A 72,089-nucleotide genomic window follows, 5' to 3' on the forward strand; every position below is an offset into this window, starting at 1 on the left:
CATATACACACATGCCCACCCAGCCATCCATACATTTAAGTGTGTACTCTGTCACCATAAAGGAGCACCCATGCAGCCATCCATACATTTATGTGTGCACCCTTTTTTCCATACAGGCACTCCCAAGCAGCCACACGTACATTTATGTGTGCACCCTTTCACCATAGAGGTACACACACCAAGGCACCCACCCATGCATTGAATTGTACACCCTTTCACCGTACACGCACAAACGCACACCTAGCCACCCATACATTTGTGTGCACCATTTCACCATACACTCACACAGGCACCACCTACACATTTAAGTGTACACCCTTTCAAAATACACTCACAAATGTCATGCGGTTGAGGGGAGCCCTATTACTTCAAAAAGAAATTGGGCCTCATTCCGAGTACAGCAGTAACCCGGCCGGTGCTATCAGCGGTTTGCCACCGGACTCGGAATGAATTACCAGCGCCTGATTTCCTGGTGCGCCGGAAAGTCAGGCGCCGGTAAATTGTAGTTTCCCATTCCCATAGAATCCCATGGGACTCTATGGGAATCAGGAACACGGACGCACCAGCACCTTTGTAAACGGTGCTGGTGCTTCTGTGATGGTCTGCCTACCATGGCCGCTGTGCCCGGCAGGGTCCGACCTGTGGGGCAGAGCGGCTCTGGCAGGCAGACCTGTAGTATGCCGGTCTGGAAACAACGGTGCCTGTAAGATTACAGTCACCATTGTTTCTGGACCGCCATACTTATAATGAAGCCCATTGTTTCTTTTTGAAGTCACTCTGACTTCATAAAGAAATGATTTCCTTCCATTAAGGACTGAACCATAACGGAAATATTTCCTTTATGAAAGCACACTGACTTAAAAAATAAACTATTTCTTTTTCAAGTCATAGGGCTCCCCCACCCCATGACATAGAGGCCTCCAGCCCAGAGGCTTCCATGTCATGGGGTGGGGGAGTCCTTGGACTCAAAAAGATTCTTCTTGAATTCACTCTTCCTTCTTAAAGAAATTCTTTCTTTACAGAAATTATTTATTTATGAAGGCAGAGTGAATTCAAAAAGATTTTTTTTTTATTTGAATTCTTTTTTTTTTTTTTTACAAAGTGGGGCCCCCTCCAGGATATGTGCTAGCGGGGCCCCCGTTAAACCAGTGACTAGGTATGTGGCACAATGCAACACACCACCTGCTTAAAAAAGAGGAGGAATTTAAAGAACGTGCAGTAGTGTGTTTAATGATTTTTCATGGAAAAAGGTGATTCCATAGGGTATTGGAGGCTTTTAAAAACCAGACACATACTCGTAAAGTTAATTTGGTTCTTAACCAGCAACCAACAAATTGATTGAAGAGCAGGAGTAATATGCTTGCGTTTCTTGTACTGCGTCAAAAACCTTGCTTATTTTGGACTGTTTGAAGCTTGGAGATCAAGTAGTTGGGCAAGACTAAATAGATTGCACTACTGAATTCTAGGCAGATCAGGGAGTTGACAACCTGTATCTGACGTGGTAAGGATAAATAGGGAAGACGTTTTGTGTTACTGCTGTCACTTGAGAGTTCAAGGTAATTTTATCTAAGATAAAACCGAATGTTTGACCTTTATTGAACTCCCGCATGACTTGGTTGAGCACAACAGCTCCATGAGCACACAATATAATGAATTTGAAATATTTTACCTTATTTTGAGGGAAGGGAAAATGCCCTTGGTGTATGCTGTCAAAACCGTTTGCAGGGTCTTGGGAAAACCCATGCAGGGGCATTAGAACAACGTGATATAGCACAATAGCTGATACAAGCACTTACATTTATGTTATATGTTTTAAGTATACTTTGAAGTGGAAATGTGCTTGAGATGTGATGAGATACATTGTAGGATCAATGCTGATCACTCAAGCTATAGCAATACTATCGGGTCATTTGGTGGGAGATACACTACACCACCTGACTGAAGAGTGGTGTATTGTACACTTGTGTACATTACGCGCTTTGAAACACTTGTGTATAGGCGCGTTATCAATTCCATATCATGTCATATCTTATCAAGAGCAGAGGAATTTGTGTTGTGGCAGCTTCATTGAACGTGCGCTCTCATACAACTTGGCTGAGTGCAATATCTGCTGGGGAAGCTTGACTGAATGTATGGTCACACACAACTTGGTTGGGTACAGCGGCTTCATTGAGCATTTGAATTTGTTTTGAATCAATTAGCACAGATTGAGGGAAGATGAAACTGGTTTAGGGTGTTCTGTGATAACTTTGTTTGCATGGTCTTGCTCATCACTCAGACGGGGCATTTGTGGAAGTCATTGGGCGTGTGACACAATATTACACAATATTACACATGACCGAATGGAGGAGTAGATTATGAGTTGATGCTATTAAATGGCCACTCAGGCACGGTTTGGTTTGGCTCAATAGCTGACACACACACTTGGATTTCTCCGAATTTAAAATAGAAAAGTATTTGGAGTGTGATGAAAAAATATTGTTTAAAGGGTCTTGCTGCTCACTCAGGTAATGACATTAGTGGTCGGCAGATTGTGTTTATGTTGCAGTGCAACACATCGGCAACGGGTCAGAGAAGGTAACTGTGTTGGTTTTGCTTTCTTGAATGTGTACACACAGAGGGCATGGTTTAAGACAGTACCTGACACACACTTGATATTAGCACCGGTTGAGTGAGGGGGAGAAGTGTTTGGAAAAGAGGAAAGGTATCAGGGGTGTGCTTTGTACAGTTGTTTGCCGGGTCTTGCTGAACACTCGGAGTAGCATTATTAGCATGATGAGTGAGTGTGTGATGGAACTAACCCACCTTCTGTCTGGACAAGGGAGACATCTGCTCTCAAATGACTTTGTCATTGAAGCATTGCAGTATGCTTCATGGGTGAAAGGCACGTGCAAGGTGATTCATTGCAACATTACCAAGTTGTGAAAAATGCACCATCATACTGTCAGTGTCTGAGTTGTGTGGGTCAATGCGCAGCACCCAAAATAATATCCCCAATGCCACCGTCTTATGTATTGGGAGGCTGCAGAAATGCTGCAGGTTTAAAAGCAGAAATAGCTGGAGCTGCACTTAATATTCCTGCAAACACTGGTACTGAACCCTACCATCTGCATCTTCCACCATGGCTACCAACTACCATAACTAGCACATACATTCAGAGTGCAGATGTTCCACAAAGCATGCATCCAGCCAACACTCTCTTAGCAACACCTGGCTGAAGATCCTGAATTGGCAGTGGGGCTAGATCGTCCCACAGCAATGACTGCAGCAAGCATGTGGCCACCTGAACCAGAAATACCGATTGTCTTGTAAATCACCATGTTTCCTTCCATTTGTCCTGGCAGTACAGCACCTGGCACCCACAGCTGCCACTTTGGACCCACGGCACACATCGCATGTGTGCAACTGTTTTGTTCAGTGTCAAGATCTGCATCTTGCTGCCTGAAATCTGTGGCAGAAACAGTGCCTCATGGGAAGGTGAGGACCAATTTGGGAATCTGGGTATTTCATTGATGCTTTGCCATAGGAATCAATATCATGCCATGGAATGGGGTAGGATACACAGCAGCAGCTCCCCAGAAATCACTGAACGCTCAGCAGCATTCCGGTAATGCCATACACTGCCACTCCAGAAGCAGGTGGTGTGTTATGCCCACAGCAAAGCAATCCCAGTAGCTTACAAAGTGACGGTCACGGAGGAGCAATACATATGAAGCAGCCTGGTCTCAGTGAGCCATGTCATCATATTCATCCATGGGTGTTGCTCCTGAATACCAACCTGGGCATAATGCTGCACTAGATCTGCTCCCCATACTGCTGGTGGGAATTGCTGATGCCCGCTGGGAAACTCCCAGGTGCAATACTGTGCATGCAAGTGCAGCACTGAGCAGTAGTTCTTGCAGTGAGAAAGCCATTAGACGGGTTTGAGAGTGGGGAATTCCTCTCTTAATGTGTATGTGGTTGAGAGATCAAAACACTAATTACATGTCTGTAACAGTGCATTGGGCCACCTGTACCTCATGGTGATCACATGAGCAATCAAGAGAGCTCCTCACAAGAGCAGCATGTCAGTTATCAATTAGTCACATGGTGCAATCACATCTTTGATGGTAAAACCTACACAGGTTCAGACATTTTGGATGAAATGAAGTAGGGTGTGGCAGGGTGCCTAGGTCCCTGGCATCTATCGCGTGTTGTGGCAGCGGGCAATAGCTCCAATGCCATTTCTCCCCTAAGTCTACCCTAGGTCTGGCAAACAAAATGCTTTGAACATGTTCTCCACCTTTTTGTGACAGTCCTGTCTTTGTACAACAGATAGTAGTAGCAGACTGACTGCTGCACAGATGATGCTGCTCAGATGAGGGTGCAGTTTTGAGTGATGGGTGCATTGTTGCGTGACACTTGCCAGTGCAAAGTTTACGATAACCCACTAAAGTATTTGTTCTTCAAGCAGTATATGCAGCAGCAGTACTTGTCTGGCAGACTTAACTAAACCCCAGTTAAACCCCAGTTAATGTACAATGAGAATATGTTATTAAATCCTGATGGTGCAATTGTCACTGACAACGGAAAAGTCACCCTGTAACCTATGAAGAACAGCTGGCATTATTCAAAATGAATGCACACCATAGCAGATTCCAGTGCCTTTACAGGCACTGCGACAGTATACCCAAAGTCAGAAGTACATCATAGTCAATTTAGAGGATAGTATCTGCCCCAGCAGAAGGCGGGTAGGCCAGGGTAGTGAGCAAATACTATTTCAAAGATGTTTCTGTCTTAATGTGGGGAAACTAGATGATACAGTAACGGTAGCAGCGGCAATGGTGATTGAAGGCAACTTTGGTGACGTGGATTAACCATGCTGCTGATGTCCTAGAGTATGAAGAAACATGCCTGCTAATGATAATGATGTGTTATTTATATAGCGCCTTAATCCAATGCGCTTTACAGAGCACATAGTCCTCTATTATCTATTATCTATTATCAGAATGTACCTTGACGTTTCTTGGTTTGGACATGCCCCTGTAAAGGGTAAACTGAGTCACTCAGGCACCTAATGTTGGGTGCAACCCCATATGACATAAGGCCCAGATACCTAATATTTTCTGGACTCCCACATTGAATTGTGTACACAAATAGTTGTGTCACACTCCAAGAGGGACTGTGACGCACACCCATTTTTTTTCCACACTCCCTCATGGAAAGAGCTGCAAAAACAATGCATGCAACACTCACTCATGTAAGTGGTTGTACTACCAAGGGAAAGGCCTAACCCTCAGTCTCTTGTTGAGTGTTTGGGTAGAAAGCATATGATGCTGTATTCTTTTTTCTTTCGCATGTGGCACTACCTCCTCAGAGATTCAAATGTGTATACACAATGTGATATACCCGCATGCCATGGCATAACTGGGGCAGCCAAACAAGAAAACTATTTTTGAGGCCCTGTTTAGCCTCAAATAAATGTATTCTTGTGGCGCTTGGGTTGGGAAGATGCAGATGTTAGCAGATGCAAATGGGTATCAAAGAAACTAGGCCTTCTGCATGTTCCCATCACGCAGACATTGTGAATGGCCGAGGAAACTGAGTGGTCACCTCTCGTGTAGAGTGAAACCTTTCTCTCAATGTGTGGGTGCGGATTCTCCACCAGTGGCTCATTCAGAGAAGTTACCACAGTAAGAAAAGCGTATTTGTGGTAGAAAGCAAATCAGTCCACATGTCTCCATTTAGCGTGGGTCTAATTTCCAAAATACAGACATTTTACAAGTAATATTCTGAATGTCTATGCGCAATTGTAGATAGAGTTACATCTTATTTGAGCTCCATGACCATCAAGTAGGCTAAGTTTCATTCAGCCCAGAAGGGAAACCACTTAAAACGTGCATGTTATACCGCATCCAGAAATACATCTCTTACATCTATTTAAATATTCTAAATCCTCTGTTTCCTAGAAACACAAACCCACATGCTGAAAGACATGCCTTCTTATTAGCTGATGTTAGACATTACAGGCTACGTTTACCACAGCTGGACATCTAAACTTGTGCCTCTTCAGCAGGTTTGTGTTGGCAACGAGAGTGAATTACAGCTGAATCTACCGCTCTGGATAGATAACTGTGAAAACCCTGCATGGAATGTATACAATACTTTATTGTACGTAAATCACGATCCATACAAACTTAATTAGTCCTTAAGAAATGTGACATTTGCCAGCTGCAAAGACAAGAGAGAAGTATGGGACTTTTCGAAAACAATATGGCTGGGGTATTAACCTCCGAGCCCTACAATGAGTATGGTTGTAATGGTAAAATGTCGAAGATTAAATACCTCCTATGTTTAAAGTACCTCATTATTATGAGCAGTGATCAATTAGGATGTGTAACCTTTGCAGATTAAGTAGTTTTATTGGACAGGACTTGGTGGCTAAACAGAGGCTTGTGAATATGATGGAAGGATATGCAAAGTCTAATGAATTAGGTATCAATGATAACAAACGTAATGTGATAAGACTTCATAAAAATGGTAAAAAACCAATTGGTCTGTGGTCCTTGGTAGAAGAGGCCCCCGCCTATATGTCTATTGTGGGTGCCTGTGAGAAAGCCACTCTAACTCCAGGGAGGGCTCAGCACCCCCAGCAGGCAGTGGATCACTCCCCTGCAGCAATTTCACCGGAACAAGATTGCACTCCAGGGACCCCCATATTACATATATTGGCTTTGTAATGGATACAGCACCGAAGAGCGGATTCATTGTGGCCAGGATTAGGGAGAAGGCATTGCACCTGGCAGTACAGAGGAGGTGGATATATAGGCAATATTGCCGTTTCTCGCTGGTCCCGTTGCTGTATTTTTATAGGTTGAAAGTTATTCCAATACCGATGTATGGGGTGGAAGTGGCTGCTATATATAGATACACTGACTGGGACAAGGTGGAGGCAGACATCTGACGGAAAGCATTACGTTTACCTGATTTGTTTCCCGATTGCTACTCTCCGCTTAGAGCTGGGCCTATCCTCGTTGTCTTTCACAGTGAAGTGGAAAGTGATGCGTCTATATAGCCCTATTCCAGGCTCTCTATATAGTGATTTGGCTGAAGCGATGACATTCCCAAACTATCATCCATTGAATAATTGTACACAATCGGCCAATCTTATTTTATCTGAGTGTGAACTAGGAACTGAGTGTGAATTGGGAGCTGGTCATTTGACTTCCAACCCCCTGATGATAAAACAAAAGATGAAGGTCTCTGGATTGGGGTACGACATTGGAAGGAGTGAAATTGTATAAGTTATATGGGAATGTATCCCTTATGGATAAGCAGCGGGGTCACTTGCCATTGTACCTATGATAATTTCCTAATGCAATCTGGCATAGCCATTTCCTTAGACTTAGATTGAACCTGCGGATGACCGGTGAGATACGGTAGATTAGAGAGAACAAGTCATTGAGAGATCCTGAGTCATTGCACATTGTGCAAAGTTCCAAATATGATCCAATCTAGACTTGTTTTATAGTGCTGAGGAAACTCTCTTAACAATTGCATCGCTAAAGTAACTTAGTTCTGCAGGTCTGATTAACCTTTCCTAGCCAGATCAGGAGGATTTTATCTTGTTTGTATATTGTTTTTATAGAATTATATCTACTCATGCAATATATGTATTCTTTACGCTTGATGCATTTTCTATCTGAAGGTCTTAACTGAACCATTTTATGTTTGTGATAATGCCTTGAACCATTTTGTGTAACGTTGAATGGTATCAAACAGAATCACAATACAAATAAATAAATACATTGGGATGTTTACTGCATGTGATATAAAGCCATGCAGTACATTTTATGTATCCCCTCAGATGAATATCAAATGCAATCCCAACTTATAATTATGTGGTACTTTAAAAACAGGAGGTATTTAAAAGGCCATGGGCCTCATTATGGGTTTGGTGGTATCTGCGTGGTAAATCTGCCCATATACCACCAAACTGAATGACTGTTACCGCCACATCGTCCGGCAGAATTCCAACCAGATTACAAGTGGCGTTGGCAGTGTAAATCCCCATTTTATTCGAGTCCATAGGACTCTATGGGGCTTTCTTGGCACAATTACTGCAGCGGTAATTCTGTCATGGAAATTGCACCGAGTTTGCAGATGTTTTGGCAGAGAGTTGGATGATTTACCACCAGAATTTAGCTTGAGGTATATCCTCAACTCCAGGACCCTGCCTGTAATATGGAGGAGCAGGAAAAATTGTGGTAATTCTGTTACTGCTAATTGTTTCTGATTCTGCCATACTTGTAATGAAGCCCACATGTATTTGCCATTACCACCATACGCTTAGCGATGCCCTAAATCCTAAGCTTGCTTATTCATGTTTCTCATACATGCCTAGTCGAGTTTTAGTTTGAGACACACTTCTTCCCAGTGCAGCATGCATTAAATATGCATGTGACAAAGGGGGGCGGGAGGGGGATATTCTACGAGTTACATGTTTATGTAATCAAAAAAACCTAATAGCAGGAGTTTTTTACCAATGCATAACAGTCTGGCGGCCTAGTTGAAGCCATGTAGAAGAAAAGACCTTTAACAAAGACCCTGGTTACAGTGCCATATGGTAAATACCTTTATTCAGCCTTTGTAGGTATTGGAATCCTCAGACAAGTCGCATTGAAAGGAAGGTGTCAGTGTACTAATTTGGAAAGGCAGTCAATTGTTGGGGCTGGAGCATGATCCCAAATGAGTCTCTGAGTGGAAAGAAAAACAAATAGCAGAGATGGATTGAACAGCTGGAGGTACTCCGTGGTGCCGCAGCACCACAGCATTATGGAGGTGGAATCTGTGAGGGGGACCTTCTGCCACAAGATCCCGTGACGGGGGTCTTTCAACATACCGTATCAAAGTCTGGGCACTTCTACACTCATTCAGCATCTCATCCAAGTTCACTGGTATGAAGTGGACAGACCCTACGGGCAGACCCACAAAAGGCAGAAGGTCAAGGCCCATGGACCAAAGGCTACACAACTGGCCCACAGTGCTCTCTCCACCTCCACATCTCTACCATCAGCTCCATCCACATCTTCAGGAACTCCAGCACCAACATCCAGAGCAAGTCCATGTCATTCAACTTCTACCAGCGCAGTGGCAGCAACAGCTGGGACCCATCCTGCTGTCCTTCTACCAGCAGTAAACCTCAGTGAGTGCACAGTGTTATGCCTTGTATGCCACAACCGGATAAACATAGGAGGTGCCACCCTAGATGAGTGGGCAGTTCATATAGCAATTCATCAATATAACTGCCACCACTATGATTCTTTTTTATTTAAGTGGCCATTTTCCCCCCTTTTTTCCTGACAGAAAAACCCCAACATATAAAAACCATAAAACCACCCAAAAACATAAAAACGGTAACACATAAAGAATATATGTTCACTTTTTGGACACCTTGTTATATGTATCAACCGTAATGTTCTTCCCATCCAAATTCCCCCCTCCTACGTCCACTCCAAAGGTTCTTTTCAGAACCACACTTAAAGTAATTAAACAGAACATAAAAATGCACACACTGTATAAATGGATTGATCAACCATGTATCATCCTTTTTATACAGTATGCAGCATTTGAACCCTATGTATGGTCCCAAGGTTCCATTACTGTGGCTATGCAAAAATGCATCATTCCATTACCGTGATAATGTGAAGGCAACTTCACGTGTACTTTTTATCTTTCAAAACCTAAAATTGCTCCTTTTCTCCATAACTAACCTGTCCACGCCCACACCCACTCTACCCCCTAATCACAAACTGCTTCTTTTTGTTCACTCAATTTAATCTGACGCAGTTTCATTTCCTATATTTAATGTTATTACTGAGTTAATATAGCCGTTGGTAAACTGCGCTATTTTCACAGTAATGGAAAATTCCTATGATCAAATCTCATTATCTGCTCCATCAAAGATTGCTCAATTTCACATAGTGTCCTCTACCCCCTTCCCACCACTACCCTGACAGCTTTCAGTACTGTGTTCTCTTCTAAATAGCTTTTTTAGCACTTTTAGTTTTCGCATTACTGCTGTAGTACTTGTAGTACCGTCAGCATAGCTAGCTTCAAGCAAAGATAATGTTGGCTGTTTATTTCCAAAAAGCCTCTCTGATGTAATGCACCATGGGAGCTATAGCAATATTTTTGGGAACATGGGACATGACCTTCCCTGTCAAATACTTTAAAAACTGCTGATCTGAATAACCCCAAACCTGTCCCAGAAATTAAGTCAATGCTTTGTGCCCAAGGTGTTTCTTATATGATTCAATTCCGTCCAGCAGTTTTTGTGCTTCGGCTTTACCAAATGTAGGGCCTCATTACGAGTAGGGCGGTATTCTGGTGGTAAATATGATGGCATACCACCCAACGGAATTACCGTTACCGCCAGATTACATGCGACAGTAGCAAAATTAATCCCCATTTTGTGAGAGTCCATTGGACTCCAAGGGGCATTTTTTGGTTGAATTACCGCTGCAGTAAGTCCACCAATTTTGCTGGTTTTTGGCAGAAAGTGGGAAGATTTACTTTCAGCATAATGCTGGAGGTAAATCCCCCACTCCAGGGCCATACTTCTTTGTTTGTTTATTGATTTGTTAAGCGCACTGAACCCGTAGGTATCTGGGCGCATTGCAAAAATTTACAGAGGTTACAATTACACGGATAGATATTTACAAAAAGATATTTACAGGCAATATAAAATGCATCTATTGATATACAAAATAGCAATATACAAGTACACAGAAGGATATTTACAAGCAATATAAAATGCAGCTATTGACAAACATGTTGAACAAGCAGGATACTGTGCAATACAAAATCAGTGCCGGAGTGGGCTCAAAGGTAGCAGACTTGAGAGGTCAGATTTCATTTGACACTAACCAGTTTTGGGTGTTTTTCCTAACATTTTGGAAGGTCTGGTCAATTCGCAGATGAATGGGGAGAGAATTCCAGTAGTGGGCGGCCTGAACAGGAAAGCTAATGCCACCAGACCTTTTCAAATGATATCTGGGAGTTGCTATGCAATAGGAATTTGCTGTCCTTCTGGTACGTGAATATGATTTTTTAATGATTTGTTTCTCTTAGATTCCGTGGGGCAGCATTATTTTTACGCATTTATGAGTGATGGAAACTATTTTGAACTGAATCCTGTCCTTGATAGAGAGCCATTTGTTATTTCTTCTGGCCTCAGAGGTGTGTTGTCTCATTGGGATATTTAATGCTTTTCTCAGTATATTATTTTGTAATGTTTGGAGTTTGTTCAGAATGTGTTTGTTAGCTCCTGCATAGAGGGTGTTACAATAATCCAGTTTGCAAAGGATTAGAGCTCTCGCTAGAGTGATGCAACTATTGGTCGATAAGAAGGGTTTGCATGCATGTATCAACATACATGTATACGCTGCTACAGAGGCCGTAGCATTAATATGGCGGTGCGGGAAAGGTGGTGGCAATTCCATTACCACCAACTTTTTCCTGTACCACCATACTTGTAATGTGCCACTTGGTCTTGTTCTCTATGGGAAAATGAATGGGAGAAGGCCAAAACCAGCATTTATTTGCTTTCTTATTCATTTTGTCTTTTTTTTTAACTCTTTCCAAAAATGCCCAGTCTGGGGGTCCCATGACAGACCTTTTCTTTGGCAAAATTTATTAACAATAGAATTTTAGGATTTCCTATCACTCAAGGCTATCACCTTAACTATAGGGCGGCTATTGCAACCCTATTATACATTAGGATAATTATGACAGATTTCTAGTTGTTCGTAATATATCAGATAACATTCTAACGAAACAAATAATTTTCAGTCTGAGCTATAGATTGTTTTATTAATGCCAGTCCATTCTAAGAAATTGGGCCACATTATGACATCGGCGGTAGTCGTGCCTGTAATACAGGCATGGCTGCCGCTGGTGTAATTTCTTTTCCGGCGCACACGAATGGGCAATTACCGGGTCATTACGGCCCTGCCGGATCCGGTAATTGCCTATTTGCGGGCTCTGGGAAAAAGATGCTCCCCATTCCCATTCGGCCCCATAGGGCTGAATGGGAATGGGGAGGTTGGATGCACCGGCACCGTTTATAACGGTTGCGGTGCACCCGACATGCTGTGCTCACTGGTGCCGTCCTCCCACCAGGTCCGACCTGGCGGGCATAAAGGCACCCGCAAGCACAACTCATAGTTTGCCGGTCCGGGAACTACGGTACCAGCAAGTTTACTGGTACCGTAGTTCCCGGTCTGGCAAACTTATAATGCAGCCCATTCTCTTGAAAGCTGTGTTTTACAAGGGTAGTCAACTTCAAGGACATCAATTGAGGGTTTTTGTCACAGTACAATACATAATTATGAATGGGTCCCTATAAACTAGCCTCCTGAGTTATGTATGTGAATTCAGCAGACATCACATTAAAAGTTCCCAAACACACCTTAGTGGAGCAGCATTTGGTGAGTTCATTTTTACCAAGAAAATGTCTGGTAGACAGTGGGCCTCGTTATAAATTGGCCGGTGTCGTATAAACATGCCTGTATTACTGCATACGGCATGTCACGGCACCCTCCCACTACGAGTTTGTTGGTGGGGAAACATACGTCAGGCACCTTACCAGCAAAGACAGCCAGTATTACCGGTGCCTGTAATACCAGCAACTTCCCCTATTGGAGTCTTATGGCTCTCCATGGAATGTGGAGTAACTGCCCTTACTGTCACTTGGAATCTGGCAGTAATTCTGCCAGACTGAGTGCCAGTAACAGTAATTTTGTTTGGTGGTATCCCACCAGATTTACCAGCAGGATACCACCAAACTTGTAATGAGGCCCAGTGTCTGCGCAATTTAGTACAATGGGACTCATTCTAAGTTTGCCGGTATTCTGGCAGGAAATCCACCAGGAAACCGGCGAAGTGGTGGTAAGGGCTGAAAATCTCCATTCCATGGAGTCCTGTTGGACTCCATGGGGGATTTTCTGGTATTACTGGCACCGGTAATAGTAGTGCCTGTAATGCAGGCTATTTTTGCAAGTAAGGCACCTAACGTTAATAACATGCTTGCATGCATTAATACCATCACGTTATTACCACACCGGCCAATTGAGAAAGAGCCCCATTCTGTTTTATAAAAAGAACATTTTTCTGAATTTCTTTGCATTTTCCCATTTAATTCCCTCATTGCCTGGAGGGTGTTGGTGCGGGTGTGAGCCCTTGCACTGATATGGAATCCCTCCATGCTGTGAAGCATGGCAAAGCATGGATTAATTACCGTGTTATCAGTTGATTTATTTGTTTACTTGTACCTGGCTTTTCTGTACACACACTACAAAACAGGCATTAGCAAAGCCAACACTTTTGGCTGTTCTGAAGGCATATGATGGCATTTTCCAGGAATACATGTTTTGGGCAGGTAGGGTCAGGCAGTGGTTGGGAATGGCCATAGGGGTCATCATGGCTATGGAACGTCAATTGATGTGTAAATAACCAAGCAACAGCCACAATCTGTGTGTCCATCCTCACATCCCAGTAATCTTCTATTGTACACCAATGCAAGAAGGCATTGATGCAAGTGACGACATCACTGCTGATCTCCAAGTTTCCAGGATATTCAATGCATGCGTAACCGGCATCGCTGAAGTCCCAGTGCACAGGTGAAAGCACTTTTTATAGTGCGTTTCCATCCCATATGATCTGAATTCCTTTTAGAATAAGCCTGGATGAATGTACACGTATAGGCTGGCAAATGATGGCGCGTGTATATCACCCGTATTTACAGCTGAATAAGACACAGGCAGGAACAGTGATTTCACATAGCCATTGTTATGTTCTGACTAGGGTTGTTATGTAAGTGATGTAGGTGTGGAATGTAGACCCGCTCTGGGTTCTATGGTTGGCGCTTGATCAGGACCTGGCAGAGTGAGGGGCTGGTGGACGTCTCTCTCTATTTATCTTACTTCCTGCAATATTAGTATATCTGATCTTATACTTTGATTTCAAGTGAATGTTTATTTATTTATTTCATTTATTTGTTTAGTTTTAAAAGAAAAACTTTACACATTTTGTTAAAATTACATAAAATTACAAAATTGCAAATGTTTACATAACAACTAAAAGTTACAATAATTACATCAAATTAAATTGTACATATTATATCCTACATTGCATTAGTATAATGTGCATTCTAAAATCCTTATCACTAAACTCACTTTTCAATATTACATAATATTGTTAAAACATCCTCATTGGTTGTGTCAATTAACAGAGCTCTAGTATTATAATTCTAAAGCCTTAACATATGTGGCCATTATGCTTTGCTCTTAACTTAGCTAATTAATGTTCTGTAATCATCGGGTTATTGTCCAACTCTCATTTACAACCTTATTTTTGATACACTTCCACAGTTTATATAAACTTATATGTACTGTCTCCAGATCGGTATTCAAACAGTATATCCAAAATGCATCACTTTTAATATAATCGTAATTGTGTACCAAATGTCCTGAATTTGTCATATATTCTGTACTTAATTCAGGACACTGTAGCAGAACATGTTGAGGAGATTCCAAATTGTTAGTTTCTTTGCATAGTCTACATATTCTTTCCTTAGTCGGAATTGTCTGACTGCAGGGTTTGGACATCTTTTTAGATACATTTCTGCTTGTAGATATTTATGTACAATCCCAGATACAAAAGTATAGTTCTTTAGTTGTTCTAGGTGTTCATAGTGTTTTGTCCAGTCCCAAGATTTAATCTTATTGATGTATATCTGTTTCAGTATTGCATATGCAGTATTTTTATAGTACAATGGATGCCATCAGATTACATTAAAAATATTGCTGCATAAGGTTTCGAATGCATAATTCCTTCTGGTTCTATCATCTAATAAATCCAGTAGTTTAGATTGCGGGGATGAATGTATTTTTAGATGCAGCGCTCCAGTCTTTATCCATATCGTACTTTTTAGAGATGTTGGACCTAGTTTGAGGCAAATGTATTGTATTGGGGTGCTTGGACTCAATTTGAGAAGTCTTCTCCAGAACCGACCTTATAGTACGTCTAACCAGTCAAGTTTTTCCATTGTTAAAGCCTCTAGCCCGTATAAAATCATCGGGCTGAAGCATTGCTTATATGGAATTATAATTCCTTCTATCGAGAACCCAGCCGTTTCTCTTGCAAATTTTGCAATTAGCTCTATATGTTTTTTCACTTTTTTATTTGTTTTCGATTATATTTTTATAATCTCTGTCATTGCTCATGTCTAATCCGAGATACGGATACAAATTCACGTATTCTATTGTTCCTATTCCAGTTACCATGTCTGGATAAGAGGCTTTTTTTGTGGAGAAATCCAAGATTTCGGTTTGTCCCATGTTTATCTTTAGTTTGTTTACTTTTGCATATTTTATGAGTGATGTATTCTTTAATCCCGAGATATGTATAATTCATTAAAACCAAATCATCAGCATAGATTAGACATGGTATAGCTTTTCCTTCTCAATTACGGACAAGAGCCATGCACAGGGACTAACCAGTCTGGAAGATCTGCCATATACAAGTTGTACAGTAACACAGCCATCGGACAACCTTGTCGCACCCCACATGATATATCAATCGGGGCAGTAGTACTGCCATCTATATCTAATCGCACTCGCGCTTGTGTACCTTGATGTAATTGTTCTACTATCATGATCAACCAGTTGGGGCATCCCCATTTCCATATTTTATTCCATAGTCTTTTGCGGTCTACGCTGTTGAACGCAGCAGCAAAGTCCACGAAAATCACATATAACATGGTGGCTCTCTGTTGTCGTGTGTCACCAATACATGAGTCTAAGACCCTTAGATTATGTGCAGTGCCTGCTCCCGGTCTGAAGCCTGTTTGTGTGAAATGTAATATCTCTTTACTATTGGCCCACTCTTGAAGTTTTTGAGTAACGAAAGTAGAAAATAATTTTCCAGAAGCATCAAGCTTCGACAATAGGGGGTAGTTTTTGGGTAGTCCCCATGCCCCTTTCTTATATACCGGAAGTATTATTTCCTGTGACCATGTTTTTGGTATTTGTTGGGTCTTACAGACTTTGTTAAATAATTCACACAGTATCACTACCCATTCATGCGAGTTTTGTTTGAAAATGGCATTGGCAAGTCCGTTTGGGCTGGGGGCTCTTGAGTCATTTAGTTTTATGATCGCAGATTTCAGCTTCTCAACAGTGAACTGCATACGCCATTTTTCACTGCTGTTTATAGTTTGATCTTCCAGACTGTTATTTTGTTTTTGTTGTAAGAAGGTCACCTAGGTGTTTCCTTCGATGGGGTTCACTGTCTGCTCATGCGTGTCTCCTTTGCCTTTAGCTAGTTTTGGCCATATGTTCGTTGTGTTTTTAATTGCTAACGTTTTAATCATTAATTGCCAGTCTTGATTTAGTATGGAGTATTTATGCTTTCTGAACCATAGTTGATAGTAGCCTCTTATTAACTTTCTTTGTTCTATGAGCTGATTGCATTTTAACCCCAAGGTTTTTAGCTTTCGTATTTTTTTCCTCATTTCCCGTTTTACATCGCGGACAGCCACATCATATGTATACTGATTTTTCTGGCATAGCATCTGATGTTTCATTTTATTTTCGCCTGTTTTCTTGGTTAATTCATAGAATTTATATTCTATTTCATCAACTGATAAATGTTTTATTTCAGACAATGGCCCTCATTACAATACTGGCGGTAATCCATGGCACTATTAGCACCATGGGTGCTGCCGGTATTGTAACGAGTCTGCCAATGTTCAATGGGGAATTACCACCCCATTCTAAGGTTGGCGGGGCGGTAATTCCCCATTGAACATTGGCCCTTCCCCATTCCCATTTTTGCCCCATAGGGCTCAATGGGACTGGGGAAGGCGGTAATTACAGTACCGCAAATTGCGGTACCGTAATTACCTCGAGAGTCCCTTTGCGGGTCCCTACTTTAACGGCTGATCCAGACCAGCCGTTAAGGTCGGGTCCCGCAAAGGGACTTTGTAATTAGAAGCTAAGGGGTTAACGGCGCCACAGCCTTTTACGGCGCCGTTAACCCCTTAGCACCAGGGTCGTAATGACCCCCAATATCTTTTTGCAAAATATTTCAGACTCTTTTTTGATCTTTTCCAAGTTGGCTCATTTCCAACGAATGGTTGTTCCTGCATGGTTGACAACAATGTTTTTGCATCCACTGGGATAATTCTCATGTAGGTGTTTATTCATCTCTAGGATTATCATCTTGTGCTCACTATTAGTCATAGGGGTGATTATCAAACTATGTGCTCTTTCTAGACTTTCGTTATTCCCAAAGATGTAATCAAGAGTTGATTCACTGTTGTTTCCCTTCCAGGTATATGCTCCGGGTATATCCCCCCGAGTCCTACCATTCATCATCGAGAGGCCCCATTGTCGCAGAGTCTTTATCCATCCGTCGCCCTTGTTATTCCCATTTCTTTGCATCATGATGCTCTTTTTCTTTACATTTTCATATTCTGCGCATTCTCTATTGTCATAGCATCTTGCATTCAGTTCTCCTCCTACTAAGACCATGTGGTTCTTTGTGTTAATGTTAGTTGTTATTAGTACACTTTCAATTCTGTCCTTAAGTTCTTCTAAGATCAAATTTGGAGGTGCATACACGTTTACCACTAGGGGTTTCCAGGGTGTTCCCAATGCTTGTTGTTCAATCTCTCTACAGCCAGTATATTTTTATTTTGAGGATCATTTGTCATCTGTTTAGACCCAAATTTCGGGCTCACTCCAAATATTAGGCCTTCATATGGTCTTCCCTTTGTGCCTTTACTGGCTAGTACCTGGTATATGTGATATCTCTCCATATACAATGGGCAATCTAGCCAGAGCTCTTGTAACATAAATATGTCACATGTACATAATTTTTCAAGTGACTGAGTATCTTTTATTATATGTTTAAAACCACGGGTATTCCAACTGGCAATCTGCAATGGTCACTTTGAGATCATCTGATCGTTGCTTTCTTGTGTAGACTTGTATGTTGGATTCCAGGTAACAGCTAGATAACCAGGAGGTATCGTAACGTTTTTTTACATTATGTCTATCATTATTTGTTTTATCGCCATTGGTCATTTTACAAACTTTGAGTTGTAGCCGTTTTCTATACAGTTTGAATGCATTTTCCCAGAGCATTGATACTGCAGTATATGAAGTGAAGCGAATCATCACCCAATTTGTGGCACTATCGAGATCGGGTAGCTCAATCTGTGCCATATCTCTGCTTTGTATCATCCTTAGCCCTTGGATAGATGACCATAGGCACATTAAAGCTGACCGATTTAAGAATGGGCTTTCATTAGTTGTGTTGACTTCATCTAGCCGAATTGCCAGATTAAATTTCTCATTTTTTATCTTATTTTCCATTTGTTTAGTCACCTCTCTTTGCTTGTTGACATCTTGTTGCCATATTTTGCTTTTTCTTTCTGCTTTATCAGCATGATTGGTCATTCCAGAGGACGCATTTAATCTGTTGGCCCATCTGACTTTGGATACGTATTCTTCCAATGGTATTTTCTGTCCAATTGCTAATTCTTCTTTATTTTCTTGCTTTTCTTTATTCATCTCATTATGGCATTCCTTGTTATTTATAATCGCTGTTTTTACTCTCTCATAACTAGGAGTATGAGTATTTGTCCTTACGTTTTGTGTTTGTATCCAATTGTCTAAAGGACATTTCAGGCATACTGTTCTCATGGTGCCATCAGGTTGGCAATTGGAGATTATTGTATGTGTCTTGCTTTTGATATCATCTATAAGGGATTTTTCTTGATTATGGGCTATCTTTTTTGTGATTAGCTCATGTTGTTGTGTTATTGGACCTTGTGTATCAATTTTTTTCTCTGGTAGATGTTGGTGATGATTCCATCATAGAGATTTCGGCGCACAATGCGTTAATTGCATCTTCTTCAGATCTAGCAGCAATGTTCACTGAGTCTTGTATTTCCCAGGAATTATTTGAGTCATCTAGCTCAATTATTTATCTTCAAGAGTGTTCTGCTTGTATGGTTCTTTCCTGTTACTTTTATTTATTTCAGCTTTTCTGTTTATAACCTTTATTCTGACTGGTTCCCCGCTTGTTGTGAGTGGAACTTTTTTCATGAGTGGCATTGTTGCTCTTATTGAATCATCGTTATTTACAATAAATTTTGTCATCAATGAGTACAGCCTCTGTTGTTCTGATGCCACTCCTAGGGATAACGTATATAATGCTTCCACTCTACAAGACAGCTTTTCAAGTGTTTCTGTGATTTCCCTGGACGTACTAAAAATCTTTTCCATTAATCCTATATTGTGATTCCGAATTATTATTGATTTCAAGTAAATGTTTAACTAAGAGAATGTGTCCAGATTGATCTGTTCAACCATCGATCTTACGGCCACCCCTCAGTAAATGATGGGAAATTGATTTTAAGTACATCCCACAAGAGACAGAATGCAGAGCCCCAACCGCTTGACCATGCTTTTTATTTGATTAACTGAGCCAGGAACACAGGATTACTCGGGAATTAAATATAATTAAAATATCTGTTCGTGGAAAAAATGAAGAACTAATTCCTCCATACCATAAAAGTTATACCGTATCCGATACTGCTCAGACTCGATGATAAAACTAAAGTGGTCTGGAGTTTTAAACCTCAGAGTGGAAAGGATACTCATTAATTTCCATGACACAAAGTCGGAGCCATATGGCATCTGCTCGGTTTTGTAAATTACAGAAAGAAACCTGACTGCATTTTTCCCGACACACCAAGCTTTTTTCCAAAACTGTTCCACATGCACACACTATCAAGCAAACTCACGCAGCATCCTAGAAAAGAGACAGGGGAATGGAAAAGTGTAACTTTTCTTTACACATACTAGCCCTAAGGATAAGCTCTGAATTAAAAGTGAGGCCATTTGTTACAGTTGATTTAGCACAGAGACATTTAGACATTTTGATGTGCATTTTTTTCCTGCTGCCATACTCTTCCCAAAAGGCTGGCTCACTTGCATTCTTGTCCTTTCAGATGCCTTTCCAGATGTTATGTTACAGGGGCCTTTCCCTCCAGCGTGAGAGAGACTGCAACGCCAGCAAAATATATGTATTTTCAGAATATTATTATGACAGGTTATAACGAAAAGGAACGATGATGAAACGTGCCACAATGTTTTAATGTAGTGATGACCAGAAAATTCAAAGTCCATTATTCATATTTCAGAATAGGGTCCTCATTAAGAATATGGCAGTTACATCTGGCGATAACGCCAGACTAATTTACCGCATTCAGTGATTACTGGGTGCCAGGAAATGACCAGATGAGTCCATATCATGCAGATCTTTCTTGTTATACCACATTGTGTAGTCCCATAGCACTCAACTGAATTCAGTTATTACCACATGTGGCATTACCACGTGTGGTTCTCTTTCTGTGTGCAGGTAATTATTTCCACACATAGACAAGTGGAAATAAGAGGTTTAACAAGAAACTTGGAATTTGGCCGCGTTGTAAAACACTAGCTAATGGTAATACCGCTTAGTCAAAATCAAGCCTTACATCTTTGAAGTCAAAAATAATACCGATGATCTCTGGATGCTAATTTCGAGCCTGGTCTCATTGAGTTGAAGTGCACTTTCAAACCCCAGCATGGGAACACCGGTGCACACCCCATACAGAAATCAGCCCACATTTGGTTCTCAAACTGTAAATCATTCTGAACGTTTCTTGGTTGTTCTCTGAAATGTGCAAGCTCAGTACGAACTCTTTTATTTGTTCAGCTGGGAGACGTTCCTCTAGGCTAGACACCAAACCAAGGAAAGCAATAAAAAGGCGACCTTGTTAAAATCTGCAGCTTAGGGTTGACTCATGGTGTATTTTCTTGCAGGTTACAAAATGCGTACAGAAACATATTTCTTCTGTACAATGTCTGAAGATACATAGACACCCTCTGAGATAATTTGCATTTTTTTTCTTTTATTTACTATGATTTGGTCTATTAATAATTCTACACAAAAAATGACAAACATTCCACAAATCATACAACCACACAATTCAAATTTCTCTTTTGTTATATCAATTTGCACATTGAAAAGAAGCAAATGTGAATACAAATTAATACATCATTAATCCCCTCATTCTCATGCAGGCTTGGGTGGTAATGGCCCTCTACCATAAACCAAAGTAGACCAGAGCAAAGTGGGGGCCTCAGTCAGTGGTCAACAGTATTAGCATACACAACCTGCAGGTCTCTTTTGGCTACGTACCTATCTATTTAAAATCCCATGGTGTACCTGCCGACTGTGCCTGTTTCACCTTTCTGATTAGGATTACTACTGGTTTAATAGTAGTAGTATACAGCTGAGTAGGCAGTTTATCCCACTCCCCACCTATCCGCACCCAAATCATATCTTGGCAGATATTCTTCTGTAATTAAATTGAAACCACCCACAGATCCTAATGTGACTTCCCATCCACACCATGTTTTAGCTGTAAAAAAGTTGGTGGCAGTGGTTTTCCGAGGTCATTTTATTGTGTGAGAAGTCAAGCAACCCTAATCACATTGTAGTTTGTATGCCTGTACTCTGCAGTCATGCCAGCTTCAGATACCCAACTCCGGCCTGGTGTAAGGAAGACTGTGGAATGTCGACCCTCTGCTGCAGTTTGGTACAGCCTCGCTGTTTCTCCATGAATGGCACTTTGATTCATGTGTAAACTCCCCACATGCTTGATTGCCCCATTTTTTTGGGCTCTCTAAAGTTCTTAAGATACTGCTTGGCAGTCTTGCAAAACCTCCCGACTTTGGCTGACTTCATTTCCACAATTCCACCTCCTGGAGCTGGAAGGCTAACTCCAGTCCTTTGAACCAATTAAGATGTTCTTCCCCACCTCATACGGCTGGACTATATCCTTGGCGATGTGGTGCCTAGTCTTTCTTTGCGTGTCACCACTGGAAATAATGTGCTGCCCAATACAGCTCTGTTTGCAGGCCTCCCTCTCTTCCTCTATTTAAACATGCGCAAAATCCCAACATCCCTCTGATTTTGTTCTGCTAGGGCTGTTAATGTCCTTTTCTTCGTCTTCACTAGGGTCACCCTCCCCACCTCTAAAAGAGGAGGTTTCTAGCAGTCAACTCCAGTCCAAAAACACTGAACTGACTGGGGCTTGTTTCTAAAATGCAAGGTGGGCCCTTTCTGAAGCTCGGGACCTCTAACCACCCTCCGGGAAGAATGATGGGAATCATTTCAATTACAATTACAATTTCAATTACTGTGTTCCCCAGTGGAAGGTTGGGAGCTCCAGATCCTTCTGGGCCACGGGATCTCCTCCACCACCCTATCCTTCACCACCCTAGCTTCGTCAAAATCTTTGGGGCTCTTAAACTTTTCAGGGTTACTAAACACATTGCTATGGCGGGTCTCTTCTGGCACTGCTCACAAAGGACATTGGACTTCACTTCTGTCCCCTCAATGATTTCATGTCCAGTTCAATTTGGCAATGCATCAAAAATACCTGGTAGTGTTTCTAACAACGAATGCACAGTCTAATAATTTGGTTGACTATGCTGTAAGCACAGTCTGTATCAAAATCCAGCCATTGCCTAGTAGTGTGTCAAAATACCTGCTCCCATATAGGAATACAGGGATGTGTCATGGGTAAACTGCTTGCTCTGGCCCATACTACTACAAAGCCAGTTGTAATCCTACTCATAAACATGAAATAGCCCCAGCCCAACAGGTACTGCTCCTTTGACTCTTTTGGTGGCGCAGCCCGAGGGCAGGTCACATCATCAGGAGGGGTGTGAGCTGACGCTGTTGCAACAAAAATAACAATGCAATGGTGGTACCAAAATATAAAAATGTCCAACCATGGTTAAAAAGAAAATAGGGATCTTACTAAACAGTCAATGCAATCAACCAAGTAAAAACACAAATGAAAAACGCAATTGTAAGAGAAACACAGCGTATGCAGACTATTTATAAGAACGGGCACTGTCGGTTAATAATCAGGCATGTTCAGGCAATAGGATCATCAAGTGTATGGGCCTCATTAAAACTCTGGCGGTAGCCGTGCCTTTATTAAGGGCACGACTGCCGCCAGAGTTGCAATTTTTCCGGCACCCGCAAATGGGCAAAAACCGGGTCATGCCGAGCTCGGCAGACCCGGTAATTGCCCATTTGCGGGTGCCGGTATCAAGGGCATCCCCATCCCCATACCGCCCCATACGGCTGAATGGGGATGGGGACGTCGGATGCACCGGCACATACAGAGTTGTGCCGGTACATCTGACGTGCTCTGCTCGCGGGTGCCGTTATACCCGCCAGGAAAAACCTGGCGGGTGAAACGGCACCCACGAGCAGAGCACATAGTATGGCGGTTCGGGAACTACAGTACCGGCATGCTTACCGGTACCATAGTTCCCGAACCGCCATGCTTGTTATGAGGCCCTATGTCTTTAAAAGGCAGTGAAGGTGAGAGCCACTATGATCTCTTAGGAGTGATCATGGTGATAGGGCATCTTCAAATAGCTTTTGCATTTTACCTTCTGGGCTCAACAGCATCAAGTCAGGCTTCTAGGTGCTTTAATGCACCTTTGTCAAGATGATGGAACCCTTTGGTCCCAATGACAAGGCAGCATCAAGTCAGTTCAAGACAAGGGCTCCAGTTGGATCGAGTTGGTGAAATTGAGTGGGCATTCGAGATGGTGAGCCCTAAACTTCCAGCAGGTCAAATCGCTGTACGAGTCAGTTGCTTCCACAGAGATGAGACAATGATAGGGTTTATCAAGACGGTCCATTGCAGTGTGTCGATCCTGTGTCTAGATTGTTTGGGGAGCAGGTCAGCAGATCATAGAATGTCGAGTGCCAAAAGCAGCACTGTGGAGCCTATAAGGGCTAAAAGTGAGTTAAGTTATTTTATCTTACATGTATTTATACCGTGCATGTTCGACAGAGCACATCTTGGTGCTAAAAACCAGAACATGTAGTACAGACGGGCCAATATACAAGGCTAAAACAGGAAAGTTTTCAATTGACGCCTGAAACTGATAATGATTTTCATTGCCCCTAAGAGATAGTGGCAAATTTATCCACAATTTGGCTGCAGCTGTTGAAAAGGCTTGTCCACTAACCCTACACAACTGAAAACGGGGGACAGCAATTAATTGAGCATCCTAATAGCAGAGAGAGCACCCCATTACATAAGGAACAAACTTTGCATGTAAATATTCAGCGCTCTGTCCAGGAAGCCCTTTTGAACAATACATAGGGACTTAAAATCTACCCTCTTAACAACTGGGAGCCAGTGGAGAATTTTGAAGGAGCAGTAAACAGCGTATAACAAAAAGAGGTTGAGCCAAGAAAATAGCATTACAGTAGCAAATATGGCTGACGATAAGAGAGGCGACCACCAAATCTCAGAGATTTACCGAGAATTAGTTAAGGACTCTTCGGAGAACCCTAAGATGGAAATGACCAACTTGACAAATGCTTCCGACCTGGGCTTCCATGGAAAGTGATGGGCAAATCTTAAAGCCCAGATTCTTGACTACTGAAACCGGAGTAGGAGAACCCCCAAAACAGATGGCCAAAACAAGGGCGTCCGCAAAGATGAAACAGATGGAAGTATGACCACCAGGACCTCAGTCTTGTCTCCATTAAGTTTAAGCCAGTTGTCACCCATCCAACAACCCACTGCCCCAAGCACCCTGAAAGTGTAAAAACACCTCAGATTGGGAGAGATCGAGCCGAACAATAATCTGGGTGTCGTCCACAAAGGAGTACCAACAAAAGCCATGGGAGGGGATAGATTAACAAACTGCTGCATATAGGAGACACGGAAGTGACTTGGGGGACCCCACAAGAGAGGGAACCAGATTATGAATGAAAAGGAGGGAGAGAAAGAGACTGAGACCTATCAGTTGGAAAAGAAGCAAACCAAGATAGTACTGAGGTGGCCAGTCCTGCTAGGGCCAGGTTGTGCAGCAGGAGGGAGTCGTCAACCATGTCAAAAACAGCTGACAGATCTAATAAAATGAGCACTCCCACCCCATCAACCAACCAAGAGAGATCATCCATTGTTGACACCAAAACATTCTCTGTGCCTAGTCCTGGCTGCAAACCCGACTGAAAAGGATCAAGATAATTGCAAGTTTGCAAAAAAGAACTAAAAAGGAGTGACATCCAAGACTCTAGAAGTTTCATAAGTAGGGGAGGAGTGAGATTGGACGAAAGTTAGTGGGAATAGTGGGGTCAAGTTCAGGGTTTTCAAAAGAGGGATAACAAGTGGCTGTTTCAGATTAGCTCGAATGACACCAGATGAACAAGAAAGGTTCACTGCCTGGGTCACACAAATGACAATCTGAAGCATGATATCCTTAAGCATGCCCAACGGAACAGGGTCAAGAGGAGATGCCAATTTAAGGCCACTGTTGGCAGTTAGTATTGTCTCTGTGGTAAACACAGGAAAGGTAGACCAAGAATGGGAAGAGATGGTCTCCTGTGTAGTCAAGGTTGAAAATTCACCACTTAAGCCTGAAGACCACATAGTATTACGGGTGGCCTCAATCTTGGTATTGAAACATTCTGACAAAGAATAACAGAACAATTGGGATGGAACAGCCCCCATCGCAGGGGAGGATTTATAAGAAATAGACTGCACCAAAGTTCTTTAGATTGTTTCAATGCAATTTCAACCCTCTTAGTGTAAAAGGTACATTTGGCTGTATAAATAGCCTGATGATTTGCTTAGAAACTTGGCCTGCTCATAAGTGGAGCGCCACTTGCATTCCGCTTGCCTCTTTTTTGGACAAAACACCCTCAGAGCATCTGAAAACCATGGTTCTGAGGTCGTTTACAGGATCTATCAGATTTTAATGGGGAAAAAACATATCCTCCGCATACCTAAATACATGTGACAGATCCACCCAATGGGCATCAGCGCACTTATCATGCACAAATGAAACAATGGTGTCAAGATTAATCTGGTGCCTACTCCGCTTAAGAACATTATGAGATTGACGAGCAGCACATGTAATTTATGACTGTACTAGAAATGGCACAAATAAGTGGTCAGACCATAGAATTTGAAAAACAGGTGCATAATAAGGTCCAAAATATTACCCAACCGGTGGTTACACTCAACAATGTGTTGTTTGAGACCCAAGTCTATCATGGCCGGAAAAAAGTGAACAGCCGCAGAAGAAGTTGGGTCATTAAACTTGACATTAAAATCACCCAAGATAATCAAATTAGACAATTTATTGTGCAGACTAGCTGCTAAATCAGGAAATTGTTAAATACACTGGGAGTCACTGCCAGAGGGGCGATATGCAATACGTATGTGCAAGGTAAAAGAGGGTGACATAGGAAAAACAAACTAAAAAAGCCTCCATTTTAATAGTGTGAGACAAAGGAATAGACAAAAGTAAGAAATGTGATTTAAACACAACTTCAACTCTGCTGCCTGGATGGACAATGCTGCGATCCAGGTGTCAGCTATCATACTTGTCGGGCAGATCCTGAACCATCAAAGGGTCAGAAGAATCCCTTAACCATATCTTGGTGACACAGAGAACATCAAAGCTAGGATCTGATAATAGAGTGTAGCAAGAGGTTGCATAAGCAACCAAGGAACGAGTGTTAATCAAGCCACAACTATATGTACCTTTATTGCAAACACTCATACAGCAGGGGGTTTAAAACCAGTAGGAAACACTGTTTCGGGGTGGCACCAAGCACATTATGGGCCTCATCAGGAGTTGGGCGGTATCCCGACTGGGATACCGCTCAACTTTATTTGCATTAGCGCCCACCCGTCCTACGGTATTACCACCGGATAACAGGTTGGGCGCTAAACGTTACTTGCCATTCTCCTTTGATTCCATTGGACCCAATGCGGAATTTCTGGTGCAATTACTGCATGGTAATACCACCATCGGTAATTGCGCCAGAAAATGGCATTATTCTGGCGTGTTCTGAGCTGGTGGTAAACACGCCAGACTGGATATTGGGTGGAGCAGCAAATGCAGAGGTAACACTATTACCACCACATTTAAGGGCTACCGCCCATCTCGTGATGAGTCCCAATGTCCTCACCAGACAGCATCAAAGCTTTGGAAGATGCAGGGTTTTTGGTTTCATACTCTTACTGCGCATGGAAAAGCACAGATGGGCCAGACTTTTCATGTGGCTTTGGCGAGCTCAAGGTGTGCCTCACAAGGCATGCTTGCCTCTCTCATCCGCTGCAATTTCGGCCAAAGGAACCAGTATCACGACACATGGTTGAGCATGTACGAGCCAGCTTGCAGAAATCTTGAGGGAGTATAATGGATTTCAAGCTGCTTCTGGAATTCTGAATTCATGGGAGGCAAATCCAGTGGTAAGGTGAGTTCTTAGTTATACAGTTGCGTGACATCTATGGGGAATCCTTAACCTCCAAAGAGCAGGATCCTGTTTGCATTGTTCAGGCAGTAGAGAGGTCTTGGTCCAACAGCATTGTCCGCTAAAATGTGCGATTGGGATGATGAAGGGGCAGGCATTGCCACTGCCTTGGAAGCTCCTTTCTTCACCTCTATAGAAGTTTGGAATAGACTGTATCCACAATGAAATTCCAGAGGAGTCCTTCTTTCGGAGTCCAAAAATTAATTAATTAAGTACAGAATTGCCTGACATTACAAAGGTAAACAGCAACAACAGATTGGTACTAGGCAAGCCTGTTTCCAGAGGTCAAATACTGTAAAAGGTTTTCTTTGCTATATGACATCATACCCAAAGTCCTTAGACTATAGGAAGTGAGAGGGATGGAAGTTGTAAAGAGCCCTAAGAGAAACCAAGAAGTTGAAACAGTCTCTGACCCTACCTCCCTCCTCTGCCTGCTCTAACTCCACCTCCTTCTAATTTCTTCAGTTCAATAGAACTCCAATCAACAGCACCTTAGAGTGAGTGTGGCTGTTTTAAGTCAGAACTGCCTTTGAAGTGCTGGTTCCTAGGAGGCCTCTCTTGGAGGTGTTGTCCTACTTCAGGGGCATCAATATGATGTGATATGATAGGTTATTTATAATGTGCTTAATAACCAGAGGTTTCTAAGTGTGGACCCAGGGATCGAACCTGTGGTGTTCGGTGTCGTCTTGCTTCCAAGGCGAGCACGTTGCCTACTGAGCTATCCTCCCGAGACAGTGCACTGTCCTGAGCTATCCTCCCCAGACAATGGGCCTCATTACACGGACGGCGGTGGACCAAGGTGCTATTAGCACCTTGGTCCATGCCGGTAAAATACCGGCACCGCCTTGGTGGAAAGGGGAATTACCGCCCTATTCCAAGGTTGGTGGGGCGGTAATTCCCCCTTCCCCCATTGCCCTTCCCCATTCCCATTTTTGCCCCATAGGGCTCTATGGGAATGGGGAAGGCGGTAATTACGGTACCGCAAATTGCGGTACCGTAATTAGCTCCCTGGTCCCTTTGCGGGTTGGTTTTTAACGCCTGCAAAAAGCAGGCGTTGAATCCCCCAACCCGCAAAGGGACCTCGTAGTAAGGCGGTAAGGGTGTACCGGTACCGGTAAAATACCGGTACCGGTAAACCCTTACCGTCTACCGTGTAATGAGGCCTAATGTGTCAAATTCCTATGTGTTGACCAATATGGCAGCAAGGCGAGATATCTGTCATAGCTGTACTACTGATCACCAAGTAGACACTAGTATGATATCTAAATTATACGGCTGTATAATTGTGCGACCTTAGTAACCATCATGTCCTAACCATACAGTTTATTGTGCCTCTATGCTGACTAGAACACACAATTATTATGGTTAAATCAGAGGGAGAGAAGATGAAAAAAAACACCTCTGATTGTTGGGACTTGGTATTCCGGCCGCTGTCAGGAATACACCTGTGACATTGGAATCTGCTCTGCAGCTGTGGGTGTCAGGAGATCTCAGCAAAGGCACATGTGTGCACTATCGTTTTTGCATTGAGCAAGGGGGTGTGGTTAGCAGCCTCTCTTTCAGAAACAGAATTAAGTACATCATTTTATAACTACAAATCAAAACATTTCAGGCTATCCTGCTCTCACCAATGGCATTCTGTCACAGTAATATTTTGCTGATAATCTCAAATGTATTAGGCATCTAGCTTCAAAATTTTAATGTTTTAATGAAAGTTAACTTAATTGTCCGATAAAACTATTTACAGTATTTCAAATGTAATGTTTCTTACGGAATATTCATGACTCATTGGTGTATTTTCCCTAAATTTATATTTAAAATGTATTGTTTCAATGTGGCAATCGCTATTGGGAAAACCTGCCTCATGCCTGTGCATTGGCAGAGTCAGAGCTGGGAAAGAGAAGTGGTTGATGCCTTGTCCCCCTGTTCTTCATCCGATGCACACCCTATGCCGCCCAACTGGCAAATGTACTGCTGCCCAACCCGGACCAGAAAGTAGATGGCAGCCAATAAAATGTGTTTGCATGCATGTTTTGAGTGTGTGATGTTGATTGAATGTGTGTGTGTGTATGTGATTCGGTGTCTATGTGTGTATGTTGGTGAGCCTGTGTGTTTGTGCATACGTTCACTTATGTACGTGTGTGCATTTACATGCATGTGTGTGTGTTATAAAGTGGGACTGAATGTTTGTGTGAATATACACCAATGCCATTTCAATGTGTTTGGAAATGGAGAGGAGGCACACTTCTCACCGTGAAAGTGGAAACGATGGAATTTATAGTGAACACCGCATCATTTCACGAGGATAACGCTGCCCCCTTACTCCAATTTTCTGTATGACAAATAGTTCATTCTAATTGTAGTTGATGGATATGACAGTAATTTCACAACTACAAAACACCTGGGAGGTTGGAGGGGAGGCAATTTACACCCTGAGCAGAGGATAATGCTCCACAGCCCCTCCCTATCTATTGAATACACATTCCCTGAAATTAGATACGTAATAAATTCTTGTTTTTTTGAGAACTATAATGCCCTAGGACATTGCACTCTTTTCCATGGAACATAGTGAAGACCCGCCTGCCACAGCTTCTGCTATGATCAAATTGCATTGTTGTGGATTGCCGTGCCAGCCCGGCCCAGACCGAACCACACGACCTGAATTATTTTGCAATCACTATGCTTCGCTTTCCCTTCCTGCAGTATGGGCACATTTTAGGAGAAGGGATGGTGGACCCAGATTCAAAGGGCACTTTGTGGAATTCACACCCCACATTTTTTGTTGCTAGCTCCTCATTTCATCAAGCTCCTGCTGAAGAACTCTTTGCATGTTTCCAACATCATTCTGAAACTGAAGTTACAGAGCTGCCTCAAACTGGCTGAGGGGAATGGGTGGATAGGTGCAGGGTTTGCTTTTTAGCCGGTGGCTGCATGCACTGTGGGAGTTGGGATTGAGGGACTAGATTAGACTGTGGGGAGAAAAAGAACAGGGATTCTGGCTCGTTCCCCGATCTCTTTACAAATGTCTGAGCAACGTAGAATATTTCCTGAGAAGCATTGCCTTATGGGAATATGTCCCGGCACGGCCCACTCTGAACTATCAGCAACTATTCTCATGCAGTTTGTACATTGTACCCACTGCTGGAGGCTTCCTATGGGTTCCACTTGTCCCTGTGTTCTGCCACACTCATCCCGGACTGGCTGTTGTGGCTAGAGATACCAACCCACTTAAGGGGGTGTATTCTCACAGGTTCTTTAACTGATGGGTACCACTACTGAGACGTCAGCCAAGGGAAACCCCTACTGAGACTTTGTCATGTCCACACACGATCAGTGCTCCAGGTCACAGACCGGGCCCTCCACTAACCTCCTGCACTAACATTCTAAACCTCTGTATTCACACACACTGCATGCATACCAACTGTGCCGTTCACACGCGGAAATCTAATATTTATTTGTTTATTGGAGATTTATAAAGTGCCACCTGTGAATCACAGTCACTTCAAGACACTATGATTACCCTCCCCAAGGATATCAAATAACAGAATGCTACACCTCTACAATCAACTTGGACATTACAGTGCTGGACAATGCACCCTAGCATCTAGTCCAGGCAAGGCTCCCTTGTGAACACAAAACTTCTATCTTCTTCTCACAAGACATCTTGAAACAGACCCGCATGCAGCTCAGGGTACTTCCCGCTTGCACACATCAACAAAACAGCAAAGCTATTTTGAATTTTCCTACAAACACCACTTAACTAACGCATTCCAATCTCTTTCAGTTCCATCAGAGCACCTGGAGGCAATGCAAACAGCAGTGGTGCAGAGTACACATCACAATAGCATAACATAACATAGCACAATACAGTATGAGCACAGCATCATGGAACACGTTACAGTGAGAATGTTGCTTTATCTTGGAAGGGCATTATCATAAAGGAATTGTACAGTAGGAGTGCTTGTATCAATTGTGGTTGGATGCAGTAGCTAACCCGAGGCAAGCAACGATGACTGTTTCACTATTTGCACCTCCTTAGTTTAATTTATCATGAGGATTATTTAATTGTTTTGGCTTTGCATTGGGGAATAGGAACATTCAAATAGACCTTGCCTTCCCCTAAGGAATGTAAGCACTATGAATGGAAAGTCATACGTTTCCAAGGCTGAATCAATATGAAAAGGTGGAATAATTTGTATTTCAAAATTCATATTTATTTAAAACCTCAAATGAGAAATGAAAAAGCCGTAAATTAGACACAACACTGTATGACATGTTCATTCTTTCAATTTCCAGAACATTGAGCACTTTATCTGACCTGTTTGCATACAGGCAAAAAAGCCTCAAATTACAACATGTGTTCAAAGTATAAAGGGCATAGTATGACAAAAAGAAAATAAGCAAAAACGCGTTCTCTGCTAAAATGTGTTATTATCAAGGCTAACATGTTAACTGGCTATTTATCAATGCACAAAGAAAGTCAACTATACGGTCCTTCTCGCCCTCCCTAACCTGCCAGACACATAGACGCCCCCACCTTTTACACAGTTAAATGAGCACAGCTCTTTTTTTAAAGAATATAAATGGCTCTGCATTTATTTAATTACTTTAATGTTGTTTTGTATAACACTCTTAATTCATGAGTTCGGTTTCTAAGCCTGGATCAGGGACTCAAACCTCAGTTGCTCTGCATGGTCTGGTTTCAAAGAGCAGCACGTTGCCCCTGTGCTATGCTCCATTTGAGCGCTCTTATAGCCTAATCCTAAGAGAAACATCACCCTGTCTCATTTTGAGCTAAAATAAAAACTAGCATGACCTGAAATGGAGTAAACTCTTAGTAATTACCTTTTTTTGACATCAAGGTGCTAGGCCTTTTCAATATTACAGTATTATTTATTCATTTATTTATTTTTACATTTATAGAGCGCACTAAAAGCGTGGGCATCAAAAACGCTATTGCAAGATACATGAAGTGCTGTTACAATACAAGTTGCATGAACAAGGCCTTTTTAGTTAGCTAGGATGGTTTAGAGGAGGGGAACAAATCCAGCATACACTATGTAAAGGGCCAGGTTTTCAGGATTTAAGGGAAAAACCAGTCCTATTGTTCTGCTCTCAAGGTGGGTGGTACAGTGTTCCAGAGTTTGGCTGCAATGACTAGAAAGCATTATATGTCTGCTTTAGCCCATTTACATTTGGGCATGATGAAGTGGTGTGCATAGGCAGATCTGGACGGCCTCATAGACTGGATTTTCATGAATTTCTGTATTAGGTATGGGGCAGAGTTAGACAGACATGTATGGGTGAATTGCCAGTGTTTTAAATGTGATCCTTTCTTGTATGGGGAGCCAAAGAGGATATCTTCTTGCGGCAGAGATGTGGTGTCATCTGGATATGTTGAGGGAGGCTCGGAGAGCAATGTTTTGGATGACTTGCAACTTTTGAATGTTGCATGTTGAGGTGCCTGCAAAGAGAGCCTTGCAATATTCAGTCTGTAGCCTATGACAGCTCATGCGATGGTAGGGCAGATATTGGGGGATAAAAATGGTCTGCATGCATTGATCAGTTTCGTAGTGTGGGCAGCAGAGGTGGCAATGGCATTCAATTGGCGAGTCAGGGAAATTGAAGCATTAAGGTAAACTTCAAATGTTTTTAATGACAGGGACACAGGTTTCGGGATGCCATCAATGGTGAAGGAAGTGTATTGATGGTTGAGGTTTTTGAGCCCGCAAGGGCACCCACAAGGAGTAGTTCCGTTTTTTCATCATTAAGACAAAGCGGTGTGAGGCCATCCAGGCGTGCATGCTCTGCTAGATGGCATTTAGAGTCACAGAGATATCAGAGTAGATGCCAGAGAGGGGAATGAGGCTTTGCGTGTCATCGACGTAGTTAGTATCAGAGATACTGAATGAGTCAATGATGTCGAAGAGAGGTTTGGTAAAAATGTTGTAGGGGGTAGGGGAGATATGTGAACCTTGCAGAACAATTCAGGAGATGCGTGTTAGGCGGTGCTAGTGAAAGCTGGCATTCCCCACAATTACAGTGAAATAACAAAATAAGAGACACTGATGGACACACCCCAGTAGGGAATGAGACCAGGACCAAGTGCAAGTGAGGCAAAAGATAATATTTTATATAAAGTAAAATGGGGCACACAGAGGACTCTGCTACTCCTAGAGCACTCTGCCCAAAAAACAGAAAATACATGTTATATTACAAAAAAACGTCATCTGTGACCTGTACTATAGGGGATACACTAGGTCATGGTTATTGGACAAAGGGGACAGGACAGTATGTTGCACATATGGATGGTGCTCCTGGATTGGTCGGCTTCAGATTGCAACTTCGTGGAGCACGCAGGTCAGCTGGGCTCATCTGGGAGGGCTGCGGGGTCAGGAGATGTCCATGTTGCTGTGATTTAGCCCTTTTGGCCACACATATCTTAGCATTATTCATAAATCTCAACATGCAATATATACACCATTAGACTTTTGACCTGAACTATAAAAGTAAGGGTACATGGGTCGAGGTGTTTTATCTAACACAGTAATTCAGTAGTACATTTATCAATTATCTCCTTAGATCTCTTGAGGGTGGTTTACTGTTTGTTAGTACGAGAAGAATATATGGCCACATGGGATTAGTGATAAGGGGTGAACTGGAGTGGCATACGGCCGAGGGGCATGCAACTGCTACATCAAAAGAGGTGTGGGGTTAGGGGGCTTTTGGTCTATATTTCTTTAGATGGGGTCTGCTGGTGAAGAGGCAGATTTGTGGAGACATATGTTTTTTTTCCAGGACTAGGTTCTGGCCAGGTCATTCACAGGAAAGTGATGTAAAAGGAAGACGAGAGATACAGTGTGTGGCTTGCTACTTTTCGTGCCCAAGCTTCCGTGAGAACAGGACAGCCACCGAGAAGGCAGAGGGGAGGAGGCTGGGGGTTGGCTTGCTGGCTGTGCGCGGACAGCGAAGGGGAGAGGTGCAGGCCTGCATTCAGTGTTTTCATGCGGCATAATAGAAAATGGAGTCAGTAACTAAACAAAATGGAGTCCCGTGGCTTATAGGCCATGCACAGTTATATGTCATTCAATGGATACCCCACACCTTGGCCAGAGGTGCGTTGTCAACCGCGGAGTGAGCATATTGTGTGGCTTTAATAGGAATGAAGGGGGACCTGGGAGACCCTTCCTCCCTTACACTACCATTCTTGGTGAATATTCTTATGGATCTGTCCTCAAGAATAGAGGAGGTCCACGTTGTAGCTTCAAATGTAAGGTTGGCTGCAGATGTGTGGTGTTGGCAGATGATTGTGTGAGCTAGCAGGTCGAACGCTGCTGAAAGGTCTATGGGTAGAAGGAGGGCTGATGTTCCAGCATCCTTAATCTCATCAAGCTGTTTTTTTAGGTCGAGCAGGGCTGATTCTGTACCATGCCCCGGGTTGAACCCTGATTGACACATTCCCAATATTTGGTTGGATCCCAGGTACTGCTGGACTTGGAGTCAAACAGGCCTATCCAGGATTTTAAGGAGCATTGGGTGGTAATTGGAAGGGATATTGTGGTAAATTGATGGCTTTATGAGCAAAGGAAGCACCCAGGTTTCCTTGAGACTGGTAGGGACCAGGCAAGAGGAGAAGAAAGTGCTGATGAAAGTGGATATGAAAGGGGCCAGGGCGTCAGCGCAGGCTTTGAGTATGGATTATGGGCAAGCATTGCCTTTACATATGGACACTTTCAGACCATTCAAGATGGCAGTGACTTTAACTATGGTGTCTCAGTCAAATCTAACAGGAGGGAGGTCACAGGGGTGGTGTGATGGACAATGACATGCAGGGGTGGTGCGTGGGTTCTGATGGTTGCTTGCTTGGTTTTGATTTTGTTGTGGAGGGTGGAGATTTTATATCAGAGTGCATTTTGGATCTGTGTGCACCAGGCCACATCCTTGGTGAGGTTGGGGGCGGGGGGGCACGATGGGGTGCCCAATTCCCTAAGGATGGCAAAAATCTTGTGTGTATTGGACTTGGCGTTGGCAATACTTGTGTTATAAGTTTGTGGGTTTACGATGGTGATCTTGTCCAATTGCACTTGGACCCCTTTTTTTTTTGGAGTGGAGAGCTAGTTCTGGGGTAAACCAGTAGCTGTGGTGCATAGTTGATTCTGTTTTGTGTGGTGTTAGGGTAGGTGATAGTGTCAACAGTGTGTCCCATTGTTTTAGCGTAGAGGTCTGCTAGCAGGACCGGGTCAGTGAGGGTAGTGTGCCCAGAGTGTACTGAGCCAAGCAGGGGCAGAATACATTCTTTGGTGAGGTTTTGTGAGCTGCAGCAGATAGTTGGCAGCATAGATGGGGCGAGTCAATAAGGGTGCATTATAGTTGGACACTTGTGACAAGGCTAGTAACCAAGCATTGTCAAGAGGGGGCAGGAACCTTCCAGGAGTCTTCCAAAGGCAGTCCTAACACTGTGGTAGAGAGTGGCAGCATAGAGGGTCCCAATTCTTGCCCCCCTTTGTTGCAGAATGCTTGCTTGCAGAGCCTTACAGGTGCAGTATTGGTTCATTAGGGATAGAGGTTCTGCAACTTGAGTTTGTGGGTTTGAAGTGGGTGAAGGAGTGAAGTACTGGGATGAGGGATTAGGGGGAAGGAGTGATTACATCAAAGGGCGGAGGTGAGGGGTAGGAGGAGTGAAATATCAGATGGATGAAAGATTAGATGGATGATTAAGTGGTGGGATTGGTAGTAAGATTTGAAGAATAGAGGTGAATGGGTGTTATTGTTCTAGCCGAGTTAAAACAGAGCAAGTGCAATGCAAACTTGCCAGGAAAACACTAACCCCAGTTAGGAACCCCCAGAGGGAGAGAAGATAGCCTGCATTTAGGGATGCCATCTTTAGTTTAAGGGAAGATCTTAGACAGTAGGGGTCAACAATCAGTGATACTAACACAGGGCTATGGATGGCTGGGTTAGCAAGGAGGTTTGTGGGCAGACACGAGAGAGAGGGAAAGTGCTGGCTGCGATACACTCCATTCCCTTGCCTTGTTTTATCAACAATATTCACCTTTATACCCATTCTATTCCTGCCTTTTCCAGTCTTGGCCGCCACAGAACTAAACTGGTGTACAACGTATAGAAATGCATGTATGCATGCAATCCTTGAAGCATTGTACAATGCCACTACTGTAATGTAAGCTGGGCGCAGCAACATGAAAGGTTTCTACGGTGGGAATACATGCATGTTATTCAATTTTCTTTTTTACTCTCTCTCCTTTTCCCTTTCACCTTTCCTCACAACCTAAATTCTGGATAACCCCTGCCGAGTAAAATATACAATTTTTCAAGCAGGTCTCAACACAAAATCTACTACAGTGGTGATTTGGTCCAGTATAACTGCTGACATAATACATCGTGTGAGCTCAGCATCATTAAATCATTTTGCAGCTGGAATGTTAGCATAAGTTGTGGGTGCACCATCAGCCCGTATTGTGGCCACAGTAATATGAATGTTGTTGCAATGGCAATGCTGAGGGGATACTGGCCATACTTTGAGCACAACATCATGACATTTTTTTTTTTTTAAACTTTGGTTTTATTGGTAATTTTTCAGAAAAAGAAACAATGACAACACTGGGAGCAGTATGAATATCACATGAACATCATCATCGAACCCCGGTAGTCTCCCCCCATCCACCCTTACCCCCCTCCCCAACTCCACCCCTCCCCCGAGATCAGAGTTCCATCGTAAAACCAATCGCAGGAGTCGTCATCCATACTCGAAGTTCAGTGCTTAGGAGCCATGTTGTGCCTTCCCTTAAATGCTGGCTTAGACGGATCCGCTGTCTGCCGGGCCGTGGGCTACCCCATTGTTCTTGAGTGGTTCTCTCCGGGCTCCATAGCCTCCCCGCCCCGTGTTGTCCACGTCGTGTCAATGAGCCTCCCAACCCCATGCCTGGTAAACCCCATACCAATTTGCCTGGAAGGTGCTCGATTCGTTGTTTACCATGGCTGTCAGTTTGTCCATGAGGAACATGTTCTTCAGTTTTTTTAGCCAGTCTTCCTTAGAGGGTGTCTCCGGACTTTTCCACCTTTGCGCTAAGGCCACCCTTCCTGCTCGCAACATGGTCTCCCACATTTGCTTTTAAAGATTATTTCATGAAGACACTTTAAAGACTTCTATCTCTGCAGCAAGACTTTGAAAAATTGTGAAAACTTCAGAGTTTAAAATTGATTGTGTGTGATTATTTTGAAACTTGGTAGAATGTCATGACACACTCTGGACAGAAATGGTGAAATATTGAGGATTTAAAGAAAAGGATAAATGTTGCAAACGTACATGTTTGCATATACATCTCTCATGTCAGTACTCACATATGTATAAAATTATGGAATTTTAGGCTGAACTTTTCATGCCTAAAATGATGAAAAAGTAGTAACCGCCCAAAATAATAATACAGGATTGGACGGCTGTACTTTACATACAATATGTTACCTGATTATGCAATTTATTAAAGTGCTACCATTGTACAAAATGCTTAAATACTGATATGATAGATCTTTGGCAAAAATGTCTGTGGGAAGTCTTTTTATCTCATAAAAATATAACCTCCTAAACTGGGTCCCGCCCAGGGGAGGCCGCTAACATTGATTGCCAAATCCAGTTGTTTAAAGCCATACTTAGCTAAGCCAGCCCAGCAATATAGTCAATGATGTCACTATTCTCTATATAAAGGGTCCCTGACAACAAACTCAAGACACTGATTCCTGACTGATTCCGGGTTTGCTACGCCGGTGTCCCGTTCCTGTCTGTTCCTGTCTTCATCCTACATTTATTCATCTAGAATCCAGATGCCAACCACAAGGCCAATTCTTGCTGGTCTTGCTTCAGCTAGGCCTCAATTCTAAAATAATCCCCATAACCAAAGGGAAGCTGTGTTGTTTTGGGAAAGCATCCTGAATTTAACCTGGCTTGCCATTCACTGCATGCTGCTGCCACCCTGCTATCCTGATGCCCTATCTTATCCAGTAACCAGAAAGGCTACCCGGTATCCAGTCCAGGCCCGCTGATTTTGTCTGGCTGTCCTGTGTTAGACCAGATCCGTGTGGTGATCCAGAACGCTGACTGTCCAAAATCCAAATTAAAAGTAGACTGTATCAATAGGAACCATAGCATAACTTGCCTTGCCTTGTCCTATCCCAATCTCTAAACCATCCTATCCTTACCTTAATAACTTGTAACATTGTCAGAATACTTATTGCAACCCTGTCATTAATTTATCTAGCTAAATGCCATTTCTTTAGTCATTTTTATCTTGTCTTGTAAATCCTAAGCTATCAATCCTATTTTGAGTAATCGGACTGGTTCTGCCAGTGAACTCATGAATCAGCCCTGGAGATTACTCTGTCCCTCTTTGGTATTCTAGCCTGAATGTTCTAGTATAGAGTAAAACTGTTCTTTTCCAAACTGAGTTTCTTTTCTGTTTTCACTAACCAATTTTTGTAAAAATGCACCTCATACTACTGTGCATATCTCCCTCTGTTTAATAGCTAGAGACTTCATTTCCCCTCCTGATTGTACCTAAGATCTATAGCTACACCCAAACAAAAAAACTTTTTTCACCCGTTTTTATCGAAAACCATTTGGTTAATATCAGGGGGGAATTAGCATTTTTGCAAAGTTTTACACGTGTTATTTTTGCTATCAATTGTTTTAACCCTTCCATTCATTTTCAAATTGTATGTTTATACTCAATCTATTGCTTATGATTGCTTGTAACTTTCCAGTGTTGCTCGCGTAGAGAATTGTACTTGTTTATGGAGTTTTTTCACACATTCATTGTTTTATTCAGCCATTCCCGAGTGTCATTTTAACATTGCAAGGGTTTAAAATCTGTTTTTCTCTCTTATTTGGGGGCAGGGTTTTGGATTCGAATTTTGTTTCTTATTCCTCATTCCTGATGACCTGCTGCTTCCTTATCTCTATTTATTACACAACTAAGACATAAAGTGCTGTAGTTGTGGGTTGAGGAATATAGCAGAGGTAAATCCTAACTTGAGTGCTATCTTTCTAAAAATTCAAAAGTGTCTCTATTCTCTGGTGTTTTCTATCTGTGTTGCTAAAGGGTTCATTTAAGTGTGTTGCCTACATTCCTATTGTTATTGTCACCACATTGGTGGTTGCTGCCCCATATATTAAAAAGTGTATGATTTTCTTGAATTTTAAATAAATAAATAAATAAATATTACCTTTACCAACCAGCCTGGTTCCTGGTCCACCGTGATCCGGGGTATTTGAAAAAGGGGTGTGATATGAGTGGTGTATCTCTCAAATATTGAACGTACATATATAAAAGAAATAGTCATTTCAGTTGTGCACTGCATACTAGGCTGAGACTAGGGTGAATCGCCGGATTGAAATACTTAACATGTACTTTTTTTTATTTGGTTTATTCAACCTTTACAGTTAACATACAAAATACTGAATTCATCATTTTAAAAACGAAGTTAGTATAATCATACAAATGTTTTTAAGAACCATAGTAGGTTAGGACACATATTAAATAGAGAGAGTGGGGAGGGTTTCCCCTAAGAAACTATGTCGAAGTTCAACATTTTCAGAAAAGCAACCACAGTTTACTGCCGCAGTTGTTGATCCAGGCATGTATTAATTGCATAGATCCTCAGACTGTAAGTCATATAAATTATGTGTATACTTTCCAAACATCATCTCTGTCTGTGAATGTAACAATGCACAATGCATAAGCAGATGTTTTATCATTTCCCTCTGTGCCCTATCACTGCAGAATCAACAAGCTAATGACTCCTCATCTATGGCCCAATATCTCAAAAGGAACCACCTTTGTGAGAATTATATTAGCAGCCTTCTTATAGATAGGGATAATGTTCTCCGTGCCCCAGGATAAAGATAAGGGGCCTGATCCAGTGATGTCTTTAAACATCATCAACAATGCCTCCGCCCACACAATAGGATCTGAGTTAAATAGCTAGTTAGACATTTGATTTGGGCCTGGTGCCCGAGACGTGCTAATGCGCTTGATAATCTTGAGGGTGCACGCTCGGCTAATGTCAATGTCATACCGTTCTAGATGTAATGCTCCCAAAGTTAAAGCTCCTAAATTAGAGGGCTCTCGGGGTGTGTACAGAATTTCCAAGTGATCCAGTACTCTTCCGAAACTGAGTTAACTAGCCTGGCAAATTGCGGTAGGTCTATTTTGTCAATTAGTGCCCAGAAGGTGTTTGAATTTATATCAGTGAGTGAAGCTAACATGGTCACTGCATCCCTTTGATACCTAGCGACCTGTGATGCACGTAGCCAGTTCTTGTATGTTGTGCGCACCTGTCGCAGACCTTTCTATTTTTCATTAGAGGACTTTGAAATGCCATTCTTAATCTTTCTCATCTGATATCTAATTTCTCTTATCCGCATAACTAATTCCTTGCTCTAAGTGTGCTGATGTTTATTAGAGCTGGTCTGTTCCCTGCTGTTGCCATTGATACAGACAGTTATTATCCTCCCTCCCCCAGACAAAACACTCAAAATTGTCTACGCTAACAACAGCACTTCGGTCCTCTGTTTGGGAGGAGAGTAGGCCGGAAAAAGTCACATTTACTTGATGTGCCAAATCTGGTGACCAACCTAGACTATTAAGTTTGTTGGTGTGATTTCTAATTGAATACATTTATTTTTATTTTATTTTATTATTAATGTGTTTTAGTTCATCAATAAACTTTTCACATATTATATACTTTATCATCACAATAAAATATATTGATAACATATATTAATAACCCATACATATCAAGTACCACAAGTAAAAACAATCACATACAATATACAAAATACCTAAAATCTTAATTCATCAATCCTACTAATATCATAGTCTAATCTTACTTAAGAAACATGAGTTAAAATATACACCACAATCATATACTAAAATCAATTTAATTTCAACAAATTAATTCTATTTATTCGTGGAGTACCCATCATCACCATTTTAATCGCTATCTTAAGCAAATTCTCAAGCTTGAGCCACACATTGTACATTGCAATACATTTCTGGATGTTACGAATGTTGATAATTTGCCACCAAAACTGTCTTCACCAATGTGTTCGAAGTCATATACACGTTCCACATCTTAGGGCATTTAGTCAATAAGTGTTTCCCGGTCTCGACCTTTTTATTGTCCTTGCACAGACGACAACAGCGGGCCGCCCTAGGTATCTTATCAATTGTGCCTGTAATGGCCAGTCCCAGAAATTGATTGATCCTGACTAAAAGTATGAATCGTCTTAGTCTTGGTGAAGGACATCAATTCAAATATGGTTGAGATTTTCTATAAGTATATAACACAAACTTTATGAATATATATTTTCTTAGGCCTTCAAGTTGGTCAAAATGTTCTATCCAGTTCCCCAGATCGACTTTCTTAGCTAAGGCAGATTTAACTGCCGGACAGTAGTCCCCTGCTCTCAGTGTCCAATTGATTTGCTCTAAATACTTCTCGATGTTTACCTTAAAAAGGGACTTCTTGGACTCCTTGCTGAGTTCTTGTCCCATAGATAATAACAATTGATTACTAGAATTAGATCTTATTTTTAAGTATAATTCAGCCCTTCTTTTAAATACCATAGATTTCAAAGATAGAAGCCCTACTTCAAGTCTAAGAATCGCCATAGGTATGCAGGTAGGAAGACCCATGATCTTTCTCCAATACTTGCCCTCTACTACCTGCAGCCAATTACAATTGATTGTCTGGAGGGCTTCAAGGCATAAACCATCATAGGTGCCAGTACTTGTAAATATAATAGTCTGGCCGCCCAGATTGTAAAACCTCCATGTGTCTTAGTAAATTGATATGCAAGGGCAGTAATTTGAGTGGCTCTGGTCTTTCTAAGCTGTATGCATAGTTGGTATCCATTACTCTTTTCAAAGTCGATACCGAGGTACTTATAACTAGGTGTATACGAGATCTCCAGTTCTTGTATCTTTACCCTGGTCCGGGCAATTTTTTTGGTAGTAAATAACATTATTTGAGTCTTATCCAGGTAAATGGTAACATCATTAGTTTTTGCATACTGCCACAGCGCCTCTGCCGATCTTCTCACTCCGCTGATGGTGTGGTCAAGAATGGCCAAATCATCTGCATAGGTGAGTACTGGGCATTTCTCTTGGCCTATAAGTAGGGGACAATTTTGGACCACGTGTATTGCGTCTGGAAGATCATATACAAACTTATTATATAGTGTGGGTGCCTTAACGCACCCTTTTTTGACTCCTCTATTCTGTTCCACTTTTGTAGTCATATTACCTTCAGAATCTAACTTTAACCGAGTCGTGGTGTTCGCAAGGACTAACTTTAAATAAAATAATAAACCATAAGGACATCCCAAATGTTCTAATTTCAACCATCGCAGCTCTCTGTGAACTCTATCAAAGGCTGCCTTAAAGTCTATAAAAAGGGTTTACAGAGGAGGATTACCCTTCTTCCTGGCCTTAGTACATAAATTGTCCAAGATCAGTAGGTTATAAGTGGTCGAGTAGACCTTTCTAAATTCGCTCTGAAAGCGGTTAAGAACCCCCATTTTGTCTGCCTAGTCATGGAGTTCTTTTAACAATAAACCTGCAAATATTTTGCCCGAACAGTCCAGTATAGATAACAATCTATAATTACCTGGGTCTCGCTTATCGCCTTTTTTATCAATTGGTATGAGAATTGACTTCTGCCAGGAACTAGGGATCTTCCCTACAGCCAAAACCCTATCAAATAAAATCTTCATAACCTTTGCCTGAAATATAGGATTGGTTTTAATAACTATGTTTGCTAGCCCATTTGGGCCTGGGGCACGAGATTATTATTATTATTTTTTTTTAATTAGAAGTTGGTTTACAGTTATTTTAAATGGAGGGCTTGGCTCAAGTTCATCTACAGAAATATTATGCTCCAACAAAACGCTTTCCCATTTATGTGCTCCAATAGGGTTGATCATAGGGATTTGCCCATTACCTCTAGCTTCACCCAACATGTATGGATTAATTCTTTTCCCAGGTAAATATAGTAAATATTTGACAAACTCAAACCATTTGACCAAGTAAAATGGGGGAAATTTCCCCCAGCACTGACACATTTAAAATATGTAGCCCCATGCTGGTTAGCCCCTCCTCCTACAGTTTCTCATTTTTTAGTTTTTGGCTAGAATTTACAATGCCCATTCTTGCAGCTTTATCCTTGTTCCCACCGATGGAGTCTGAGTTAAGATCCCCTGCCAGGGGTATGTGTCCCATGGGTACGGTTTTGTGGCAATCTGCTACAAGAGCCATGATAAGCAGGAATATTTCACCCAGTGGGCACATCTCCTGTAGCAAATATAAGTTGAGTATGAACATGTTAAGATCACCCTCCAACCAGATCAATATATGTGTCGCCATACATCCAAATATAACATTTTACCATGGTGATATTTGGGCAAGAGCGCAATAAAATAAGTACCCCGCCATAAAGTTGCCCACATACCCCCTGCTTTGCGGCCTGAAAGAGCACTGAATAGCCATCAAAGTGAGAAGCTAGACGCAACCAAGTTTCTTGTAAGCTTATTACACAAATAAGACATAAAGTGCTGTATTTTGTGATCAGTCTCTGATGTATGAAAGACTGTTTTACCTCTGTCAGGATTTACATTTCATGCTTACAATGTACACCTAGATGCCTCAAGCAGGCCCTTTGCTCACTGATCTCTGTTTACATCTAAATTCATCATACAAGAAATGAAAGGCAAGTCTTGCAATGGGGACATTCTTCTCCCTTTACGGTTTTAAAGCAAATGACTGGTTCATGGAGCATGTCATAACCCTGAATTTGATGTTTGTACTGTCCAAAGGAATTACCATGAAAATAATCCTTTCAGAAACTAAAATCTCAAATCCATTTGTGGAAATTCAGTTGCATGTTTAGGCAATATACCATAAACCATAAAGAAACATAAATAAACCAAGAAAACAATGATTTTCTTATTTGGACAAGTTAAAATTCATCCTAATATAAGCCACCACAAATTTCTTACAGAACAGTATCCACAAGTTCAATGATATATCTCATTGAAGGTTTTCAATCCTATACGATCAAAAATGAATTGAACATTAACGCATTGAAGACAAACATAATGAGCTTTAAGAGCACAAAGAAAAAAGTAGTGGGTTATTGTTGCAAGCTGGGGGAAGTAAAACTGGAAGTGGTTCAGGATTTAAAATACTTAGGATTTACTTTGACTAACAAGTCCAGTTGTGCTGCCCTACATAATAGGCTGCATAAGAAGGGTGAATATGTTGGAGCACAAATGCAGTATATTGCACAACAATACTGTAGGTTCACCTTTGTTCCACTCATAAAGTTTTACAATCCAAATGTTATCCCAGCAATTTTGGATGGTCTAGATATAAGTCCTGTATCTGAAGAGTTTTACTTTGAAATGTTGGAGGGGAAGATCTGGGCGAAAGCTCTCTCCCTTCCAAACTGTGTGCCTAGTGCAATAATATACATATATATCCATGTCAAAATGTGTTTGTTTGTTTGTTTGTAATGGGATTTGTGGTGAAGCGTTGTTCCTCATACAATTCCACACCGTTTCACCAATCTGCACCAAATTTTGCATAGTTGCCTGTTTGGACCGTCTGGATATTACTGGCTACAAGACATTTGGACACCCGACCCCTTTCGCTGGATTTTAGCAAAAGTCAAAATATGTTTGTGGGTTTGTGGCAAAGCTGTGTTCCTTATTGTTCTAACTCGATGGGTCAGACTTGATGGTTGTGCAGTTATGTAATGCCTCCGTCCCCAAGTACCGCTCGAGCAGGAAAAAAATTACTGCCCTAGCAATCCTTGAGGCCACAGGTGTGGAGTGTCGTCGTCAGCCTGGTACCGGGAACGCCGGAAGGACCCCTGAGTGTTGTAAGGCAAAGGGTTATAATCAAGGAAACACCCAAAAGGCAACTGGCAGAGGGAGCAAACAAGGTACAGTGACACCAGCTTACCTAAAGGATGGTAGCATAGGTAGGAGACCTACACAAACAGCAGGGGAAACCAACAGGAGGCTGGGATGAAGTAGTTGGCACTCCGGAAACACCTGGGTGAAGCAAGAACTTGATCTGTGGCAAAACTTGAAGCAATCCAAGGTTGCAGAAACATAGGGGCAATCCAGAGCCAAGTCCAGTGTTCAAACAGAGGTCAAGATGATCCGGGGGGTCAGAGAGCACGCCAAAGTCCAAGGGTAATCCGAAAGCAAGTCCAAGTAAAACGTTCCAAGGTAGAGGCAAGGATAGTAACAAGATGCAGTAAGTAATGCCTGGCAGTCCTCCGGAGAAGTAGCTGTGAAGCGATGTGTTGTATTTGCCGGCTTCTTTTGAAGCTGCGAGCGGAGCCACGTGAAGCATCACGTGACCCCTCGCACGCATTATGCGGACTGCAACGCGGCCAGCAATTGGTGCTACCGGCACTTCCTGGTATGCTGGTGTCGCCGGGTGTGGAGGAGGAGCCATGGCCACTGCCACCACGGAAAAGGGCGAAAAGAGGCGGGTCTGCCCACCATGGTATCCCGCCTGCTGTGCCTCCCCTGCTGATCTGGGTGGAAAACATGATGGCGAGAAGCGCCAGGTAGGGGAGACGAGTGTGAGGGAGAAAGTGGGAGCGGGGGTGAGAGCGGGTGCGTGACAGAGCCCCGCCCTAAAGGCCCACGACCATGTATGCTCGCGGTGAAACCGGGCCACCAAACAAGGAGCATGTATATCCCGGGAAGCAACCCAAGAGCGGTCCTCAGGACTGTAACCCAGCCAGTCCACCAGATACTGCAAACCGCCCCTGTACATACGGGAACCTAGAACAGCCCGCACCTCAAACACATCAGGGGACGAGACAGAGACGGGGGCAGGAGGGGCAGCTAATCGGGTGGGGCCAGGTCATGGCTTAAGTAGGGAGACGTGAAACACCAGGTGGATCTGCCAGGCGGGTGGCACCGCTAGGCGCAACGCCACCGGGTTCAGGACCTTGACCACCCCATACGGACCGACAAAACGAGGAAGAAGTTTGCGACAGCCAGGGATGTGCAAATGGCGGGTAGAGAGCCAAACCCAGTCCCCCACCCTGTAAGCAGGGGCATCCGCCCTCCTCCTGTCAGCAGCGGTTTTCATGGAGGCCTGGGCTTCGCGCAGGTGGACCAACGTTTGGGCATGGACCGATACCAGATCCCGAGCACAGGCCGAAGCGGCGGGGGTATCAGAAGAGGAGAAGTCCGGAATGGGGAGAGTATGGGGATGTTGGCCATAGAGGGCGAAGAAAGGCGAGAACCCAGTAGCAGAGTGCAGTGTATTGTTATAGGTGAACTCGGCGAGATGCAACAGGTTGAGCCATGTGTCCTGGTACTCTACTGTCAGACAGCGTAGATACTGCTCTAATGTCTGGTTGACCCTCTCGGTCTGCCCATCACTCTCTGGATGATAAGCAGAGGAGAAGTGAGCATCGATACCTAGTAGAGAGGTGAGGGCCCGCCAGAATCGGGAGGTAAACTGCGTGCCACGATCGGAAACCAACACATGGAGCAAGCCAAAAAGACAGACACAGACCTAAAGAAATGCTTAGCCAAGACTGGGGCTGAGGGTACCCCCTTGCACGGTATGAAATGCGCCTTTTTGGTATAGGAGTCGACGACGACCCAAATGGTATCAAAATCCTGTGTACGTGTGCAGATCGGTGATCAGGTCCATTAAGACTGTGTGCCAAGGCCATGGTGGAACGGGGAGAGGGAGAAGAAGACCCAAGGGTCGGCCCCTGCGTGACTTGCCCTGGGCACAAACTGAACAGGTATTGACATAGTTCTGCAGATCGCATTTCATAGTCAGCCACCAACACCAGCGTTTGAGGAGGTCTAGAGTTTGATGTTTCCCGGGGTGACCATTAATGGCATCATCATGAGACCAGTCTAACGCCAGATTCCTGGTTTGACTTGTGGGAAGGAAGAGCTTCCCGTGTACAAAAGGCAGCACATCCTGCATAACCGGATCCCATTCTGTTAGTGATTGTGGATATTGGGAAACCCACTGCCGTATGGTGGACTGTAAGGAAGGCGACGGTGTGCAGACACATACTACATGAGTCTCACCCAACAAGGTCTCAGGGAATGATGGGAGAACCTCCCCCCACCCAGGAGAACAAGACAGGGCGTCTGCTTTCCCTTGCCCGACACCGGGTCTGTGTTTGACCACGAAATCGAACGCGGCAAACAAAGAAGAGGTGCCAACGTACCTGTCGGCTGTTTGTACATTTCAGGGAGGCAAGGTCCTGGAGGTTCCTATGATCGGAGAACACCACAGTCTGGTGTTTTGCACCCAAGAGATGGTGCCTCCAGGTTTGTAGAGCGCCCCTAATGGCCAGTAGCTCTTTTTCCGTAACCGTGTAGTGTAATTCGCTTGCCGTGAATTTACGTGAGTGAAACGCTACCGGATGCAAACGGCCAGTGGTAGGACAGGGTTGGGACAATGCAGCGCCCAGTGCATAGGAAGAGGCGTCTGCTTCGAGAACAAACAGGAGCTCAGGGTCAGGGTGTTGCAACACCGGAGCAGTGGTGAACATGGTTTTCAGAGAGTCAAAAGCGTTTTGTTGTGCCATGGACCAGACATAGGGGACGGAAGGGCTAGTGAGAGCAGTGAGAGGTGCCACGATAGAGGAGAACCCAGCAATGACCCGTCGGTAAAAGTTAGTGAATCCCAGAAATGACTGTAGCTGTTTGAGAGTGGTCAGGATTGGCCATTCGTTGATCGCCCGGACTTTGGACTGGTTCATAGATAGACCCCCGGAAGAAATATGGAACCCAGTAACTCGACCTGACTGGTGTGAAAAATACACTTTTCGGGTTTAGCGAATAGTGCATTGGCTTGAAGCCGTACCAACACTTCCTTAACATGCGTGATGTGTTCTTCGAGGGAGGAAGAGAAAACCAGTATGTCATCTAAGTACACTACCACGTATGTGTTCAGGATGTCGCTAAACATGTCATCCAGGAAGCGCTGAAACGTAGCAGGAGCATTGCAGAGGCCAAACGGCATAACCGTGTACTCAAATAACCCTTTTCGTGAGCAGAAGGCCATCTTCCACTCGTCTCCGTCATGCATTCGTATGAGATTATACGCCACACGGAGATCCAATTTGGTGTAGATCCTGGCATGAGTAAGCCTGTCTAACAACGGGGTAATAAGGGGTATCGGGATAGCGCTTTTTTACCGTGATGGCGTTCAAGCGCCTGTAATCAATGCAGGGACGGAGATCCCCTTCCTTCTTCGGAACGAAGAAGATAGGGCTCGCAGCTGGGGATGTCGACGGGTGAATGTGACCTAGACGTAGAGCTTGCTGTATATACTCTTGCAGGACTCATTCTTCCGTCTGGGTCAAGGAGTAGATCCGGCCCTTTGGGAGCGGAGCATCAGGGACTAAATCAATGGGACAGAGGTAGGCCTTCCGCAGAGTCTTTGTCGAACACAGCCCGGAAATCATGGTACTCAGGAGGTATGCTGTCCTTGATTGCCCCTATCATGTGCGTGTCCTGGGTGTCGGACCTGTCCTCTATGGCCAATGAAGCGACTACCCCTAGGATATCTGCGGGGCTGGAAACCCGAGGTGTCACGAGTAGGCAGTAGTATTGGCACATCTCTGATTCGAAGGAGACCTGACCTGTGCCCCAGTTAATCAGAGGATTGTGCCTTTTCAGCCAAGGGATCCCCAGGATGACTCCGAACTGAGGTGTGGCTATGAGATCAAAAGATATGGTCTCCCTGTGGACTTCCTATATGACTAATTCCAATGGGGCTGTCTGTTGCATGATTGGTCCAGAAGCAAGGGACGTCCCGTCCACTGCATGAACCGGCTCAGGGTGTTTCTTTGTAACAAAAGGTAGATTCAATGAACTGGCTAGTGCTATGTCAATAAAGCAGCCTGTAGCTCCAGAGTCGATTACTATTCGTACTCCATGGGAGGTACCAGCAGTAGGGTTCAAGGAAGCCTCTACCACCACAGGCCGGACGGGACCAAAAACAGGATCAGAGGGATTTCGTATAGGACTCGCTCCAACCCCTGATCTCAAGGGCAAGTCTTCGGAAAACCCGGAATCTTGTTCTTTGGGCGACGGGGACACTCTTTACAAAATGCCCTTTAAGACCGCAGTAGAAGAAAGCATTGTCTGTCCTTCTGCACTCTCGTTTGGCATGAGTAGTGGGGCTGCGTACCCCGCCGATCTGCATGGGTTCGGGTGAGGTGTCGGATGTGGTTTATGATGGGGTATGGGATAGCCCTGCTTCCACCCTACGTTCAGCTCATCTAGCGTCGACCTGCAAGGTCAGGTCAACCAAGTCTGCATAGACTGAGGGAAGAGAGGGCACCACAGACAATGCGTCCTTCATGGAACCACACAAGCCCCGATAGTATATCACTGCCTTCTTGGTCTCTGGCCAGGAGGTCTCAGCAGAGAGCTGGTTGAACTTGGTGATGTACTCAATGAGAGTTGATCGGCCTTGAGTGAGATCTAGGAGTTCCGTATCTCTGGATTGTGCCTTGTATCTGGTGTCGAAAACTTTGGCCATTTCTTGGGTTAACAGTTCAAAATCATGCAGGGCAGGATGGTCGCTCTCCAACAACCGGTTGGCCCACGTGGCTGCCACACCTGACAAATGGGAGAAGAGAAAGGCCGCCTTGGAGACTGAATCAGAAAAAGCCTGGGGTCGACACAGAAAGTGCAATTTGCATTGGTTTATAAAGGTGCAGTATTTCTTTGGGTCCCCCTGGTATCTCTCGGGGGCTGCTAGAGGGAAGGTGGTCTGAACCACCACAGGCGGGGCTGGCAAGGTGGATGGTGTGACAGGGATCGGGTTTTGGGGTGGAGCGGCATCACCGAATTCGGCGTCTGCAGGCAAGGGGTGGTGTGTGCTTTGCATTGGCATCAAGGCGGTGGTGCAACGCAGTAGTGGCAGTGGCCATGTCAGTGCGGAGAGCAGTGGTAGCAGCTGCCATGTCTGCCCTAAGAGATGTCACTGCTTACATTAAGGCAGTCACAGGGTCCTCGGCTGAGGCATCCATAACTGGACGACCACAAGGCTTCACAGTCTGTTCTAACTCGATGGGTCAGACTTGATGGTCGTGCAGTTATGAAATGCCTCCGTCCCCAAGTACCGCTCGAGCAGGAAGAAAATTACTGCCCTAGCAATCCTTGAGGCCACAGGTGTGGAGTGTCGTCGTCAGCCTGGTACCGGGAACGCCGGAAGGACCCCTGAGTGCTGTAAGGCAAAGGGTTATGATCAAGGAAACACCCAAAAGGCAACTGGCAGAGGGAGCAAACAAGGTACAGTGACACCAGCTTACCTAAAGGATGGTAGCATAGGTAGTAGACCTACACAAACAGCAGGGGAAACCAACAGCAGGCTTGAATGATGTAGTTGGCACTCCGCGAACACCTGGGTGAAGCAAGAACTTGATCTGTGGCAAAACTTGAAAAATCTGAGGTTGCAGAAACATAGGGGCAATCCAGAGCCAATTCCAGTGTTCAAACAGAGGTCAAGATGATCCGGGGGGTCAGAGAGCACGCCAAAGTCCAAGGGTAATCCGAAAGCAAGTCCAAGTAAAACATTCCAAGGTCGAGGCAAGGATAGTAACAAGATGCAGTAAGTAACGCCTGGCAGTCCTCCGGAGAAGTAGCTGTTAAGCGTTGTATTTGCCGGCTTCTTTTGAAGCTGCGAGCGGAGTCACGTGACGCATCACGTGACCGCTCGCACGCATTACGCGGAGCGCAAAGCGGCCAGCGATTGGTGCTGCCGGCACTTCCTGGTATGCTGGCATCGCCGGGTGTGGAGGAGGCGCCATGGCAAGCGCCACTGCGGAAAAGGGCGAAAAGAGGCGGGACTGCCCACCATGGTATCCCGCCTGCCGTGCCTCCCCTGCTGATGTGGGTGGAAAACATGATGGCGAGAAGCACCAGGTAGGGGAGACAAGTGTGAGGGAGAAAGTGGGAGCGGGGGTGAGTGCGGGGGCGTGACACTTATACAATTCCACACTGTTTCACCAATCTGCACCACATTCTGCATAGTTACCTATTAGGACCCTCCAGACATTACTGGCAACATGACATTTGGACACCCCACCCCTTTCCCGGGATTTTAGCAAAAGTCAATATTTGTTTGTGGGTTTGTGGCTTGGCAAAGCATTGTTCCTTATACAATTCCGCACTGTTTCACCAATCAGCACCAAATTTGTCATAGTTGCTTGTTAGGACCCTCCAGACTTTACTGGCTACATGACATTTGGACACCATACCCCATTCCCCAGATTAGAGCACAAATCAAAATGTATCCCCAAGGATACCTGTACTGCCCATAACAGATATCTCTTAACATTGTCAAAAGCTGCCTTTAAGATAAATAAAACTAAAACATAATAGCATGCCCTCGTGCTGCAGTTATATTTGCATGATCAGGATAATCCTAAAAATCGAGTCGATCAACCTTTTATGGAATCCAGCCTGAACATGGCACAAGTTGTGGTTTTCAAATGGCCAACTAGTTAGCAGAGTTTCTAAGACATTTGCATATACCTTTCCTTAGAAAGTCACCCTTTTAAAAAATTGGTGCAATCTCTGGATCTATGTGATCACTGAAACTATTTTACTGCAAATGTTCACCAAATATTTATGCAGTGGAAGGCCTCCCGGACCCCCGCACCGGCACCCTCAAAATTTAATAATTACTTTACACCAGCCCCCACATATATATGGGATGACATTTGGATGTTGAAATTGAACATTTTTGCATTTGCTTTAAATGTATGCACAGTGATGGAATGATACCCAGTCTCCTGTGTTCGCAATGATGTACAACGGTTAACATTAGTATTAATTGAATTAAACATTTTGACCAAGAATGGTACCCATTTTGAAGGATCTTTTAAAAAAAACAGATCTATTGGGAAGTTATCTGGACCCCAAAATTATCTGAAGTAGTGCAAGCTCTATCTCAGATGCAGAAAATATTACAGGGTTCTCAATATTGTGAGGGAAAACATGGGTTAAAATGACCAAGTTCACAGATCTTGACAATTGAGTGATTGGTAACTTTGTGACATGCTCAAGCCATCTATAGGCTTAAATGTGTTTTGAAGATTCTATTGAAGCCCCTGTAGAAACCTGAGTAACAATTTCACAAAAAGAGGCTTGGTTATGGCGTTTTAGAGCTCCCTGAAACTCTTTTCAATGCTTGTTTCATCTTGATTATTTCCTTGTATACATTCCTAAATTGCCTGATGTTATATTAATCAAATTCCTCTTTATTTTTAAGTGCCATGAGTAGGTCAGATGTGAAGGATTCTTCTGAAGTCTCCATCGTACCATGTTGCACAGACAATGGCCCTCATTCCGAGGTTGGTGCTAGTCATGGCGCTATTAGCGCCATAACTAGCACCAATACCGGTACCGCCACCGACTTGGTGGTATGGGGACTTACCAGTCTATTCCGACCATTGCGGGACCGGTAAGTCCCCATTTGAAAAGCCATTCCCTTTTCCCATTTGAGCCCCCCTCAATGGGAAGGGGGGAGGCGTCAATAACGGTACCGCAAATTGCGGTACCGTTATTGACTCCGGTATGCCTTTGCGAGTCCTGGGAGGGACCTGCAAAGGGACCTCGGAATAGGGTGCAAAGGGATTACTGGCACCGGTGTCATTACCGGTGCTCGGTATCCCTTTGCGCCCAGGTCGTAATGACCCCCAATATGTTGTTTGTTTTGTTAACATCGAGGGTGCATCACAAATTGTTGTAGGATTTTCCCCAACATTTCATAAAACCCAATACCTGCTGGACTGGACAAACTCCCCTCAAGTACTTATTCATTCAATAGTGGAGATATTGCATTGTAGATTCAGCATATTTTGTACTCCAAATCATCTTGGTTCCGCTTGAGATTACGTACATTGGAGCTAACGTATTACAGAACTAGCTACATTGACATGTAGTTGGATGATTTACAACTTTCGATTTTTAAAGGTAAAACCAATGGAGAATGGTGGATTCAGTGCATTAGATCACACACATTTCCCCAACCAATGCCCAGTTTGATATGTGTTTGAAAATATAATTGATATCATTAGAGGAGTTGTCCTATTTTTAAGCAGGAGAAGCCGGAGCATCTCCCTGCACTCACACATTACAGGATGTCATGCCTGTTTCAGCAAGGACAGACTCCAATGCTATGGCATGGTTATTTAAATATCTAATAGGGTTAGCTAACAAGCATTAAAATCTGCAACAAAAAGTTAAACACACTGTTGTTAAGGGCCTTGACCCATTTTTTCGGACAGCGATGTCTAGCTTTGAACATGGTCATTTTTAGGGCACGCATGCACATTGAAAAGGAACACTTTTATACCAGATATTTATTCAATTTTCAACAGTTGACTATCTAGGTTATTAGTACAGATAGTTTATGTTCTTGCTTTAAGGTCTATCTTTACCCAGAACAGGATCCCACCTTTGTAACACCCCCTCCTATCTTGTTTGAAGGAATGGCATAACTTAAATTCCCTGCTTTATTAAACGCAGTCAAAGACTATGGGCCTCATTACGACCATGGAGGTAGCCATGCCGCTATTTGCGGCATGGCTACTCCCATACCGGGTACCAGGTCCTGGTTCCCTGAATGGGGAAATACCGGGCCATTCCGACCTTGGAGGGCCCGGTATTTCCCCATTCAGGGAACACGGACCCGGTACATCCCCATTCCCATTTGAGCCCCCAAAGGGATCAATGGGAATGGGGAGGATGCAAACAACGGGCCCTTCATTTGCATCCTGGTTTGCTTGCGGGACCGGCTAAGGACGCCTGGTTTTACCAGGCGTCCTTAGCGGGTCCCGCGAGGATACCTCGTAATGAGGCGGTAGGGGGTTAACAGGGCCGGCAGTTCTACCGGCCCTGTTAACCCGCTACCGCCAGGGTCGTAATGAATCCCTATGTCTACTGAAATGACATTATATGACATTAACCTGAATACTACTGACAATCAGTATCATTCTGTTTTGATTTGATACCAGCTTTATTCCCTGACAGAATGCACAAAATGGAAAAAGCTAAATGCTTGGCCTCATTTGATCATTTAGTAAGGAGCTGGGTGGAGGGGCTATATCACATTAATCTAAAACAATCAAAGCCCCCTTTAAAACATCAGGAAGCATGTTTCCTTTTTTGTGGCACACGTGAACCCTGCCTTTGACATTTTACAGGCAACCTCTAATGTTCTTTATCTTGTGATAATATTATGTTAAATTGAAGCTAAATTGGGCAACCAGCTGGAACTCAGTGGGCTTGTCTCTACCAAAGTAATCAAAAACCCACTACTTCAACTGGAGAATGTATGCCTGCAGCAGAAGCTTGTGTATTGGTGGACACGAAAACCAAACATCTTAAGGTCAAAGAACAAAAATAACAAACATAATTCAGTATTAGTACAAATCATATGCTTGCCAATTTAAATTCTAGCCAGATCCCGTTGTGTGCGTAGAGCAACAGCCAGCCGTGCCTCCACCATCAATGTTCTTTTGATCACTTGGTAGTCTCTCTTGGTAAGCCAACAAAGAACCCATGGCATTATATCACTCTCACACAGACCAAACATTTTACATGTGAGGTCAAAGGTTTTCAGCCATACAAAAATGTCACACTACATGTCATACTGATTCGTCAATTCTGGAATCCTGGAAGCTGCAGACTCAGAAGACCTTGGAAAAGAAGAAGGGGACAGAGCTCATGGTAGGAAGTAAGGTAGAGGCAAGAGAAGGAGAGGGGGGTGAACTATCATCCTCCTCATCAGAACCCTCAGATTCCTACTCAGAGGAGCTTGGGCAACTGTCTGAGCCCTCATCATCCTCACTCCAATCAATATTGTTAGAAGTGGATCTAGGTTCACTGAAGCCATTCTTATGGTCCCATAACCTTTGTAATAAGTCAAACATACTTCCTTTACAATGGAGGCCCTTCTCTTTACACATTGTGAACAATCTTTTCATTGCAACATAAGAGTAGTCCTCAGGCCTAAAGCAGGCCATGCTTTCAGTTCTTGTGTTAAATATTACAAGTACACTTTACTTTGACTAAACCAAACCTACTGGTTGGTTTCCTTTGGACACAAAGTATATCAATAATCAATGTAATGCAATCCACATTTATCCCAGCGCATGCCAACTGTGTCAGGACAGATTTTCTGAAGTCCAACTAAGGGCCTAGTAAAACCATTCAACGGAGGCAGTATAAGACTTCACTCTTAGTATAGGGCTGTACCACCTGAGTTCATGGTAGCGTAGACAGAGCAGCCAGGCTTATCATAGGAGGGAGAGAGGGCTGTCGAATCAGTCCAAATGGAATTGTAATACAAATGGTGAAAAGAAACACTGAAACCCTATTTATGTAAACATAAATGGTCTATTTAAATACAGGTAGGCCCAGATAAATCTAGGGGTAAATAAGTACTATCACACATTATATGTAATCACAATTATCAAAACACAACACTATGCTTGAAGGTTCACATAGCAAAGCATAAACCTTTTTGGAAAACCTAACAGTAGTTCTAGGGAAGTCAAACCTTTTCATAGACATTCAGTATAGGCCACACCTATTCTTGGGGAGTAAAAACCAATGGTTACTTTCACAATTACATTCAGTAATGTGAGGGCAGTAGACCCTACCAGTTGTACAGTGACTCTCAGTAACAAATCACATAATCAGTGAACAGGACAACATACATTTTGTGACTAGTGGAACACTTATTCTAGGTACAGTGAAATCCTATAACTACTAGGTGAGTAAAACCTAATGATGTACTATTCAATTACAGGTGCTTTTGAGATCAGAGAAACACAGATTGAGATAAACAGTAACTCTTGTAACTTATTTTTGGATGGCACACAGCTATCTCAAGGTAAGTAAAACCCATATACTTTTTTTAATCTCACAATGAAGTCCAGGTTAGATCTTTCCCAGCAATACAAGTAACGTACATATCACTTAAAAGGGACAGTTAGAACCAAAGATTCGGTTTCTGTCTGTATCGAACAGCACAGGGAAAGCAAAAACCCAATGCTACACTTTCATGAATGAGTAAATGTTATTCTAGCTAGGTAAACCTAACGTAGACTTAATCTGGACAGGCTAACAGCAAGTCAGGGGAAACAAGACCCATTTGGGGACACTCATACAATTATCCTAACAGGCATAATATGGTGATACCAACAGTTAGGGGACAGTCATACAATTATCTTAACAGGAATAATCTGGTGAAACCAACACATTACTTTTGGGAAGAGGCACAACCTAATCACAGGTGAGTAATATAATCACATCTACTTTCTATTAGAATGGCAAAACGGTTTCTAAGGAAAAGAAAAGGTTAACCATACTTTTAAGAATAGTGCATCACACATCCACGGTAAGTAAGAACTGTTTTAACTGTTCTGTCTTAGAGTTACAGTTGCAGCCTAACTCTTTTTCAAGTAAGTAACTTTTAAAAAAGTATTCTCTTGTCTTGGCAAAAGGTCCAATCCCTTAAAAGTCTTTCCCTTATTCTTGGAGCCTGAGTGTTCTCAGTGGCAGAAGGGTGGTCACTAGGATCTAGTGTCCAACAGACAGTGTCAGAATAAGGTCTTAAGTAGGAAACGTCAGAGTTCCTCAGGAAGACTGGTCAAAGATGTGAGTATTTTACCTTTAGACTTAGAAGAGGGTCTGGGGGCTTCACAGAAGACACCCTAGCAGGATTCTAGCAGTGGGACTGGGTGCACTAGATGAGAGGCCTCCCCATCACAGAAAATATCCTACAGCTACACAGGAATCCCAAGAGACTTAAGGTAAGTACATACCCAAGCCAACACAGTACCTCAGCATTGAAGAAGATTTTGCAGCGGGAGGACTTCATGATCTGCAGCCAAATTCCTGGACAGTGGATTCCTTGTTGTGGTGACTGAAAACAAGCCCTCAGAAGGAACTTTGCAGCAGGGGTCAATGGAGAATGCTCTAGGCAAGGTTCTCCTCATGGCTGAATGTATTTTTTGTGGATTTGGTGCCTTTTCAAGGAGCACAGAAGACAGAGCATCACAGTTGAATTCTTGTTGTTACAAAGGTCAAGCACTCTGTTGAGGGGACATTTTGGACTCAATTTGTGTCTCTGTTGATACATCAGGATGCCCACAAAGTTTCAGCGAGATTCGGAATTCAGAAGACTGTGCACCGCACAATGGCTCGAGGTCCCAGGGTAGTAGGGTATTGCAGCCCCGCAAGGTCGCAGCAATGCATGGAATGGCTCAAATCGCAGGTCTTCTTCAGTCTAGTGGGTTACACCAGGCAATCCATAAGGTGGGGTGTGTTGGTTTCACCAAATACAATGCCAAAGGGATCCAAAGATCCTTGCTAACATTGGGAACTGTAGTTCTCTCAAGGTTAGTCAGAGAAAGTTAAAAGGTGAACCCCTAGGGCAACCCAGCAACAACAGGCACTTATTGCCAAAAAGTTAAAAAGACACTATGGAGAGTCTAAGAAATGACACCAATGAATAGAGTAAAGGATTCTGTGAGTGTGGAAAAAGGTTCCCACTCACAGAGGTATAAAAGCAAAAAGTTCTGGGGTTGAACCAGGTCAGCAAGGTTTACCATTTCGATGAAAACCGTACTTAACACCACGCTTCTTTTCACTTCATTGTTCTTTGAGAGAATGTGTACTCAAACTCAGCTGCTTGCTCTAATTGCATAAATGCTCACAGTGTTGCGCTCCTGTGTGCGTACTCTCAGCAAGTCTCTCAAAAGTATAAAACAGTTTGGTAGTTTGGCTGGGTGGCGGCAGTGAAAATATTGACTATAGGTTGACAACATTTGAATTTGCTGCTGAATACAGTCGCCTCGCTGTCGGTGATTGATTGTCTTAGTGAGTCTATTGGACGTTTGAAGTTTCTTCTGTTCCCTTATTGCTAAGCAACTTGTAAGCTTGAGCCTTATCTTAAGTAACCTGTACTCATTTTTATAGAAGAGTATAGTCACTAAGAATGTAACATGTTACAACTTGAGAAAAAGCAAACCTTATTGCAATGCAATCAGGACATTTTTCCAGCCAGAAGTGGTTGGGAATGTTGCAGCGCTGCAAGCCCAGGAGTTAGAAGTGGAAACATCCCCAGCTGCTGCTAATATAGATTGACCTAATAGCGACAACATCTTGCCCATCGATACTAATTCACTTCTTGAGCTATGTTACTGCTTGCAAAATAGCACAGCCGCAGTTGACTCTAAAACACCTCCAGAATGCAACACAGAGGGGCAATTTGTAGCCGAAGTGTTATCCCTTAGAGGCAGCAAAGACATTAATAATCAGCTATCTACCACTCAGGAGTTATATACCCATTCTGTTGATATGCAAGGGATGAGTTTGGCCATTAGGGAATCACACCATATTACCTCTAGCATGGCCATGCTCCATTTCACAATTAAGATTGTCCTTAAATTGTGCGGGGCAATCGATAAGGAACAGAAATTGCAGGGGGATACAATTATGCACCTTGAAATGCATATGGAGGAAAGAATTGAAATTGCAGTGACCGCAGGTAATGATGTCACTCGTGAAACTGTGGCCATGTCAAGGGGTGTCCCTATAATGGATGAACATGCCCTGCCCAGGGTTTCAGATGTTTCAAATATGAGTCATAGAGTCACAGACTCTAAAATTGACTCAGAGCTTTTTCATTCTCGTAAACAGCAAAGCCAGGCCAAGTGTAAAAGTTAGTGTGAGGCAAAGATACTGATGCATAAGCCTGCAATTCAATCAGACCCCAAGAAATGTCCAGTGATCTCTGAGACACGTTAAGAGACAAGGAAGCTATGGAAAAAGGCAAACCATTTTAACAAGAGACTTACTGAATCTACGGAGAAGCTGGTTGATCAAGGAAAAGGGCGCTCTGGGAACAGATGAAATTGGCTTAGACAACCAATCTGTAATCAAGATGGAAAGCATGGCCAAGTTGCCTGAAAGAGAGAGGAGAACATCTACGCCCTCAAAGAGGAATGTAGACTTGGAAATTCCCACTTGTGATGGATTGAGTGAAAACAAGAAAAAGTTCCTTGCAGATAGGGTCTTCACCAACTTATCGGATCAGCAGATGAAAAGGATACATCGCTCAAATTTCTTTAAACTCATCCAGCAAATACCTTTGCTTTGAGTTCTAAATCCTGAGGATTTTTACTGTTGTTAAGCCTCTTGAACAGGGAATCTAGTGTAGATTGGCACTTATGCATTGCCATATGCCAGATACTGTAGCACTTTTTCACTTACATTCAAATAACATTTCCAGAATGGGATATGAGCTGGATGTCGAATATACTAGTTGTCCAGTTTCAAGTTGCCCTTATTGTGAGGTTACTGTAAAGCTGATTGCCCTTAAAAGTAGGGTCTTGGTGGCCGCAGCTACTAATGGAAATGATAACACATGCAGAGGGAATGGCTTATTGGCTTTTCTACCTGCAAGACCCAAACTGGACAATTGAATATTCAAAATATCCTCATGGGACACTCAGTGCCATCAGCATTTATTGTATAAAAATGTTAATGTTGCCAGAGACGTGGCTTTCATACCCACTAAGTCTTGATGGCTACTGAGTATATCAGATATTGGCTAAAAAAGGGTTGTCAGTTCGCCCTAATGGGGGTTTAATAACTGGAGTTCAAAGTATTTTCAAATCTAGTGAGTTAACCGAGTACGTCATGAGGTTACCGTGATTGATTCTCCACCTAAACGGGTTCTATTGATAAATGTATATGATCCCCCGGGATCTAAGCAAACTGAAAGATAACATCATTGAATTGCTGTCAGCTTGGTGTGATGGGATGCTGACATGATTCTAGTATGGGGTGATTTAAGTGCTAAATTCATAGATGAAACTTGCTGTGTCTTGCAACCTTATGTGAAGGAGGAAAGTAAAGCCTTCCATGGGGTTTCAAATAGACAGGGTCACCTCTGGTTGGAATTTCTGCAACAATGGGAGCTAGATATGCTAAATGGTCATACTGTTGGGGACTATCCAGCGGGTCAAACAAGGAGTAATGGTATGGCTAAGGCAGCGTTAGATTCTTTTTCGCTAGTGAAGGATTGATGTGATGTGATAAGTCATTTATAACGCACCTGTACACAAGTGTTTCTAGGCGTGACAAGTGTTTGAAACAGCTGGTTGAATCATTAGGAGTAAACCACACAGATTGGAACGATTATGCTATCCTATCGGTCACCCTGTGGTTTCCGTTTAAAAAGGCTTCTAAGTGTAAAATTGGAGACGTTGATGTCAACACTACAGGTCACTGCATGAACTAGTCACTGCCCAATTTAACTAAGATTTCATATTTCCTATTGGGATATTGACTCTAACTATTTATTAGATCTAGAAAGGCTCCCAGTAAATGAGATAGCAAATTGGCTTAAAAGGATGGTGGCTAAATTTGGATTTTCGTTAGGGCACTATTTCGTCTCAAAGTCCAATTCACAGGGTAAAGTGTTCAACAAACAAGTGATTGATGCAACACGCCAGAAGCATTAGGAGATTAGAAATCTAGTGGCTAGCTGGGCATATAAAGACATTTTGGTGAACACCATTACAGCTATTAAAAACAAATAAAGAAAATGGGTAAAGTGGTGGAATTTATCAACCAAAAATGCTGAATGGCCGGAAATGTTTAAAGCCCTAAAGTGTGGCAATACTCGCTCAATGTGGCAAATGCTTGGGGCTGCTAAGTGTCCCAAAGAAAATCTGGTCACCAATCCTATCAGCACAGAGTGCTGGACGAAACACATCCACGAAAACATGCATCTAGAGGGACAGGAGATTTCCATGGAGGGCATGGACTTTACAGACTGGGAGCTGCACCTTGACAGTATACAGGCCATGATTAAAAGCTAAAACGTTTCAAATTGCGAGTCCAAAAAAGTTTGCCCAATGTGGTCCTTAAAAAGGACCCAGAGACATGGGCTCTTATCTTGGAAATACTATTTTGCAAGGCTTGTCGGTAACAATTTATCCCAAATTCATGGAGCCAAGCTCTTCTGATTCTAATCTACAAGAAGGGGGCCCGCAATTCAACATTAAATTACCACATATTGTAAATGTCAGACATGACAGAAATTATTTTTTGTCCTTTGTCTTAATGAACTCCAGTTGTGGGTGGAATGGAATCATATTCTGCATGATTTTCAGATGGAATTTAGAATGGACTCTTCTACTGCGCACAACTTGCGTCTGATAGATATTAATTGGTAAGGCAAATAACAAGGATAGCCCCGGCTTGTATGCCACATTTGTAGACTTTCGGGCTGTCTTTGATAAGGTCAACACAGCACCTTATGGCTTAAATTAAATACATTGGGCTGCCCTGAGTATCTACTTCAGATTATGGAGTTTCTACACACCGTCACCAAGGTCCAAGTAAGATTGAGCAGTAATGACAACTTTACTGACTGGATGTGTACAAATAGAGCGGTAAAGCGAGGTTGCTTGTTACCTCCTCTATTGTTTAACCTTTACTTGGCAGACCTGCCAGCTAGATTACATTCTGTCTCACATTGCCCCCCTAAAATTGGAAAATATCATTTTACATGCTTGATTGATGCAGATGACCTGCTTGTTCTGGGCCATAGTTATATGGGTATGTCTACAGCTATTAGGGAATTATGCCTCTATGCGAGCAAAAACGATCTTGAGATTCATTTTGAAAAATCAAAGGCCATGCATTTTGTAAAAAGATCAGTTAAAAACATGACACTTACATCAGGCCATGATATAATTGATTATGTAAATACTATTATGTACTTGTGGATTGAGATTGGAAAGACCATGTCCTATTCCCAAATGATCCTGACCAAATGTAGAAAATGAGCACAATTTACAACCCTAGTAAAAATTTCTGCAAAGCAAACGGCTGGCTATAGCCTTGTGGGTGTGTTGATGCTTTATCAGCAAATCTGCTGCCCAAAGATTCTATATGGTTTTGAGGCTTTGTCGATGGGGGATCTAAATTGGCTTAATGTTCTCAAGGGAAAATCCTGGAGGAGAATTTTTAATCTCCCACAGGCTGCCCCTATGGAGTCGTTGAGGCTGGAGTTAGGTCTAATTTAACTTTGCTCTCAGGCCTTAAAATGGACAGGGGAGCTGTATTTTAAAGCTATTCATTCAACAAAATGCCTCTTTTGACCAAATTGGAACCTAGAAATAAGACCATCAATTTTAAGAGAATGAATTTGAGGCTATTGAGTGGTCACATGAGGTTGAAAGAGGCGATGACTATTATCTGTTAAAAAAACGTGTCAGGCAAAAATAGACCTCTGGGATTGGAAATTAAATTATTCTCATTTTAGTGGGCTAAAGTCCAGTTAACTAGTTTTGGGGGTTACCAACAAATATAAGACCACACAGCAACACCTAATTCAGTGTCCAGATGTAGCGGTTAGGAATTTGGTTTTACTGTTGCATATAACTCAGCTCCTGGTCTTGACCGTTATCGGTCCAAGGCTGAAGCTGTCACTCGAAAATAGACACTATTGTATATGCAAATTCAAACATATTCTCGAAACTGCTAGACATGTTATGACCAAATGTAAACTGTTGGGTAGCTTGTATATGTTTAACATGGACCACTTTATAAATGATTATGATGTGATAAAGCGTGATGAGTTTTGGAAATAGTGTTTAAATTCTGGTCTTGGGAATTTGCACATAGCACTATGCCGTATCTGGCAACAAGTTGCTGGGCTCCTAAAGGTGGAAAATGTTTACATTTTAAAGTACATTTTGCGTTTTATGGTGCAGAAAATGTGTAGAGAATGACACTATTGTCTTAGGTATTAATATGGTAGCTGTTAGGATGTTTTCATATTCAGTAATGTACATTTTAAGTGTGTATTTAGAGAGTATAACATTTGTATGTTTTTTTGTGAGATTTTTGTGTGAGATGTTTCATCAAATTGAAATATGTATGTACTAAGCACATCAAATAAAATGAATAAATACATAGCTTTATTAGCACAAGACAGACGGATCTGAAGGATATAACAAATACATATGTTTCACATGCATTAAGGAAAATCTGAGTGGTGTAGTTGACATGCATTTGATTGGAGTATTCAGAAAAACACCATCAATTGAAGAAGGTTCATAAATGCAAGTAAAAACAACTGTTCTGCTATGAGAGAAGAACATACTATTTCAGTTTACAAGATGCATCCCCGCGAGGATACCTCGTAATGAGGCGGTAGGGGGTTAACAGGGCCGGCAGTTCTACCGGCCCTGTTAACCCGCTACCGCCAGGGTCGTAATGAATCCCTATGTCTACTGAAATGACATTATATGACATTAACCTGAATACTACTGCCAATCAGTATCATTCTGTTTTGATTTGATACCAGCTTTATTCCCTGACAGAATGCACAAAATGGAAAAAGCTAAATGCTTGGCCTCATTTGATCATTTAGTAAGGAGCTGGGTGGAGGGGCTATATCACATTAATCTAAAACAATCAAAGCCCCCTTTAAAACATCAGGAAGCATGTTTCCTTTTTTGTGGCACACGTGAACCCTGCCTTTGACATTTTACAGGCAACCTCTAATGTTCTTTATCTTGTGATAATATTATGTTAAATTGAAGCTAAATTGGGCAACCAGCTGGAACTCAGTGGGCTTGTCTCTACCAAAGTAATCAAAAACCCACTACTTCAACTGGAGAATGTATGCCTGCAGCAGAAGCTTGTGTATTGGTGGACACGAAAACCAAACATCTTAAGGTCAAAGAACAAAAATAACAAACATAATTCAGTATTAGTACAAATCATATGCTTGCCAATTTAAATTCTAGCCAGATCCCGTTGTGTGCGTAGAGCAACAGCCAGCCGCGCCTCCACCATCAATGTTCTTTTGATCACTTGGTAGTCTCTCTTGGTAAGCCTACAAAGAACCCATGGCATTCTATCACTCTCACACAGACCAAACATTTTACATGTGAGGTCAAAGGTTTTCAGCAATACAAAAATGTCACACTTCATGTCATACTGATTCGTCAATTCTGGAATCCTGGAAGCTGCAGACTCAGAAGACCTTGGAAAAGAAGAAGGGGACAGAGCTCATGGTAGGAAGTAAGGTAGAGGCAAGAGAATGAGAGGGGGGCGAACTATCATCCTCCTCATCAGAACCCTCAGATTCCTACTCAGAGGAGCTTGGGCAACTGTCTGAGCCCTCATCATCCTCACCCCAATCAATATTGTTAGAAGTGGATCTAGGTTCACTGAAGCCATTCTTATGGTCCCATAACCTTTGTAATAAGTCAAACATACTTCCTTTACAATTGAGGCCCTTCTCTTTACACATTGTGAACAATCTTTTCATTGCAACATAAGAGTAGTCCTCAGGCCTAAAGCAGGCCATGCTGTCAGTTCTTGTGTTAAATATTACAAGTACACTTTACTTTGACTAAACCAAACCTACTGGTTGGTTTCCTTTGGACACAAAGTATATCAATAATCAATGTAATGCAATCCACATTTATCCCAGCGCATGCCAACTGTGTCAGGACAGATTTTCTGAAGTCCAACTAAGGGCCTAGTAAAACCATTCAACGGAGGCAGTATAAGACTTCACTCTTAGTATAGGGCTGTACCACCTGAGTTCATGGTAGCGTAGACAGAGCAGCAGGGCTTATCATAGGAGGGAGAGAGGGCTGTCGAATCAGTCCAAATGGAATTGTAATACAAATGGTGAAAAGAAACACTGAAACACTATGTATGTAAACATAAATGGTCTATTTAAATACAGGTAGGCCCAGATAAATCTAGGGGTAAATAAGTACTATCACACATTATATGTAATCACAATTATCAAAACACAACACTATGCTTGAAGGTTCACATAGCAAAGCATAAACCTTTTTGGAAAACCTAACAGTAGTTCTAGGGAAGTCAAACCTTTTCATAGACATTCAGTATAGGCCACACCTATTCTTGGGGAGTAAAAACCAATGGTTACTTTCACAATTACATTCAGTAATGTGAGGGCAGTAGACCCTACCAGTTGTACAGTGACTCTCAGTAACAAATCACATAATCAGTGAACAGGACAACATACATTTTGTGACTAGTGGAACACTTATTCTAGGTACAGTGAAATCCTATAACTACTAGGTGAGTAAAACCTAATGATGTACTATTCAATTACAGGTGCTTTTGAGATCAGAGAAACACCGATTGAGATAAACAGTAACTCTTGTAACTTATTTTTGGATGGCACACAGCTATCTCAAGGTAAGTAAAACCCATATACTTTTTTAATCTCACAATGAAGTCCAGGTTAGATCTTTCCCAGCAATACAAGTAACGTACATATCACTTAAAAGGGACAGTTAGAACCAAAGATTCGGTTTCTGTCTGTATCGAACAGCACAGGGAAAGCAAAAACCCAATGCTACACTTTCCTGAATGAGTAAATGTTATTCTAGCAAGGTAAACCTAACGTAGACTTAATCGGGACAGGCTAACAGCAAGTCAGGGGAAACAAGACCCATTTGGGGACACTCATACAATTATCCTAACAGGCATAATCTGGTGATACCAACAGTTGAGGGACAGTCATACAATTATCTTAACAGGAATAATCTGGTGAAACCAACACATTACTTTTGGGAAGAGGCACAACCTAATCACAGGTGAGTAATATAATCACATCTACTTTCTATTAGAATGGCAAAACGGTTTCTAAGGAAAAGAAAAGGTTAACCATACGTTTAAGAATAGTGCATCACACATCCACGGTAAGTAAGAACTGTTGTAACTGTTCTGTCTTAGAGTTACAGTTGCAGCCTAACTCTTTTTCAAGTAAGTAACTTTTAAAAACGTATTCTCTTGTCTTGGCAAAAGGTCCAATCCCTTAAAAGTATTTCCCTTATTCTTGGAGCATGAGTGTTCTCAGTGGCAGAAGGGTGGTCACTAGGATCTAGTGTCCAACAGACAGTGTCAGAATAAGTTCTTAAGTAGCAAACGTCAGAGTTCCTCAGGAAGACTGGTCAAAGATGTGAGTATTTTACCTTTAGACTTAGAAGAGGGTCTGGGGGCTTCACAGAAGACACCCTTGCAGGATTCTAGCAGTGGGACTGGGTGCACTAGATGAGAGGCCTCCCCATCACAGAAAATATCCCACAGCTACACAGGAATCCCAAGAGACTTAAGGTAAGTACATGCCCAAGCCAACACAGTACCTCAGCATTGAAGAAGATTTTGCAGCGGGAGGACTTCATGATCTGCAGCCAAGTTCCTGGACAGTGGATTCCTTGTTGTGGTGACTGAAAACAAGCCCTCAGAAGGAACTTTGCAGCAGGGGTCAATGGAGAATGCTCTAGGCAAGGTTCTCCTCATGGCTGAATGTATTTTCTGTGGATTTGGTGCCTTTTCAAGGAGCACAGAAGACAGAGCATCGCAGTTGAATTCTTGTTGTTACAAAGGTCCAGCACTCTGTTGAGGGGACATTTTGGACTCAATTCGTGTCTCTGTTGATACATCAGGATGCCCACAAAGTTTCACCGAGATTCGGAATTCAGAAGACTGTGCACCGCACAATGGCTCGAGGTCCCAGGGTAGTAGGGTATTGCAGCCCCGCAAGGTCGCAGCAATGCATGGGATGGCTCAAAACTCAGGTCTTCTTCAGTCTAGTGGGTTTCACCAGGCAATCCATAAGGTGGGGTGTGTTGGTTTCACCAAATACAATGCAAAAGGGATCCAAAGATCCTTGCTAACATTGGGAACTGTAGATCTCTCAAGGTTAGTCAGAGAAAGTTAATAGGTGAACCCCTAGGGCAACCCAGCAACAACAGGCACTTATTGCCAAAAAGTTAAAAAGACACTATGGAGAGTCTAAGAAATGACACCAATAAATAGAGTAAAGGATTCTGTGAGTGTGGAAAAAGGTTCCCACTCACAGAGGTATAAAAGCAAAAAGTTCTGGGGTTGAACCAGGTCAGCAAGATTTACCATTTCGATGAAAACCGTACTTAACACCACGCTGCTTTTCACTTCATTGTTCTTTGAGAGAATGTGTACTCAAACTCAGCTGCTGGCTCTAATTGCGTACATGCTCACAGTGTTGCGCTCCTGTGTGTGTACTCTCAGAAAGTCTCTCAAAAGTATAAAGCAGTTTGGTAGTTTGGCTGGGTGGCGGCAGTGAAAATATTGACTATAGGTTGACAAATTTGAATTTGCTGCTGAATACAGTCGCCTCACTGTCAGTGATTGATTGTCTTAGTGAGTCTATTGGACGTTTGAAGTTTCTTCTGTTCCCTTATTGCTAAGCAACTTGTAAGCTTGAGCCTTATCTTAAGTAACCTGTACTCATTTTTATAGAAGAGTATAGTCACTAAGAATGTAACATGTTACAACTTGAGAAAAAGCAAACCTTATTGCAATGCAATCAGGAAATATTTCCAGCCAGAAGTGGTTGGGAATGTTGCAGCGCTGCAAGCCCAGGAGTTAGAAGTGGAAACATCCCCAGCTGCTGCTAATATAGATTGACCTAATAGCGACAACATCTTGCCCATCGATACTAATTCACTTCTGGAGCTATGTTACTGCTTGCAAAATAGCGCAGCCACAGTTGACTCTAAAACACCTCCAGAATGCATCACAGAGGGGCAATTTGTAGCCGAAGTGTTATCCCTTAGAGGCAGCAAAGACATTAATAATCAGCTATCAACCACTCAGGAGTTATAAACCCATTCTGTTGATATGCAAGGGATGAGTTTGGCCAGTAGGGAATCACACCATATTACCTCTAGCATGGCCATGCTCCATTTCACAATTAAGATCGTCCTTAAATTGTGCGGGGCAATCGATAAGGAACAGAAAATGCAGGGGGATACAATTATGCACCTTGGAATGCTTATGGAGGAAAGAATTGAAATTGCAGTGACCGCAGGTAATGATGTCACTCGTGAAACTGTGGCCATGTCAAGGGGTGTCCCTATAATGGATGAACATGCCCTGCCCAGGGTTTCAGATGTTTCAAATATGAGTCATAGAGTCACAGACTCTAAAATTGACTCAGAGCTTTTTCATTCTCGTAAACAGCAAAGCCAGGCCAAGTGTAAAAGTTAGTGTGAGGCAAAGATACTGATGCATAAGCCTGCAATTCAATCAGACCCCAAGAAATGTCCAGTGATCTCTGAGACATGTTAAGAGACAAGGAAGCTATGGAAAAAGGCAAACCATTTTAAGAAGAGACTTACTGAATCTACAGAGAAGCTGGTTGATCAAGGAAAAGGGCGTTCAGGGAACAGATGAAATTGGCTTAGACAACCAATCTGTAATCAAGATGGAAAGCATGGCCAAGTTGCCTGAAAGAGAGAGGAGAAAATCTACGCCCTCAAAGAGGAAAGTAGACGGAAATTCCCACTTGTGATGGATTGAGTGAAAACAAGAAAAAGTTCCTTGCAAATAGGGTCTTCACCAACTTATCGGATCAGCAGATGAAAAGGATACATCGCTCAAATTTCTTTAAACTCATCCAGCAAATACCTTTGCTTTGAGTTCTAACTCCTGAGGATTTTTACTGTTGTTAAGCCTCTTGAACAGGGAATCTAGTGTAGATTGGCACTTATGCATTGCCATATGCCAGATACTGTAGCACTTTTTCACTTACATTCAAATAACATTTTCAGAATGGGATATGAGCTGGATGTCGAATATACTAGTTGTCCAGTTTCAAGTTGCCCTTATTGTGAGGTTACTGTAAAGCTGACTGCCCTTAAAAGTAGGGTCTTGGTGGCCGCAGCTACTAATGGAAATGATAACACATGCAGAGGGAATGGCTTATTGGCTTTTCTACCTGCAAGACCCAAACTGGACAATTGAATATTCAAAATATCCTCATGGGACACTCAGTGCCATCAGCATTTATTGTATAAAAATGTTAATGTTGCCAGAGACGTGGCTTTCATCCCCACTAAGTGTTGATGGCTACTGAGTATATCAGATATTGGCTAAAAAAGGGTTGTCAGTTCGCCCTAATGGGGGTTTAATAACTGGAGTTCAAAGTATTTTCAAATCTAGTGAGTTAACCGAGTACGTCATGAGGTTACCGTGATTGATTCTCCACCTAAACGGGTTCTATTGATAAATGTATATGATCCCCCGGGATCTAAGCAAACTGAAAGATAACATCATTGAATTGCTGTCAGCTTGGTGTGATGGGATGCTGACATGATTCTAGTATGGGGTGATTTAAATGCTAAATTCATAGATGAAACTTGCTGTGTCTTGCAACCTTATGTGAAGGAGGAAAGTAAAGCCTTCCATGGGGTTTCAAATAGACAGGGTCACCTCTGGTTGGAATTTCTGCAACAATGGGAGCTAGATATGCTAAATGGTCATACTGTTGGGGACTATCCAGCGGGTCAAACAAGGAGTAATGGTATGGCTAAGGCAGCGTTAGATTCTTTTTCGCTAGTGAAGGATTGATGTGATGTGATAAGTCATTTATAACGCGCCTGTACACAAGTGTTTCTAGGCGTGACAAGTGTTTGAAACAGCTGGTTGAATCATTAGGAATAAACCACACAGATTGGAACGATTATGCTATCCTATCAGTCACCCTGTGGTTTCCGTTTAAAAAGGCTTCTAAGTGTAAAATTGGAGACGTTGATGTCAACAATACAGGTCACTGCATGAACTAGTCAGTGCCCAATTTAACTAAGATTTCATATTTCCTATTGGGATATTGACTTTAACTATTTATTAGATCTCGAAAGGCTCCAGGTAAATGAGATAGCAAATTGGCTTAAAAGGATGGTGGCTAAATTTGGATTTTCGTTAGGGCACTATTTCGTCTCAAAGTCCAATTCACAGGATAAAGTGTTCAACAAACAAGTGATTGATGCAACACGCCAGAAGCATTAGGAGATTAGAAATCTAGTGGCTAGCTGGGCATATAAAGACATTTTGGTGAACACCATTACAGCTATTAAAAACAAATAAAGAAAATGGGTAAAGTGGTGGAATTTATCAACCAAAAATGCTGAATGGCCGCAAATGTTTAAAGCCCTAAAGTGTGGCAATACTCGCTCAATGTGGCAAATGCTTGGGGCTGCTAAGTGTCCCAAAGAAAATCTGGTCACCAATCCTATCAGCACAGAGTGCTGGACGAAACACATCCACGAAAACATGCATCTAGAGGGACAGGGGATTTCCATGGAGGGCATGGACTTTACAGACTGGGAGCTGCACCTTGACAGTATACAGGCCATGATTAAAAGCTAAAACGTTTCAAATTGCCAGTCCAAAAAAGTTTGCCCAATGTGGTCCTTAAAAAGGACCCAGAGACATGGGCTCTTATCTTGGAAATACTATTTTGCAAGGCTTGTCGGTAACAATTTATCCCAAATTCATGGAGCCAAGCTCTTCTGATTCTAATCTACAAGAAGGGGGCCCGCAATTGAACATTGAATTACCACATATTGTAAATGTCAGACATGACAGTAATTATTTTTTGTCCTTTGTCTTAATGAACTCCAGTTGTGGGTGGAATCGAATCATATTCTGCATGATTTTCAGATGGAATTTAGAATGGACTCTTCTACTGCGCACGACTTGCGTCTGATAGATATTAATTGGTAAGGCAAATAACAAGGATAGCCCCGGCTTGTATGCCACATTTGTAGACTTTCGGGCTGTCTTTGATAAGGTCAACACAGCACCTTATGGCTTAAATTAAATAAATTGGGCTGCCCTGAGTATCTACTTCAGATTATGGAGTTTCTACACACCGTCACCAAGGTCCAAGTAAGATTGAGCAGTAATGACAACTTTACTGACTGGATGTGTACAAATAGAGCGGTAAAGCGAGGTTGCTTGTTACCTCCTCTATTGTTTAACCTTTACTTGGCAGACCTGCCTGCTAGATTACATTCTGTCTCACATTGCCCCCCTAAAATTGGAAAATATCATTTTACATGCTTGATTGATGCAGATGACGTGGTTGTTCTGGGCCATAGTCATATGGGTATGTCTAGAGCTATTAGGGAATTATGCCTCTATGCGAGCAAAAACGATCTTGAGATTCATTTTGAAAAATCAAAGGCCATGCATTTTGTAAAAAGATCAGTTAAAAACATGACACTTACATCAGGCCATGATATAATTGATTATGTAGATACTATTATGTACTTGGGGATTGAGATTGGAAAGACCATGTCCTATTCCCAAATGATCCTGACCAAATGTAGAAAATGAGCGCAATTTACAACCCTAGTAAAAATTTCTGCAAACCACCCGGCTGGCTATAACCTTGTGGGTTTGTTGATGCTTTATCAGCAAAGCTGCTGCCCAAAGATTCTATATGGTTTTGAGGCTTTGTCGATGGGGGATCTAAATTGGCTTAATGTTCGCAAGGGAAAATCCTGGAGGAGAATTTTTAATCTCCCACAGGCTGCCCCTATGTAGTCGTTGAGGCTGGAGTTAGGTCTAATTTAACTTTGCTCTCAGGCCTTAAAATGGACAG

This window comes from Ambystoma mexicanum, chromosome 1q, assembly GCF_040938575.1.
Source record: "Ambystoma mexicanum isolate Mex_15411 chromosome 1q, UKY_AmexF1_1, whole genome shotgun sequence".
Taxonomy (NCBI): Eukaryota; Metazoa; Chordata; class Amphibia; order Caudata; family Ambystomatidae; genus Ambystoma; species Ambystoma mexicanum.